Source organism: Gossypium arboreum, chromosome 12 (genome assembly GCF_025698485.1).
Source record: "Gossypium arboreum isolate Shixiya-1 chromosome 12, ASM2569848v2, whole genome shotgun sequence".
Taxonomy (NCBI): domain Eukaryota; kingdom Viridiplantae; phylum Streptophyta; class Magnoliopsida; order Malvales; family Malvaceae; genus Gossypium; species Gossypium arboreum.
In genome coordinates, this window is record NC_069081.1 from 10,456,648 (window position 1) to 10,528,736 (window position 72,089).

Here is a 72,089-nt window from a genome sequence, read left to right on the forward strand (position 1 = left end):
AAAAGCTTTATTCTTAATAATAGTTATCGTCAGAACAGATGGGTGCTTTGAAATGACAAATCAATGAATAATAATGGAAGCCAGCCGTTTGAATGGACTGGGTAGATATTTAGTTTCCTGTTTTCCGTCAGAATCATTTAATGCTTTTTGTTTCCTTTAAGTTATGTTTATTTTACAGTTTTTTAAGAGGGCCCCATTAATATAAAAGTTAATGTGGTCAAATTTGAATTTAGGTATGATGTAATAATACTGGGCCATGGGTCTTTATTGGGTCTTTTTGTTATTTTTTCTCTTCTTTTCTAATAATATACCCGGTCTATTGATTTAAAAAAAAAGTAGTAATTAAGTCATTTATCTAAAGAAAGATGAACTGTGGCCACATTATTTTCCATCTATCATGTAATGTCGATGAGAGAATATCATTTACCTTTTATTAGGTTATGGGTTTCACTATGGTAAATGAAGTTATGTCGTGCAGAAGTCACATATCCGATGTACCAACTTTTGACTCCATTATCAATTGAACACAAGCTACCAAAACATCAAAGTATACGAGTCAGACACAAATAGCATTAGGGGTGAGCAAAATCCGATTCAACTTGAAAAACTTGATAAAATTTTCAAATTTTAAATTAAATAGTTCGAGTTATTTGAGTTAATTAAGTTACTTGGATCAACTTGAATAAAAAATTAAGTTTTTCGGTTTAATTCGAATATGAATTATACAATTTGAGTTATCCGAAAATCCAAATAAGAAAAGGCAAAACTACGTCATTTTGATAAATGTTTACCTTTTCTAAAGTTAAAAGTCAAAACCATTAAGTTAAAAGGAAAAACTACGTTATTTTGATAAATATTTACTCATTATGTTAAAAAGCAAAACTATTATATTGTTTATATAGTTAAATAATTTTATACTTCGTTTACTAGTTAAATAATTGGTTCATATAAACGCAACATTGAGTATAAATAATAAGATTCGTTAACTCAAATCAACTTGACTCGAAATTTTTTGACTCGATTCGATCCTATTCGAAAAAATTCAAATTGAGTCCGGTTGCTAAAATAGGATTCGTCAACTCGATTAACTCGAAATTTTTTGAGTTGATTCAACTTGACTCGATCGGATACTCACCCCTACATAGCATGTCACTTACTCATGATTGAGGTAAGTCACATTATGAACATCGCAAGTGAATTGTAATGACATGATTTTTAGCCAGTATTGGAATATGCGGTTTCAAACTTGAATTCCGTAAATAAAGTTGGTGACTTTATCAATCGAAGAGTTGACGTATTTGGTATAAGATTATAATATTCAATTTCAGAGAAATTAAATCGAGAAAGTTGTTAAATATAGTACAATAACTAAGTTGTAAAAGTGTAATCACTATTGAATTTTAATTTAGAAAATACAAGAGGACTTATATAGCAAATCAACCAAGGGCCTTAAAGTAATAAAACCATAAATATGGACTAAATAGTAAAAATGTAATCACTATTGAATTTTAATTTAGAAAGTCTTATGGCATAGCATGCAAGTGCATAGTAAGGGCCCTAAGTGTTTGGTATGTCGGTTGGTTGCACTTTTAGTACAAATCAGTGAATGATGTTTAGTTGGAATCTCAAGCATCCAAGTGTATTTTATTAGGGTTCACTAGAGGAAAAGTATTTAAAACTTAGCTAAAAGGAATTATGGCAAACTACACCACAAGTCACATTAAAATAACGTCATTCCTATTTTGGTCACTCTAATCTTTTTTGTCAATTTAGTCGCTTTAATTAAGATAATTGCTCTAATTGATCACTGCCATTAAAAATTTCTTTAATCCACTAATGGATTGTTGACGTGGAATTTTTAGGCTTTTGACTAAAGCGTGAGACATCTTTATAATTAGTCCAAAACACTTTTTTGGTTTATTTGCACCATGAAGATTTCAATGGTGACATAATCAACATTTGAATTCTTTTTAAGAAAAGGGAACCTAACGACACTGACGACAAACTAGGACCATGGCCCCATTCTTTTCAATAAGCCTACCTGTTAATATAACACCACCGACCACCTTACCACCACCAATAGCTAAAGGCTTAATTTTCACTAGTTAAACACAAGAACAGGCAGAGAAGAGAGAAAAAATGATGATATATTTGCTGAAGTTATAAAAAATGGGAGGAAAGATAAAAAAAAAATCTTGGAAAAGACTACGAATTCTCAATGTAAAAAACTTACATATGTTTGGTTCACTGTAATAGAATAAGGCTGTAATTGAATAGGGTTGTAATTGAATAGGGCTATAATGGAATAGAGCTGTAATCAGTAATTCAACTGTTTGGTTGAATGGAATGGAATAGAATTGTAATAGTATTCTTGGGCTTTTTTACTGAAATAAATTTAAAAAAAAATTATTTATCAAAATAGATTGTCAGCCCGATTATATACCAAAATGGGGTATTTTTTTCATTCGCGTCTAACGGCGCGATTCATTATTTTACATTATTTTTTTATTTTTTAAATAAAATATTATTTTTTTTATTAAGAATATTTAAATATATATAGGTAAAAATACGGTTTAACGGGTCAAAATACAGGTAAAAACGGGTTGCGCCTGTCGGATAGGCGCGATTAATCGCGCCTGGCAGCTAGGCGCTAATGGGCTGCACGCATCCCCTCCATTGCTGCATGCCATGCCTTGCCGCCCTTACGCCAAGACAAGCCTCCTGCAGCCTCTGCATACATGCCCCCTCCCGGCTTCATCTCGCCAAGAATTGTTGTTTTCCATGTCATTGCCTCTAGTCCCTTCAATGGGAAAAAGTTGCAAATAGGGGACCTTATAAATATAGTCCCCCAAACCCCATCCACACACCAGAAGAGAGAAAGAAAAGAGAGAAAGGAAAAGAAGAAGAAGAAGAAGAAAGAAAAAAAAAAAAGGTAATGTATTTTTGGTAAATAATTTTGTTTATAATTTAAAGAGTTTAATTAAGATATTGTGATTTTTTTGCTATTAATTATTAATTATAAAATATTTATGTTTAGTGTTTATAGTTTTGGATTAATATTTTGTATGAATGTAAATTTTTTGTTTTTATAATTATTTTAAAATTAATTTGTTAGTAATTTAGGATTATGTTAAATTTTTTGTATTTGTAATTATTTTAAAATTAATTTATTAGTAATTTAGGATTAAGTTATAAATTGTTGTGTTTAGTTTAGTATTTGGTGAGTTTAACATATAAGTTTATAAAGAATTTAAAAATCATTTCATTTTGAAAATGAATTTGGACAAATGATGTTTAAGATCATTTAAATTTTTAAGTTATTGTTAAGTATTGGTATGTTATTATTTGATTTTAGGCCAAACAATGAAAATTCATATTTAGCCTAAGCAAATGTGGATGCTTGCTTACTCTATCTTGCAAATATTATTTAAAAATACTCATTATGATATCATATTAAATGTAACTAAGTCGATTATTGAAGAAGCATAATATCGACTCACATATTTAAACAAATTAAACAAATAATTGCATTTAGTTATGAATATATATATATATATATATATATATATATATATATATATATATATATATTGATGTTAAATCATGGCATTGCCTCTGTATGATGGTTTCAGATATTATAGGTAATATCAATTTATGGGGTGGAGACCAAAGACACCCACCACTGCTATCTACCATTTCGTTCACATCCTCCATTGATTTTCGTAGAATGGTTTAAGAATTTACTAAAAAATTACATATAAAAAAGATAGACCAATTATCATAGTCCCTCTCTCTCTCACAGGCTTGCATTAAACAGACACCGATCTTTCTTTTTTGCTTACTGAGCTTCATTTATAGGGATCGAGCCCATAAAGAATGATTATTATTTTTATTTATTTGAAAATCAAGTTAAAAATTATACAAACCCATTTTTTTTAAAACTTTAGCATATACATACAATATGATTGGACCATAAAAGAAACAATATGATTGGTAACTTTCACGTGCTACAAAATCTAGAATATTAATATTGTATTCACCAATTATAGGAGCATAACAAATACTTCATTTATATGTCGTCTAATTAAAAACCTCTAAATTTATAAAATTATCATTTGATTTAAGGATTTGAGAATTACTGGTATTAGAAAAAGTTATAAAATCTTAATTCAAATCACTAGTATATATAATTAATTTTCATGTGTTTGATTTTTCAATACAATATTTGAAAAAGTTATAAAGTATTTGTTATGCAGTGTAATTTTATTTGATTTTTCATTTATTTGACAATTTTTTTGATTTATTAAAATATTGATTAAATTTGTTGTTATTTTTATAGGTTGTTTGTTTGAAAGAAACTAATCGTATGTTTCTATTTCTATTTTTATTTTTTAATTTGTATGTTTTATGATTACATAGTTTATATTAATTTTAATTATATTATTATTGTAATCTAACATAATTTTTTATTGTAGGTAAATTATGGGAAATTATTAGATATTTACCGTGTTTTGTTTTTGAAATTTGAAATAATTTATTATATTTTTGAAACAAATTAAATGAATTCATTTTTTAATTACATATTTGTAGCAAATAGGTTCTTTGATTAATAATAATAATCACATATCAAGTACTATTAATGATATGGTAATAAATTTTTTATTTGATACTCATGTTATTTGCAGAATTAAATTATATTGTATTAACTATTTTGCTAATTTAATAATGCCAAGGCCAATACCGCGTATTGAGGGGCCGTGTTAATAGTGTAGGGTTTCTACCAGATAAACGCCTAATACCATACTTGGAATTAGCCGGGTTCGGATCAGCGGCGTTATCCGGACTTTTGATCTGCGATACGACTTGATTTCCGCTTTAGTCGAGCGATGGCGTCCGGAGACCCACACATTTCATTTGCCGTGCGGGGAGTGTACCATCACTCTAGAGGATGTTGCACTACAGCCCGGGCTTCCCATCGACGGGAATGTGGTCACGGGCATAAGTTTGATCTCTATGAATTACTTGGACGCTCGCCAAGTGAGGGAAAATTTACCAATTTGAGGTTTTCATGGCTACAGGCCAATTTTGAGCATTTGCTGAGTACTTTCAATGAATGAGAGGTGATGCAGGCCGTTCGAGCTTACATTATGCACCTTACAGGGGGTGTACTCATGGCAGATGCAAACGGCAGTATGGTCCACTTGATGTACGTACCCTTATTATCCAATTTGCATAACACCCGTTCATACAGTTGGGGGTTCGCAGTGTTAGCCATGCTGTATTGCGAACTTTGTCAGACGACAAATCCTTCTACGATGAACATAAACGGATGCCTCATATTACTGCAGTTGTGGGCACTTTACCGGATGCCATTCTTGGCATCCATTAGTCATCAATCATATATATTTCCACTTGTTAATAGGTGATGAATTTTTACTCGTTATAAGAATTAGTTGACTCTTTTTCGGATTATATTGTTCTAACAATTTATTTTCGTAGATGAAGCACTAATTCGGGTATCGGGAGGTCATACACGGTTCCAATATACTGTCTGATGATTGAGAATCATGCTGGAGAGGGGGTAAGTTTTTCCAATATAAACTTAATTTTATTATTTTATCTCACTCGACTCACATTAATATAAAAATGTTATTAATTGTGCAGTTCGTTTAGATGCCGTATTCTGTTTCAGAAATTATGGCGGTTATTCCCTCATCTGCCCACGTCCGCTCAAACTTATGGTGCATTAACGCACTTGTTATCAATTTTTATATAGTGGAGTGGTATCATGACGATCGAGTACTCTGGCAGTTCGGTTGCATACAGTATATCCCGACACTGCCAGTACAATTGGGGAATATCATGGGATGAGCGAGAGGGGGAGAAGTTCATGAAGAATATATTACAATGTGGAACAACCGATTAGGGAGGGTACCTCAGATGGATCATGCTCTGGATCTTAGCCCTCGTTAGAGTACATACAGTGGTAATGTGAGATAGAGAAATCATTTTTGTTTGATGGGCAGTCGATGGTAGTCCCTCCGCATACGACACGAATTGGGCAACCCTTTTCAGATTCGCATCATGCACCAGAGCCAGAGCCGGAACTACACTCTAGAGATAGTTCTTATCATCCAGATTTGGGAAGATGACTATTTCCTAGGCTCGTCAGGCCACGGATATCATTCAGAGTTTGATATCTTCAGCCCACTACCACATCAGTATTCCAGTCATCCTGGCTCATATCCACCTCAATACTTCACTCTTTCTGGCTCGTATCCACCACCGTACTCTACTCCTCCCAGCCCATATCAATCGCCGTACTCCTCTCCTCCCGGCTCAAGTTCATCGATGGCGTTTGAGACATATGATTTTTCATCTATGTTTCGTACAGCCCCACATACGGATGAAGAGAATGTTGATCACCGTAATCGCCCGCAACGTGAACGTCGAGCTCTACAAAAATATACTCCTAGAACGACACCATCAAACCATCAATTTTAGGGGGTTTTGTAATGTAAATAACTTCATATTTATGTAATGAATTTTTTGGCATTTTATTTATCAATTTATTTATTTTTTTGCAATTTAAATAGTTAACTTTGTATTTATGTAATGACTTTTTTGTCATTTTATTTATCAATTTTATGGTTTTTTATTATTTAAATAAATAAACTTTATACTAACTATGTAAGTCAAATTAGATTAACTGCAACAAATTGTTGACAAATTTGTGACTTAATCCTTTTAACATGTAATGAACTACATCTCAATTTCTACCCGATTGCGATGATTATCCAACATGGTAGTTTCGGAGTGGGCATTTACTTTGATTATGACCGGTTAATCTGCATACGCCACACAGCTTCCCGTCGAATTTCTCCCTAATGTCCATTTCGTTATGGATTTTGGATGATTGCGGACGACTTTTCGGGTTCCTACGTAAACCTTTATCTGGGACAAGCTCGAAGGTCGTTAGAGGTACCTCCCAAGTAGATAGGTCAAGAAGCACGGGGAACTCGTTCTCCCATACACGCAACGTGCGTTCGAGGGTGTACACTTCATCGATAAATTGTTCTACATTGAGTGAAACTTTAGCACAAGCTGCCACAACATGTGCACATGGATAATGAAGTGTTTGAAACCTCCTACAATCACATCGTCTGTTTCGAAGATCAACTCCGTAGGATCTAGGTGGTATACCGGGTCGACGACCGATAGTCTCGATAACTTGAAACGTTTCATTACGTCGTGAATATACTTCTACAGCCATTGACCTCGCCATCAGACAGTTTGCAGCAATTGCATTCCTGACATCTTCTACAAACACGTGTCCCACCTCCATTTGTTTGACTTGTTGTTGACCTATTCTTGGCATCAAGGTAGCCAACCTGTAAAATATAGTTGAGAAGACAGATGAAATCATAAGATGTCGTATTTTTAATAACACAACGTTGATCCCCTCCACCAAGTTTGTGGTCATTTGACCATAACGAAAGTCCTCGTCAAAACTTTAAGCCCATTGCTACGGTCCCGTAGTACCCAACCACTGTCGAAAAGATGTGTTCGTCTGACCCTTCATTCACTCTCAAGTCGAGTTATTCTTTGGAGAAAAATGTGTGGCTTTAGATCGTGCGCTGCATATGTATTAAGAAAAGATAAGTTACAGCATTGCCCTAAAACATTAAAACTTATATTGAAAAGATAAGGTAATCTTTTACCCATTCTCACAACTTGTCTCTTCCAGTCTGCATTCTTATAATATCGCTGGAAGTTAGCCGTGATGTGTCGGATGCAGTAAACGGATCTCCATGGCACACTGGAACGCCTAATGGCGGCAATTAATCATTTTCCTCTATCGGAGATGATGCAAATATTATCGTTGCTAATAACATACCTCCGTAGGTTGGTAAGGAAGAATTCCCACGATTCTATGTTTTCCTTATCGATGATGGCAAATGCTATAGGGAGCACGTTCTTGTTGTCGTCTTAAGCAACCGCAAGAAGTAGGATCTGTGTATATTTTCCATATATCCAGGTCTATCTACTTGCACAAACGGCTTGCAGTGGGGAAATACGCACACACATGGATCAAACGTCCAGAACATCCGATGAAAAATTCTTTTTCCTGATTGTAGTTGGTTATCCTGCTCGTAATAAGGTTGTGTCTACAACTCAATGACAGTCCCCGGCACGTACTCCCTCATAGCTGCTATCCATCCCTGTAACTCATGGTACGATACATCAAAATCTCCGTACAATTGTTCCATTGCCATTTGCTTAACTATCCATGCCTTTCGGTATGATACTCAATACTGGAATCATGCCTGCATTTCGACAATCAGTACCAAAACTTCAATTGTAGGCATATCTTTCACCATTGGCATGATGCATGTACAGATAGTTTTGGAATCAAGTTTTCGATGATCTTCTGTCATACATGTTGAAGTGCATGTGTGAGGCCCAGCAAATTTTTGTATCTCCCACATCTGTGACTTCTGGATAAATGCAGCTCGTATCTGCCAATTGCAGCCTTCTGCTGACCTCCAACACTCTCTAATATATAATGTCGGTTTAGACGTTACAACTTTATAGTCTACCGATATATTCATGCTATATCGCTTAATGGCAAAAATGCATTTTTCTGCAAAAATGCATTTTTTCTTACTTTCGAATCTCTGGCCCACGAACAACTCCTCAGGATTAGAATATACAGCCATCCGGTGAGCAGTTAGTATTTCAGGGTACTCCGAAAACTCAGCTACGTGTGCCGCATCGGGGTCTATCCGAGACATGTGTACCCCAGGATTATTGTGTATCACAATATGACGAATCTGGTTCCCGACCGAAGAATCGTTAATGTTTCCATCATCATTCACGCCTTCGTCGTAAATATCATCCGGGACCTCATCTACGTCGGAATCACTCTCACTATCGACTTCATGATCAGAAGGATCACTACTATGGTATACATCATCACCAACCACATCAGTCTCAGGTACAACATTAAGATCAATGTCGATCATGTGTATAGTTGATTGACTATCAACATACGATATCAGAACCACCATACATGGCTCTTGAGCTCCATCTTCTTCACCTAATAGAGTGGGATCTTCAGTTGCCTCTATACCAGCTAACTCAGTAAATAACTGAATCAGTACATTTTGGTTGCTTCGAGTCCCACAATAAAGAGCGATCATTGTCTCCACGTCTTCATCATCTACGAGTTCCATTTCGGTGAATTTTATGGGATCCGTCGAAACTGGAAACTTGTAAAAAAGTTTCGAGATCCTTCTCCCACAACGTCTATGAATTTTTTTACTAATTTTTTCCTTCATATCATCAAACGAGATATTTCTATTAAATCTCATTGCTACTTGTTTGCGACATTCAAATATACATCCCACAGTTGTTGTCAAAATTTCTCCATCGAAAAAAACACATACGAAAAACTGATTCTCCATCTTTAATACTAGATCTGTTAAAAAATTTTCAAAATTTTCAAAACAGTTTCGAATAGAAAAAAAAATACATAAAATTTTTAATGCAAAAATTTTCATTCAGAAGCTAACAAAATTAATAACCTAACAAAATAGCTTTCAAATAATAAAATTACTAAATTTAACAAGAAATAAACTAAATTACCTTATACTCTTCCTTGTTTTCCTTTCTTTTTTTCTTCTCCCTATCTTATTATTTCCGTTCAACTTGCTATGCTAAATTTTGTTTATGTGTTCATTTTATTTTCGGAGGTATATATAGGGGAAAAGGTAAGCAACAGGCGTGTGGGCCCCATTTGTGCCTCTGGGATAGGCACAACCATTTGTGCCTCTGAGATAGGCACAACCATTTGCGCCTCAGAGAAAGGCTCAATTAGTCGCGCCTCTCAAGTAGGCGCAACTTGTATTCGTATCTATACGCGGGTCATAATGATCCGAAAATAAAAAAATAATATTTTATTTAAAAAAATTAATATAAAATAATGAATCGTGCCTGTCAGATAGGCGCGAATGAAAAAAACCCTATTTTGGTATATAATCGGGCTGACAACCTATATTGATAAATAATTTTTTTAATTTATTTCAGTAAAAAAGCCAGTATTATTGTGTTTGGTTGAATGGAATGAAGTTGTAATAGCATAAGGAAAAAAACTAAAATGACCAGAATACCCTTGGTAGATTTTTTTTAAGTAGATGATTATTGTTGTTGTTATTAAATTTTAATAAGATTATTATTAAAATAATTTAATAAAAATAATAAATAATTTAACCATATTTTAACATAATTACTATTAAATATAATTTAATAAAATAATATATAATTTATTAAAATTCTTAATATAATTATTATATGAATTAAAAATCATAATATATAATCTGCTTTATTAATTTAAACGCAATACATATTTAATGTGCTAAAATATCATTAGTGAAATAAATAATTTAATTACTCTACTCGGTTGAAGAGTTCTTTTAATTACTAGTCATTTTGATTTTCTTTAAAAATTTCTTCATTGATACTAGCCCAAGCTGTGTTTGAAGATACTTGTAAAGCTAAAAAAAACCATGTCTTTAATGTATTTTAGGAAAAGAAAAGAAAACGACAGATTTTTATTAATTACTTTTTCTCATAAAAGCTAATTAAAATTTCAATTTTTTACTGGCCTTCTTATTATTTCTTTTATTTGAACTTGATTTTAGTTTAATTCTATATTTTAATTTCATATTCAAAAGTATGCCAATCAAATTCAATAGCCGCTATCTAATCATATTCATTTTCAATCATTTTTTGTTTGAACTCAGTTTGTTCTTTGTTTGAATTAACATTTTTATTTGAACAATGGAAAGTAAAAAGCATGAAGTATCCCGTACTAGAAGTATATAATAACATTTGTTTGAATAACATTTTTATTTGCTATAGCTGTAAGACTAGAAGTATATAATAAGCTACTAGACTACAAAAGAAGCTGCCCATTTAATGAATCCAAACTAAATTACCAGGAAGGAAAATCCCACCAACTCAACCTGCTCTCTTGCCTATCCTTCCCACCTTTTACTTTGCTACTTGATAGTCTTATTTCAAGGTTCAATCACGAACAGAGGCTGTAAAGATGACAAAAAAGAAAGTCCAAGCAACAAAAAACCAAAACAAAAAGGACAAAAACAATCAAATTTACTTCAAATCCATAATTCAATACCCATCCCTCAATCCATATACATTATTTGGAATCAAGCTAGCAAAGAATACTCACCGTACCAACACTGACTGCTTTGCCATCTTCTACAAGAATCTCGACTATGGTTCCTGATTGATATGCCTATTGAAACAATGATTTTTCATCTACAGTTAGCCACATAAGAGATAGCATGACAATTTTAATAAACTATGGATGCAACAAAAAAATTGATTAAGGGCTGTACAACAAATTGCAGTGATACTACAACTGCCAAGTGCAGTAATTATTGGCGGTAATCACTCATTGGCCAAACAAACTAAAATGCAGCTATCAGGTTAGTTGTTGAGAATGCTCCAAGAGGAAGAACTAATATGGAATCTATTTAATCTAAAGTCACTTTAAGGTTAAAGTTTAATCAAGGGAGCATGACTGCTCAATCAAAAAATGGAAAACTAATTGGCTATCTAATTGAAACCTGCAGCAGAGTATCTTGATAACCAAAAAAGTACTAGTCAAGCTTGCTTAAGTTTCTGTTCAGCATTGACCATAGGGCCTTACATATTCAAGAATCCTAAAGATCTTAAAAGCAAAACTCGTGAGCCAATTACACGTATCTTTTCCTTCCATTTAGCCTCTGTTAAAGCATACTCTTGTCCCACACTTAAATTTCATTTCTTTTTTTTCCAGATACTAAAAATCATTTTTCAATAGAAAGCATCTAAACCATACTTATGACGAAATTCATTAAAGCATCCTTTCTCCCAGTTTATATATGATTGCATCAACTTTAATTCTTTTTTTTTTAAAGTCATTCTCATTCTATCTTTTTTTTGGGGGGTATCTTTGTTTATATTCGTTTCAATGTTTCCATTTGGATCACAAGCTACGTATGCACATTTTCTCCACCTAAACACAAAAGGCACTGTTACTATTAATCTAAAGGAAGTATTTAACCAATTTATTTCTGAAAAAATATTGCACACATAAGATCTTATTCCTTCTCACTCTTACAATGCTTTAAGCAGCAGAGGCATTGATTCTTTTGTGGAAGGGAATTGCACATTTGTCCAACATCTTACATTAGCTGTCCTAACAACTTATGCCCAACAAAGATATTTGTAATCTAACTCCTATGCATATTTTATTTGGAGCACTGAAGACATAAATTGAAAGACACTTCAAGTCTCCAAGAGCTTCGGGCTTTATCTCAAACTTTAGATCCATGATTCAGTGTTCAGATTTAAATAAGTCTATTTTATTCTATATTTAGGATATAGAAGTTCTAATATAATAACAAGAAGAAAAAAAAAGTCAATAAATGTTAACATTTGTATGACAAAACCTTTATATATTTTTCCAAGCAGAAAGAATAAGAACTTACTTCTATTTCATTCATCAACTTCATTGCTTCAATGATGCATAACACCTGACCCTTTTGCGCTTTGTCTCCAACCTACAGGGAAAGCATTTTGCATAAGTCCAAAGAGCCAAAGAGAAGCAACTGTAGAATAAACATAATGAGAGAGCAATGAAAATCCAATAATCTATAATTTTCAAAATTACAAAAAGAAAATCTAGCTTCTTTCTTCAGCACAGAATCTAGTTCAAGACATACATATATGTATATTAAATAATTTACCTTTTTTTTTTACCTTTTAGCTCTCGTCAATCAACATAAGAGAAAATGAATTGATAGTCATCAAGATCAAGCTTAACTTAAGCAAGAAAAATAGGGGAAAAATCGAACAAGCAAGCAAAATCTAGGCAAGAAAAACAAGAAATCAAGAGTAGACCTTGAATAAAAGCTAGTATTGGAATAAATGTAGACCAAAAGTCAAAAAACCTCTTTGTTTGCTATGTACCAAAAAAGAAAAGGTAAATGAAAGAGAGATCCAAGCCTTTAAAACCCTAGAAATTGAATGGACATAAAAAGCCAAAGAAAGGAAAATGATCTAATCTCAGAGCACCCCTTCACTGAATGTAGAAGAGAACAAGGAAAACATAAGTGAATCAGATAAAAAAAGAAAACGTACCCTTTAATTTATTTGGGGAGATGAAGATGAAGGGCGAATGGTTGTTTGACTTGATTTGGGGATAAATGTTGAGGAATAAATCTGGACAGAATTTTGGGAAGAAGAGAGGCAGACTATTTTGGTCTAAAAATGTGAAAATGTTATTACGGTTCTGGCATTGAATAGCAATTCAGACCCCCAACCCTTGAATGCCTATTACAGCAGCTGAGGGAATAAGGGTACAATAGCCATTCTGTGGAATCACTTAAACGGTGAAGCAAACTACTGTTTTATTGTAGCGCACGGAATAGTGACGCAATGGAATAGCAATTCCATCCAACCAAACATGCTGTTATTGTTTCTCAAATATCTTTACTTTTAACTTCATTTTTTACTTACTCCAAAAATATTCTGTATTTAAATGGCGAAAACATGAGAGTATCTACTTTGACTGTTTGTAAAAGGGGAACATCTCAGCTAAGTCCAACTTTTGTATTAATTAAATTAAAACCTAAATTAATTAATTAAGCAAAATGGTTGTATTTTTCTTGACTTAAAGGAGTTGTTGTTGTAGCCGACTAGAAAGGATAGAATATTGATTTTTTTTAACAAAAAAAGACAGATAAAGAAATGGGGCGGTTTGGTTTCTGGGTTGAGACTAGATGTTAAGCAAAATTTTGGGTGAACTTTTAGTGCTAACCTATGATTTAGTCTTTTGATTGTAGAAAATGATGGCTCAGTAGAATATGTGGTAAAGAGGCATTGATGGCAGTCTCACTGTATTGAACAAATTGCTTGTTAGGATGTATATTATTGACTTTAAAATTTAAAAAAAAAATGAAATGATGCAAAAATGAATAAATATTTTAGGAGTTGAAAGAAAGCATCTCCGAATTTGAATTTTTGAAATGAACAGGAGATTATTAATAAGAGAAGAGAGATTACGGAAACATGAAGGATAACGATGAAGTTACAACATACGAAGCCAATGCGAGCTTGGATGACTTATTATGCTGATAATGGAAAGAGCAGATGGAACTTAATTTCTAAATCTCAAAATTCAAACCATTGAAAATTAATCCTTTTGTTGATGGTGGCGGTAGGGTGGTTGGTGGTATTATGTTAACAGGTAGGATCATCGGAAAGGATGGGTTCATGAACATGGTCATGGTTTGTCGTTGTTCTCATTCAAATGTTAATGATTCCACTATTAAAATCTTTATTTTGTAAATAAATAAATAAACATGTGTTTTGGACTAATTATAAAATGGTCCCTAACTTTAGTCAAAAGTAAAAGAAAAATGTCATGTTAGAATTCGTTAATGGATCAGCGAATTTTTTAACGACACAGATCATTTCGAGCAATTATTTTAATTAGAGTGACTAAATTGATTAAAAAAATTAGAATGGTCAAAATAAGAATGATGCTATTTTAGATTACCTCTAACACCTTGGTATACCTCAACTAGGATTTCCATTTCATTCTAAGAATTGATACCTTTCAATAAAAAGATATAATCTTTACAACACTGTTCTTTTTTTTTTTATTAATGCTTAGATAGAACTTTTCCCCTAGCTTTTATGGCTAATTTACAACCCTTCTTAATTTTTATGGCTAAACTAAAGCCCACCAAATTTATAATCGGTGATAAAGAATAATTAAACAACAAAACCTCTTAGAAGACATGTTTGCAATGTAAAGCTCTCAAATAAATGAAATGGGAGTGATAAAATATTTTATAACGTGAACATTGAGACTATGTATAAGAGAAAAATGAGAAATACAGAATTTGAAGCTTTTCTCTTGACTTTGATGCTTGGATATGTGTTTCTTATGTCTCCATGTGTTCTTAACCCTATTTATACCTTTTAATTGATTTTTGGATGTTTAGAGTTGCGAGAGGAAGTTTGGAGTTGTCGCAGCATTCAATTCATACATAATTGCAATTTGTAGGCACCATGTTCCAATACATGTCTTTATGTGCTGATGCATCTTTTACAAATATAGTCGTTGGAGGGCAAACATATCGGAACAGAAGATCATGTGCCCATACCTCTAGGTTATGTTTCAATACAATTCTTCAAGAAAGTTTAAGGAATATAATGGCTTCATTGTTGCGATACAACTCCAGGACATGTACCAATACAACCCAAGATGTACGGATACATCTAGGTATGTTTCCCTTATTTTAACAGTATTGTTTACTGACTTAGTTGTGCCGATACAAATGAGTCAATGTATCAATACATTGCTTCAGACTTAGTTAAAACCATTTAAGAATATTTTTAAATAAATAAATATAATAATTTGAGTATTTTTAAATAATAATAATTTATTTTAAATATAAGGTTTTTTTAAAAAATTAACATTTTCAATATTATAATGGAATGTTTGATTTAACTATATTATTTTTGTTTTACTGTTTTTAAATATTAACTTTTATTAGTTGTTGTGTACCCAAAATTTAAAAAAAAAAAAAGGATATTAGTAGAGAAACCCACATTTAGCTGAATCAGAATAAGAAATATGATTTAACGTTGAACCAAAAAAGAAGAGAAAATAGAAAATGGCGAAGGTTAGGCAAGCATGGTTTTCTCGCATCCACCCAAAATATATCCAATCCGGGTTGGTGGCCTAGGGAATTTGGGCTGTGTCTGGTTAGAGGTTCAAAAATTGGCAAATATAGTATACATCTAAGACCAGGAGTCAATACCAATGGTTCCCATGCAGATTCGACTTGCCCTACGTAACAATACTAACAATTCAAACTCACTCCGTGGTTTTCGTCTAACAATTTCAAATTCCTTGTCCTTCTCCACCTCTTCTTGTCTCTAATTTTACTCTCTTAATTGGAGCAAGACAGAGTCTGTGATCCCCATTTCCAAATTCCGATGACCTTTCTCAAGTTCCAGAATTCTAGAGTCCTCATTGATATATGTTCCTTTGCATTGGCCTAATTGGCCTCGGCCATGGCCATATACCTTCCACTTTAATCAACTCCGCGTTTTGTGAATATGGCATCTTCCCAGCTGGAAATTGTTCCCTCTTCGCCTTTTGGTTGTGTCCTAAGGGATCACAACCGTAAAGAACGATGCAGGGACAGCAATGTGAGCAGCGTGCAAACTGTGTTCGACAAGAATTTCAATGACTTGGTTCGAGATCATATCAATGGCTGTATCTCTCTCTCTTCCCCCAAAAGTCCACAAAATCATAATAATGTCGCTTCTTGGGTCACCGATGAACAAGGCAATGCCAATGCCAATCCCAATGCCAACGCTAACCGTCATAACGTGCCATCATTCTCAAACAAGAACCACCACAACAAGAAAAACGGGGACCCTTCTGCTTCACCAATCAACCCAAAGCAATCCCCGGTTCTTGATCGGTGGGTGACTAGGCAGTCGCAAGATCTGGCGGTATCCACCATTGACAAACAGGTAAATGAAGCTGCAGAACAAGTGTTGGCTCCTTCACATTCAAACCCCGTATCACCACCACCGCCACCGCCACCGGTGGCATCAAGTTCTACCACAAAAAATGCCCAAACTCGATCGGAGAATGCTTCGGTCACTCATAATCTTGCCGCTTCTTCCCTTGTTCAAATATGGGAGGCTAGGCTAAATCGATCCAACAGCATAAATTCATACCAGAATCAAAGCATGGATTCCAACACTAGCAGGACAAGTTCTGGTGTAAGCTCTAACGAGAATAATGCCTCCCCTATGGAAGAATCTTCAACAAGTGAACCATTTGAGGAAAAAATGGAGAACAGAACAAACAATGTAGATTCCTTAATAGAGTTGGAGTCATTTTCAGATAGAACCGCGGCAGGTGAAGCAGCTTCTTCTTCTTCTTCTGCGTGTAGCAAGACTTTTGACGCTGGGGAGATTGAAAGAGTGAGAATTGTGGATATCATCAAGAAATTGAAAAATTGCAGGGAAGATGCGAATGATCATGAGCATACAGGCTCCCACTCGCAGTGTAAAGAGCCAAAGCATTGTTCAAAACCAAATGAATCATTGCGGAGGTGTTTCTCACTGGTCATAAACTCACCCCTAATAAGAGGGCGACAAGCATTCCAAGATTTTCTCATACGGATAGAGCGAGATAAGAAAAGAGAGTTGGAATCACTTGTGAAACGCCAGGCTGTTTCCAAATTCCCACAGCGTGGCCGTGTTCAGGTGTGTTTTCTTTTCAGAATCTTCCTTCTTTTGTTTCTTCATTCATTCCAACTCATCATGTTTTTGTTATTGTTTGCTTTATGCTTCCATTCTTATAGTCAATGCTACGGCTTAAAAGCCTACAACGCTGCCTGACTATTCAAGATAAATGTCGTCCACAACTGAATCGCTCTCAAGGGTCTACCATTATGCATCTCAGGTACCACTAATGCCAATCTTTGTCATCCATCTAAAGTCTTACTTTCAGCCTCTAAATGCACGTGCCTAGTTTCATCAAGACGTCTTAAATTTAACTAATTCCAGGGAGAAGTTTAGCACCGGTGCTGAGCAAGGCATGACAGCCCAGAATGTTTCAGCTACTCCAAGATACATCTGTAAGGACAAAAGCTCCACTTGCAAACCTCCGCAGAGGGAAGATACTCATTGCCAAAAGGGGCAACAGAGTTCATCGCCGCTTGATAGTTTGACAACCAACAAATATGAAGATATTAAAGAAAAGGCCAAGCCACCTTCAGATGCCGTGCAACAGAAAACAAGCCTGGAAGCAAAATCCCCTGAATCACCAAAAATTTCTAAGGAAACGAAGCCATTGGAGGCTCCATCGGAGAATGAGGTGGCAAAAAAAGAAGAGTTGAGCAGCCAACAACAACTCATCCTTGGCTCACAAGAAACTGCAGAAACAGTAACCCAAAATGAGGTTGCAAAAGCAGAGCAAGAAAAGGACCAGCATCAACTTATTCTTGACTCGCAAGAAAACATGGAAACAACAACAACAACATCCGTGGTTAGTAGCATAGAGAATGAGATAGTTGAAGAAGAGGACATTGGTGATCAGCAGCATATCTGCGTAGACCCTCAGTCTCAGGATATTGTAGACAATACATCAACATCCTGCATTAATGACGGGAATGAGAATGAGGTAACAGAAGAAGAGGAGGATCATTACCAACAATATTTTGATGAAACTGATGATTATGATTGGTTTAGCAATATATCTCGACCTAGAAGTTATTGGGAAGGCTTAAGGCAAGCATGGTACGATGAAGTGCTTAACGCTACCTCAAATAATGAGGAGATTCGTCAGCTACTAGAAAGGTATATGATATTTTACTGTTTATCTATCACTATCAAACTGAATATGCTTGTCTGACCTCTCTTTTTCTTGCAAGATGTAAAAAACTCATCATAATACATAATTTCCAATTTACTTGCAGGGGAAGAGTTTCAACTTTGCTTGGCAGTGATTTCCGAGATACAATGGACCGATTAATGACTTCTCGTGTACAGATCCAAGCGGATGGGGCAGAAAGTCAACAAGAAGTGGATGATAAGGAAGGAATTATATGCAGGGGAAGAGTTTCAACTTTATTTGACAGTGATTTCCTAGAGAAAATGAACCGATTAATGACTTCTCGTGTACAAATGCAAGCTGATGTTGCTGAAAGTCAACAAGAAGTTGAGGATAAGGAAGGAATGGTCCAACGAGTGTCTTACGAAGAAGAAGAAGAAGAAGAAGAAGAATACGACGATGAAGAAGAAAGGAGCTTAAGCAGCCGTCAATGTCAAGAAGTCAATAACTACTTCAATAATTCCTCACCATCTATACAAATGCCTTCACCATCAGCTATGATGACGAGGTCATGGAGTTTTCAGGATGATAACGAAACCAGTAACGACGAGCGGGGTGCATCTTTATTTTCACCTCCACCCCAACCATCTCAAGCTGAAGGTTACCAGGATGCTAGACAGTCCGCTTCTTCGATAAACCGCCCTTCGCTCGTGAGTTGGTTTGGATATTTCATTTATGTTGGTTTCATACGTGAAAAGTAATTGCGTCAGTGATATGTCATTGTTTTTGCATTGCTATATATACATTCATACATATGATGCAGGAAATGGAACTCATATGTGATTTAAGAGGGCATATCGAGCAACTTCACAGCGAGATTAGTGAACTAAGAAAATCAGTTATGACATGCATGGACATGCAGATGAAATGGCAACACTACTCCCTTAATCGAGAAGTTCATTCGGGTGAGACTTGACTGCTTGGTAATTATTTGTTTTATACAAGAATGCTACTTACATGGATAGCTTAGATTAAAAAATTATATTGATACAGTTGAAGGGGAAGGGAAGAATTCAGCAGATAGGACGCCTTGGAAGCGTAGTTGTTGTATTTGCTATGAAATGCAGGTGGACTCACTTTTGTACAGGTAAATAAGTAAATACATTTGTAACTACAAAGAGGCATGCATTTCATTTATTCAAAAATAAATTTCTTATTGGATATGGAATGGTCAGATGCGGGCACATGTGCACCTGTCTGAAATGCGGGAATGAATTACAATGGAGGAGTGGAAAGTGCCCAATATGCCGAGCTCCAATACTGGATGTTGTGCCTGCCAAGTGATGACGCATCGCATCGAGTTCTTGCTCCAGAGGACCGTACGTCGTCTGCATTAATTCTTACTTAACACTAATTCAAATTAATGCAGCACATTAATTAATTACCATTTTCATTTTCTTGTAATAATTTAATTTTTGAAGTTTAATCATATATCTCAATGGTTTTGTCTTTTGTATAGTTTTTCTATGTAATCACTAGATACATGTATCATGTGTACTATATACCCTATATTTGGAATGCACATATGTCTTGTATTGGTCCTGTCTCTTGTATTCACTACTCTTTATCCAATTTCTCCAATTAATTACTTATACAACAAGTCATAATAATCAGAAATTTTACAATATTTTAAAAATTAAATTGATAATTGAATCGTTTTAATTATTTTATTTTTATTTTTATTTTTATTTTAAGATTCAATCAATCATTTAATAATAAACAAATAAAAAGAGATAAAATTAGAAGCACAATAAAACATTCTAAAAAGAAATAAAAATCAGAAATAGGTAATAACATAAACTTTTAAAAATAAGTATAATAACTAAATCATTATATTGTGAAACTAAAGACGATGCTCATGTGGTCACAATTGTCAATCTAAGAAACTTCTTTGGAAGAATTTGAGGGACAAAAAGATAACTACGCAATACAAAACAAAATGTCAATTCAACTTTAGTGAAATTGACCAACATTAAATCAATTGATTTTTATCAAAAACTGTCAATTTAACTGACACGTGCTGCATCACATAGATTTTATTGAATTTAATGATTTTTTTTAAATCCATTCACTTATAATATTATAATATAGTCTCCTTGTTAGGATTTGAAAACTGATAGTTTAAGTGATTAATAGGATCTGGACCTCCGATATGAAAGAAGAATATTTTTTACAAGCACGGTCAGTTAAGGACCTTGCGGGAATATAAGATGTCCGCAAAGATAGCTTGTGCAGGAAATTCACCGGTGAGCTCACGTAAGCCTCGCAGGACCCTCACTCGTGACTGGCAAGTACGAGGTTCACTGAGAGAGTCAGTCCCAAGATCAGAAAGGACCACGTGCTCCACAAGCAAGCGTCCAATAAGCCAAATGAGGCCTAGAGAATATCAACACTAGGGACAGAGAATGTCAGTACCCTCAGTCTAAAAGCCAAGACAAAACAGTGAGACCTATTATGAGTTGTAATAATAGCATAAGAAATGTATATAAATACCTCATATGTTTCTCTTAATACAACAGTAGAAAATATTACTTACAATCAGAAAATATAAAAAAAAAGAAAAAAATACAGTAACTCTTTATACATATAAAACTAAAAAACTACTAGTCAATCTAAATTTGCAAGAAAATAAATGAGTAAACAATGGAGGCCTTTTTTTCATTTTTCCTTTTCATAATTTGATACAAACTCGCTCAATTTTCTAAAGATAACACTGGTCAAGTTAAAATGTCAAAGGAGTTGAATTGATCCAAAATTGAACAGATAAAGAATGATGTTAACAGTATTAATTAACAAAATTGACTGAAGATACGAGAGCATTGAGTAACGTTGAAAATTTCTACTGATTGTAAATAAAATATTAACAGCTAGTAATAATGATTAATTTTTTCATCGCGAGTATTCTCTAAAGAGATAAATAATTGACCATAAAATATATTACATTTTTATGAATAGAAATCGAACTTCCAATCACATAATTAAATAATACACTCTACAGTTAAAATGTCTACATGAAATTAAAAATAAAATAAAAAATCCTTTTTCTCTCAATGAAATATGAAATAAATAGAAATGTGAATTATAGAATTGAAAGCTATTTACCATGTCTCATGCTAGAAACTCAAATTAAACAAGACTTCAAAAATTAGTAATCTGTGGTCACAAACTTAATAAAAATGAATCCAAAAAATAAGAAAAGAAAGAAAATCCACAGTACAGGAGGTAGAAAATGGCGGTGTATTTTTATAGGGAGGCGGTGGAGATGGAGTAAAGGAAAGGGAAAAATAAGAGGGAATGAAAAGAAATAAAGATTCGTGTTGTGCTAATTTAAAAAAAAAATGTTTAATAATTCATTGTAATTTTTCTATAATTGTTTTATATTATTAATATTTTAAAAATAACAACTTTTAAAAATTAAAATTTATTGTAATTTTAATTTTTAATAATTTATATATTTTTATATTTTTATATTTTTCAAGCAGAAGAGTAAAAAAAAACAGAGTAGGAAATAAAAAAACCAACAAGCCTTCAGTATGCAACATTATCATGGCATGCCACGTGTCAACATGTCAACATTTTCATTTGCCACATTAGCATCAAATGGGTTAACAAATATTTTAATTAATGGATGAGTTAGATCGAATTCGGAGCGTTACAGTGGTCACCAGTGCAGCCGACTCAATTAATCATTTAATGATTACAAATTAAAGCAAATTTTTAAAAACATATAATATATTGTGAAATAATAAAGAAAGAATAAACTAAAATGTGATAGAAGAAAGAGTGTAGAGAGAATATAGAAGAGAGAGTGTATCTTCTTTTTTATATATATTTTTCATGAGTACATGAGCCCCATATATATAGGGGTTAAAAGTAACTCTCTAATTATTATAGGCCATTTATCTCCCATATTAATGGGTTATAGGAAAAGTCTCATAACTTATGGGATATAGGAAGAGTTTTATAACTTATGGGGTTGATAATGACATCCACATAAATATTTCATAACACTCCCCCTTGGATGTTCATTATCTAATTATGCCTCATTAAAACCTTACTAAGAAAAACCCAGTAGGACAAAAACTTAGTGAAGGAAAAAGAGTACATAATTATACGCTTGATATGCTGCCTCATTAAAAACCTTACCTGGAAAACCTAGTGGGATAAAACCAATGTTAAGGGAAAAAGAGTACAGCGCGTATTAACTCCCCCTAATGGCTACATCACTTGAGATCTCGAAGGTGACGAATTCCAATGTAATAAACAAGCTTCTGAAACACTGATGTAGGAAGCGCCTTGGTGAATAAATCTTCTAAATTCTCACTTGAACTGATCTGCTTAACTTTTATCTCCTTAATCTTCTGGAGGTCATGAGTGAAGAAGAATTTTGGTGCAATGTGTTTTGTTCTGTCACCTTTGATGTATCGACTATCGAGCTGATTAATGCATGCTGTGTTGTCTTCAAACAAGACAGTTGTAACTTCCTTTCCAGATGATAAACCACAATTATTCCTTATATGCTGGATCATAGATCTTAGCCATACACATTCATGACTTGCTTCATAGATTGCTAAGATTTCTGCATGATTAGACGAGGTTGCTGCAATTGTTTGCTTCATTGAGCGCCAAGAGATTGCAGTACCTCCATATGTAAAAACATATCCAGTTTGTGATTTTCAATTATGAGAGTCTGACATAAATCCTGCATCTGCAAAACCAATCAACTCTGTCTTGGATTTATTAAGGAAAAATAGACCCATATTCTTTGTGCCTTGGAGATAACAAAATATCTGTTTTACTCCAATCCAATGTCTCCGAGTTGGGCATGAGCTAAATCTTGCTAGCAAATTTGCAGAAAAAGATATATCAGGTTGGGTATGGCTAGCAAGATACATTAATGCCCCAATTGCACTGAGGTATGACACTTCAGGACCAAGAAAGTCTTCACTATCTTCCCGAGGACGGAAAGGGTCTTTACTTGGATCAAGTGATCTTACAACCATCGGGGTAGTTATTGGATGTGCCTTATCCATATAAAATCTCTTTAGCACCTTTTCAATATATGTTGATTGATGCACAATGATTCCTTCTTTTAGGTGCTCAATTTGTAACCCCAAACAAAATTTCGTTCTTCCAAAGTCTTTCATTTCAAATTCTTTCTTCAAGCACTCAACAGTCTTTTAGATCTCTTCAGGAGTTCCAATAATATTCAAATCATCAACATATACTGCAATAATTACATATCCAGATCCAAACTTCTTAATGAAAATGCATGGGCAAATTGGATCATTCTTGTATCCTTCTTTCAACAAATACTCGCTTAGGCGATTATACCACATGCGTCCGGATTGTTTCAATCCATAAAGGGATTTGTACAATTTAATCAAATAATGTTCTCTAGAACCTGAACTCACTACTTCAGGCAGTTTAAATCCTTCAGGGAGTTTCATATAAATGTTAGTATCCAGTGGGCCATACAAATAAGTTGTTACTACATCCATTAGGCGTAAATCAAGCCCTTCTCTTATAGCCAGACTTATCAAAAATCTAAATGTAGTTGCATCCACAACAGGAGAATATGTCTCCTCATAATCAATTCCAGGTCTTTGTGAGAATCCTTGTGCAACTAAACGTGCTTTATACCTTACAATTTCACTCTTTTCATTTCTTTTACGCATAAAAACCTATTTGTATCCCACTGGTTTCACACCTGTAGGTATACGGACTACAGGTCCAAACACTTCTCTTTTCGCTAGCGATTTCAATTCATTTTCAATTACTTCTTTCCATTTTGGCCAATCATCTCTTTGTTTACATTCCTCAATCGATTTTGGTTCATAATCCTCTTTATTATTTATAACATCTAGTGCTACATTGCATGCAAAAATATCATCGACGTCGATTTGATTTTGGTTTCATTTTATACCGGACATGACATAATCAATAGAGATCTCTTCATTGTCAGGTACCTGATTTTCTTCTGAAACTATTCTAATCAATAGAGATCTCTTCATTGTCAGGTACCTGATTTTCTTCTGAAACTATTCTTTCAGTCATGTCTATAGTCTCTTCAGGAGATCCCGGTATAATCATTTTTCTTTGATTTCGCCATCATTAATCTTTGCTCCTTTCTTTTTTCGAGGATCCTTATCTTTGGAACCGATTGGTCTACCACGCTTCAGGCGTGTATTAGACTCAGTAGCAACTAGATTTTGTCCTTCTGGGACATCAAGTTTTATTGGAGCATTCACAGCTGGTATATGTGACTTAGTTACTTTCTTTGGGTTAGAAAATGCGTCTGGCAATTCATTAGCTAAACTTTGTAAATGAATAATCTTTTGAACTTTTAAATCACATTGCTTAGTTCGAGGATCAAGATGAGCTAATGACAACTCTTTCCAACTAATTTTCTTATCCAGCTGTTTGATTTCTCCCCCTAATGTTAGAAAAATTGACTCGTCAAAATGACAATCTGCAAAACGAGCCGTAAATAGATTCCCTGTAGATGGTTCTAGATATTTAATTTTGGATAGGGATTCAAATCCAACATATATACCCAACCTTCTTTGAGGTCCCATCTTAGTTCTATGTGGTGGAGCAATTGGAACATATACGACACATCCAAATGTTCTTAGATGGGAAATATTTGGTTCCTGACCATGAACTATTTGTAAGGGGGAGACTTTATGATAACTTGTTGGCCTGATACGATTAATGCAGCTGCATGTAAAATTGCATGCCCCCAAGCAGTGATTGGGAGTTTTGGCTTCATAAGTAATGGTCTTGCTATCAATTGAAGTCGTTTTATTAAAGATTCTGCTAGACCATTTTGTGTGTGAACATGAGCTACAGGATGTTCAACACTTATTCCAATGGACATGCAATAGTTATTAAAAGACTGAGAAGTAAATTCACCAGCATTATCAAGACGGATGGTCTTAATAGGAAAATCTGGGAAATGGGCTCGTAATCGAATCAATTGAGCAAGCAATCTCGCAAACGCCAGGTTGCGAGTTGATAACAAAAATACATGAGACCATCTACTCGATGCATCGATTAAAACCATAAAGTACCTAAATGGTCCACATTGGGGATGTATAGGCCCACATATATCCCCTTGAATTCGCTCAAGAAAAGTAAGTGGTTCGTTATTTATCTTAGCTGGTGATGGTCGGATTATTAATTTCCCCAGTGAACATGCAGCACATGTAATGTTTTGAAGAATCTGCTGGCTCTTCAATGAATGTCCACATGAATTTTCAATTATTTTTCCCATCATTATTGAACCGGGATGGCCTAACCGGCCATGCCAAAGAACAAAGTCATTAGTAAACTTCTAGTTTACTATAGCATGTGTTTCTATAGAACTGATCTTTGTGTAGTACAAACCAGTAAAGAATACAGGCAATTTCTCAACAATTTGTTTATTGTCTTGAGCAATACTCGTAATTTGAAGGAATTCACAATTTCCTTCGTTTAAAGTCTCAATATGATATCCATTTTGGCGAATATCTTTAAAACTCAATAAATTTCTTTGAGACTTAGGGGAGTATAATGCATTAATAATTTCAATTTTTGTTCCCCTTGGTAATAAAATAATTGCTCTTCCGGAGCCTTCTATAATAGTTGTACTACCAGATATGCTGCTCACACTTTCTTCTTTCATTATTAAATGAGAAAAATATCTCTTGTCTTTCAATATGGTGTGAGTAGTTGCACTGTCTGCTAGACATATATTTTCACCATTCATAGCTGATTGCCTTTGCGAGATAATGTTCTTCAAAGAAACAAAATAACCACAAAATGTCACACATAATGGTGAAAATAGGTATTCAAAGTTCAAATTACTAAAAAGTCTATAAAACAAAATTATCACATAAAACATAGCACTAGTAAAGGTCATAACATCATTATTAAAGTTGCTAAATGAAACATAGAATAGTAGAGGTTTATTTTATTATTTATCGAAATTTGTGGCCTTAATAATTTCCTTCAAGGGTAGAAAGAAAATCAGCCACTTCTAAGTGGGTTGCATTGCCATCATCAAAATCACCTTCGCCATCTTTATACACAAGATTGGTTTCTACTTCTTTCCCTTCTGTATTATGGACTGCTGATAAAGATCAACTAGATGCTTTTGTGTGCGACACACACGAGACCAATATCGTTTTCCTCCACAACGATAGCATACATTAGTCACATTTTCACCTTTTTCTTTCTCTTCCCTGTTACCATTTTTTCGATCCCACTTCTGGTAGGAATGTGAATTTTTAAAACGACCACCTCGACTATATCCATATCTATGTCCGCGGCTACGCCCTCGTCCATGACCACGGCCACGCACACTACTATTTGCATGGTGTGTTTCTTTTAATTCTTGCCCATTGTGTAAACTCACATTCGCTTCAGGGAATGGAGCAAAGCCAGTTGGGCGTAATTTATGGTTTTTCATTAGCAGCTCGTTGTTTTGCTCCGCCACTAGGAGACAAGAAATTAATTCAGAATATTTTTGGAAGCATTTTTTACGATTGTGTCTGCAGGACAACATTATTTGCATGGAAAGTTGAGTATGTTTTTTCTAACATTTCTGTATTAGTAATCTTCTCTCCACATAAATTCAATTGTGAAGTGATTCTGAACATGGCTGAGTTATAATCACTAACAGACTTAAAGTCTTGCAATCTTAAATTCAGCCACTCATAACGAGCTTTAGGCAAAATCACAGTTTTCTGGTGGTCATATCTTTCCTTTAGATTGGCCCAAAGAATTTGAGGGTCCTTAACAGTCAAATATTCGGTCTTTAGACCTTCATGGAGGTGATGGCGAAGGAAAATCATGGCCTTGGCCTTATCTTGTGTACTTTCTTCATTTCCCTCCTTAATAGTCTCACCAAGACCCTTTGCATCTAAGTGAATTTCAGCATCTAGTACCCATGATAAATAGTTATTTCTAGTGATGTCCAGAGCCACAAATTCGAGTTTTGTAAGATTTGACATTATAAAACTATAAGACAAAATATACAAGTCAATAATGTAAAATAAAGCATGTTAATATGCAAATGAAATAACACATATGCAAATGAAATAGATCAACTTGTTACCCTTACTTCACCTAAGCGTCCTTCGGAAATCTTTAAGGAAAAATTTGTTGGCCTTGATTTCTTGTATTAGAAACTCGTGCTGATAACGTGTTGTGAAATAATAAAGAAAGAATAAACTAAAATGTGATCGAAGAAAGAGTGTAGAGAGAATATAGAAGAGAGAGTGTATCTTCTTTTTTATATATATTTTTCATGAGTACATGAGCCCCATATATATAGGGGTTAAAAGTGCCCCATATATATAGGGGTTAAAAGTAACTCTCTAATTATTATAGGGCATGTAAAGGTTCATGACCTTTTATCTCCCATATTAATGGGGTATAGGAAAAGTCTCATAACTTATGGGGTATAGGAAGAGATTTATAACTTATGGGATTGATAATGACATCCACATAAATATTTCATAACATAATACAAATAATAAAACATTTAACAAAACTTAATAAAATTATCAAATAAATTCCGAATAAAAATCAAAACACCCAAATCAACCAATTAGTAAATTATTAGTACATGTCAAACTATACTATTTCAAGGGGTCCTTACAAAACAATGATTGTGGAGACTCTTTGACAATGTTATTGATTGACTATAAACTCACAAACTATCACTAATCTGCGCGTGGAATTAAAAACCCGAGCGTTGAATTTTTTGGACTTCTGAGTAAATTTTTGGGGTATACATACCCTTTCTTTTATGTTGATATGTATATATGTCTCATTCAGTAGACAAAGGCCCATGACTATGTGCAATAATTGTTGGAATCCTATTATAGCAAAAAAATTAAAATAAAATTGAAACGAGCATCAAAATAAAGGCAACGAAAAAGAAAACATACAACGAATCGGATTCCACCAAAGATCAGTTTGAATGATTTTATCATGTCGTCATTCATGAAATACAATAAAAGAATTTATATCTTGGACAAGGGTATTCGCCATCCTCGTTCAATGCTTTCTTTGTTTGCATACGAACATAAGGCTCAGTTGTCGAAAACCTACAATTATCCAAAAGTCTGACCTCTAACAGTAATCCACATTAGGAATTTAGAAAACCTTCATAAGGTCAAGATCCACTTTTCCAAGATAGTGCTAGCTATCTGATTATGCAAATCCTCACCATTTTCAATCTCAATTTCACTTCCAATAAGAAAACTAGAAGCAAAAATTCAAGGAATAATCTTTGTTCTATTTTTTATTTATCCATGAAAAATACATACCAAAAAAAAAAATACCAGAGATGTGTGGCTAAGTTAGAATATTTAGGATAGGGTTTTAATCAACTTTTAATTAATTACACTTTATCCCTTTAAACTTTGTTGAACTATTCAATTTAGTTCTTTCTTGTTTTGATTTCCAAATTCCATTCTCGTTTGTGACCCATTAGGCTTCCAATTATGTTGGCAACAAATGTAATTTATTTCAATCAAGAAATAATTATATTTGTAGACCATGAGTCAGATCTAGCAGCCTATCATGATCCCTAATTATTGGAAGAGTTAAAATATTTTTTTTACAAAGCCTTTCAGTGTTTAGTATCTATGTGTAATTCGATCCTTCCATCTTGTATCCAAATAAGCCAAAAATCATGGCACGATGTCTATCTTTACATATCCTTTTTAGTTTTTCAACTCATTCTATTAACCCTAACTAGTTATCTTGGCCAAGGACTTACAATTAATACGAGTCAAGAGTATATATGATATGTCCCCTCATACATGATCTGAATATTCATATCTCATATCACTTTCAATCTCTCCATGTGTCTCTCCAAGGACCATCACACGCTTATTTGGACATTCTGAACCAATATGTCCAACACCAAGGCACTTGAAACACTTTATGTCACGACTGCTCTTAGATTGGGCTTTGGATTTCCTAACATTTTCCTTGCCTTTGGTAGACTCCGTTTGTGATTTACTAGAATCGCCAATTTTCTTTTTTCGTCTAATCTACTTCGTTTCCACACCTGACGATGCATGTGCAGCATTGGGCGTCTTGCAAGTATTTGGCCTTGAAACTTTACGTTTGGTTGCACCACATTCCTATTGCCTTTCTACCTTGATCACATTTTCCAAAAACACATAAAGTTGTAGTTTAAGAACATCAACTATTTCTTTATTTAATCTAACAATGAACCTAGCAATGGTTTGTTCTCAAGGTTCTTGCAGTTTACACTGCATCAACGTCTCAAACTCATTAACATAATCCTCTACACACATACCTCATTATCTCAAGCTTTCCAATTTGATGTATAACTCTTGCCTATAATATATAGGAACAAATCTTCATTGTATAAGTCTTTTAATGAGTCTCCAACTTCTAATCTCCCCTTCACCTACCCTTTAATGTTGGGCCTTCAAGTTTTCTCACCAAAAATTGGCATAATCTGTGAAGTCAAGGGCAACAAGTTGCCATTTTCTAGTTTTCGAGTAGTCTTCATACTCAAAATCTTCTCCATTCATTACACCCATTTTAAGTACTCCTTAAAGAGCTAGTTCCTTTGAATTAGGGAATCTTCAACTTCAAATTTGACTTCTATTGTTGTATCCTTTGTCGTGGCTATTCAACTTCCACTACATCCTCTACACCATCCAAACTACCATCATCCTCATGTTCGACACCATCACGATCATCCTTCCTTAGTGCTTATGCTTAAAGTGGTGGTTGGATTGCCATTCTTTCGAATGCTTGAGTTAATCGCCTGAGTTGCATCATCATTTATTCTTACCTTCTTTATAAACCAATGATTTTAGCTTGTTCCATGGAAATTCCTCTCACATTAGTTGGTGGAAAATTATTTTTCATGGGTTTAATTCGGGGAAATACAGTACAACCTAAAGCTCTGATACCAATATGATGAGCCCATGTATCAAGAAATACTGACATAAATTATTGAAGACAATTACAACTAAAAACAAAGGAAAATGAAAAAAAAAACTTAGCAACCTTGGTTGATAAGAAAAATCTGCCACAAATAAGAACTAGGTTGATTTACCACATTTTAAAAAAGAAAGAAGGTAGAGTAATAAGAATCAAGTTTACTCACCACTAAACAAAGAAAATTGCTTAGAAAAGAGTGGAGGAGAATAAGAATAAGCTAATTCTAAATTTTAGAACATTCAACATCCTGTTTCACTATTATGAATGGGTATTTATAGGAACTTGGGACATGCCCCCAAGCATAGGCTAAATACATGCATTAATAATTAATGTTCAAGTATAAGTATCTAAGTTCATGCATCTAACCATACATATATTCATTCATGCACTCACTTCCCCATTCATGCATGTTATGTATTTAATGAAAGCAGAAACTCAAAAGTAAACTAGAAATTTTCCAAGCTCTTGCACAGTAAAAGTGAAACGAACTTGGGCTTGTCTTCTTTGGGCTTAAATTCATTTTCTTTGAGCTTCTGTAATTGGGCTGAATATTCTTACATGAATAATACAATTTCAACTTATATTTGTTTGGCCTTAGCACGAGCTATTGGCCCAAAATTACTCATTTGAGCTTGGACAACTACATTTACTCTTTGATTCTCATCATGAAGGGATTTATATACAAGATAGGACAAACATATAGTCTACAAGCAAAACTTTGAAGGTGTGAGAATACTTGTGATTAGCAAAGGGCTTGGGCATTTAACAATTAATTGTGGAGTTGGATGCTAGGTTGGTAATCGACTTTATCAAAAAGCCATATGATGATTCCCATCCATTGAGTGATTTGGTGAATGATTGTCGGAGCTTGATCAACAAAAAGTCAAGTAATAGATGCTAGACAAATTTTTAGAGAAGGTAACAAGTGCGTAAACTATCTTGCTAATTTGGCGTGAGATAGCAATGTCGAATTGGAGTTGTCGGACTTTCTTTTTTTTTTTAGCCTTGTCATGTTACTATAGACAAATGCTTGTGTTAAAAAAGAAATTAGATTTTTTTTCTCTTATGTACGATATAACTAATTGTAATTAAAATATAAAAAATGGTTGAAATTTTCAATGTTGTGATCTATTCTTTTAACCATTAATAATATTATGTGAAAAAAGTATAGTTTATTTCTTCAAAAACATTCATAATGAGGAAAGTATTCATTCTTGTTGGGAATAAATATTTTTTTTGGTGAATTACAATAACAAAGTAAAGTCTAAACGACTAACACGATTAGAATCTAGGCCACACACACTTGAGACGGTAAACACACTTAATCATTATGCTACAACATGAGGTTGATTAGAGATAAATACTTTAATAATAAACCAATAAAATAATATCATATAAAATTTTCTTTTAAAAGTGAAAAGAAATTCAAGAAAAGTTTAATGCAAAGAGTAAGGAGTGGGGGTGGTATTTGTTTATTAATATAATTAATTAAATCATGGAACATTAGAAACTTGGACTACAAGGTTTTGTTTAAAACTAGGTTTTAATTGCTGGCTCAATTTTTTATTATAAGTTATGTTATGTTATGTTATATATAAAGTTATTTATGTTTGACACCGCCGGTCCAATTTTTTTTTTTGGAAGGAATGGTCCAAACTTTTAAGTAAATAATAATATAAAAGTTTATTTAATAATAATAATAAAAAGAAGACGACAGGGAGAGACAGATGGAAAGAGAGAGTTTAATGGACAAAGAATAGTTTCCTTCATCTCTCTTGCCATGTTCCTCGAATTAGGCTTTGCATCGCTGTCTTTATTCTTATAGACATAGCTGTGAGGCCGCAGTGCAGAAGAGAAGCTTTGGGTTCTTACATTAGTGTTCCTTTGCAATGGGAAAAGAGAGATCAGGTGGAGAGAAGCAGAAGAGGATGGTAGTTGGGGTGGTATGCAACTTCGCTGCTGAACTCAAGCTCTTGTTAACAGCACTCCTCCTCCTTTGCACCCTCGTTACCCTCCTCCAATTTGTCCCTTCTCGCTTCACCATATCCGCCTCTGATCTCCGCTTCTGCATCTCGCCAATCGCCGCCTCCCCCTCTCCCTCCCTTTCCGACACACAATCTGATGACCTCCTCTCCAGCGGCATCCTACGGCGTGCATTCCATCCCTACGGTGCTGCCGCCTATAACTTCATCACCATGGGCACATACCGGGGCGGCCCCAACTCCTTTGCCATCGTTGGCCTCGCCTCCAAGCCCCTCCATCTCTACTCCCGCCCAGCGTACCAGTGCCAGTGGCTTCCTTCCAATACTAAACAAAACAACACCAACATCACTAGTAGCCTTGCTTACAAGATTCTTCCTGACTGGGGTTATGGCCGCGTTTATACTGTGGTCGTGGTGAATTGTACCTTCTCCCATCCCGTTAACCTGGACAACTCTGGAGGGACGCTCCTTCTCCACGCCTCCACATCTGGAGGAGGTGACTCCAAATTCAACCTCACCGACACCATCCCTGCCTTGACAGAACCACCCGGTACCTTCAATCTTTCTCTCTTCACCTCCAAACCCAAGTACGATTACCTTTACTGTGGATCTTCCTTGTACGGGACGCTGAGTCCCCAGAGAGTGAGGGAGTGGATCGTCTATCATGTCAGGCTGTTCGGGGAGAGGTCTCATTTCGTTATACACGACGCCGGTGGGGTCCATGAGGAAGTGTTGGAGGTTTTAAAGCCATGGATGGAGCTTGGCTATGTGTCGCTTCAAGACATAAGGGAGCAGGAGAGATTCGATGGGTACTACCACAACCAGTTCTTGGTGGTGAACGATTGCTTGCACAGGTACAAGTTTATGGCAAAATGGATATTCTTCTTCGATGTGGATGAGTACATCTTTGTGCCTCCCAAGACCACCCTTGGTTCTGTGCTCGATTCCCTCTCCGACTATTCTCAGATCACTATTGAGCAGATGCCTATGAGCAACAAGCTTTGCCACTCTGTTGATGCTGCTAAACGTCACAGGTATGCTTGTTTCTATTATTTGACCGATTAATTATGTTTCTGTCTCTAGCTGCAGAAATTTCGATTTAATGCTTATGCCTTATCCTATTTGGGAAGATTTTACATGAGGGTGATTAAAATTATAAGAAATTGGCTGGATTTCGTTAATCCATGAAATTCCAAACCTTTTTAACTACTAGCACTACTAGTATACCTTCCTAGCACAGAAAGGGAAACATAAACTCTGCTCTGGTTGTCAATTTCACTGGCTATTAGTCTGATAATTGTAATTGATCTTGTGATGGTTAACTGATTGCAACAATTTCACAGCTGATGTTGAAAACCAAAATCAAGTGCTTTCTACATGGTTGTAGTTATTTTACCCTGTAATAGTCCTGACTGTATTAGCTAGGGCAGGTGGAACAGGGGAGTTCCAAATTTGTTTTCAGAATCATTGTTATGTACTCTTGATTAGGATTTAGGACCCTTGCTATTTGGTTCAAAGGTCACATTTGTTTTAAGGGAACATTCCAATCAGTCCTTCGATTGCTGAACTTAGGCAACAAAATTCAGAAAGGTATTGAATCTTCAATCATGTTGATGGTGGTGAGAGATTAGGACAGCTGCTAGTATTGGCTTTAATTGTAAGATGGAAACTCTCCTCTTGTTGGGAATATATGTAAGATAAGCTTAGATTGCAACTAGTTTCTTATTTGCTGTAAATTCCTATTTCAAGACAGCTATTTTATTTAGCTGATCTCCTTGAACCAGATAGGATTGCAACGTCTTGCAGATTGATATTCTTCAGATGGATTTATTTATTACCTTTGGCGGAAAATAACAGAGAACTAGTAAACAAATAAGGAAACCTTACAATGAAAGGACTAGCAAATTAGTAATAGCTATTAATATTACAGCTAGGGGGAATATTCCAAATGCATCATCTTGTTCTGATTTGCATGCCATGCGCAAAAGTTGACTTGTTGAAACGTATAAGGTTGAATGATATATAGATAGGTAGTGGGGGTTGGTATGTGTGGGTTATTGACGATGTAAATGTAAACGTGCAGGAGATGGGGGTTCGAGAAGCTGGTATATAGAGATGTGAAAAGAGGAATAAGGAGGGACCGGAAGTACGCAATTCAACCACGCAACGTGTATGCAACAGGGGTTCACATGTCACAGAACCTAGGGGCAGGGGCCAAGACCACCCACAAGACGGAGGGCAGGATCAAGTATTTTCATTATCATGGAACCATTGCACAAAGACGAGAGCCATGCCGAAACCTGGTTAATTCTACCGACATCAACTTTGAAAATAACCCTTTTGTTCTGGACACCACCTTGAGGGACCTTGCTGGATCTGTCAAGAAATTTGAGCTCAAAATGATTGGCTCTAGATTATACAACACTCGCCAATAGTAACAGTACATGCTGCTTCCTACATACTATAATTAGTTAGATTGTTTCTTCTTTTATTATTTTGTGATTATCATTATCTTGGGTAGAATGTACACTTAAAGTCATTTTTTTTTATTTTTTATTTGTAGGATTGATTTTTCATAGTATATATAAACCCCAGGCATACAGACGGTATACGCTGAGCATGATAGATATGCTAACACTTGCTTTAGATGATAAAACAGAGAAGAGTTACATTCTTTATTTGTTTTATGTTATTCTTTATTTTATTTTACTTTCAATTAAATTAATGTAATTCAAACTCACAATTTTATGCTTTTATTTATATATATATATATTAAGAAGGAGATTCAATTAGTTAATCTTTACATTTACCCACGCTTACTTTTTATGTTTCATTTAAGTTAAATTATGTATGTTAACTTCTTTTTTTTTTATATATAACAATGATTTCAACTCAGGTTATTACTCTTCTTGTTGATGAACATAATTGAGTTTCGTGTATGTTAAAGGTTTTAAGTAATATTATCTATGGATGTGATAGAAATATCGGATCAAATTAAATATATATAAATACTATATTTAATTTATATTATCTATGGATGTAATATTTTAAAATTTATATATTATAATTATAATTATATTGATAAATTTATTAATTAAATTATTAAAATATTAATGATATAAAATTATAAAAGATGTAAAATTATTTTAGTTTATACTAGTGTTGGTAAAATAAACTACATCCAAGGTCATTAAACTATTAGCAACTTTACATTTTGGTCATTTAATTTTGGAAAGTTACAAAATGATCATTGAATTATTTAAAAGTTTTTATTTAAGTCATCGAGCTATTAAAATTGTTGTTGTATGGCTTTCTCTGTTCGCACTGCAGCTGCCAATCGAAAGCTCTCCACTCTCTTCTCTTCTATAGTTTAGTTTTTTTTTTTTCATGAAACAACTTTGAATGTTACAAATTTACAAACCAAAATCTAAACAATTTTATTTTCCAATCATCGACATTGATCATCAAATTGAATTAGATTTAAGGTATGTTCTTCTATTAATTAATGAGTATTGATCGTCAAATCGTCTCTTGGAGCTTGCTAACCAAATTTTTTTAATAAAAAAAATAACTTAACATCCTTATAACTTAAATAAAAACTTCGAGTAGTTTAATAACTTAAATAAAATTTTTGAATAATTTAATAATTATTTTATAATTTTTGAAGTTAAATAATTAAAATATAAATTTATTAATTGTTTAATAATATTGTTTACAGTTCACCCTATATATTATAAATAGAAAAGAGAGAGAAGGAGAATAATTCTGTTGATTAGGTTAGATTAGCTGCTCCCAATTGTGATGGGGACTGTATAGTGTTGGGGGGCGTGGCCAGCACTGCCAAGCGCCAGTGGGCCTAGAGGTTGCCAATAGGCAAGGGGCAACGGTGGCTAGTATTGTTATTCAATTATAGCACAATTGTTTATATTGTTATTAAAGGATTTTATTAAAAAATAAAGTTGATTTTAAAATATATGTGTTTTAAGTTTTAATTTTATTATATGAACAATTTTTTAAATTTTATATAAAAATATTCTGAAAAGATAAAAATATACTTGTAATATTCACTTTAAAAAACTAAATATTTTTAGTTATTTTCTAATTAAATTGATTTTTGATACATTTTTGGTACAATTATAAATTAAGTAAAAGTATAGATTATGTTTAAATACGTTTTATTTAACATTTAAAAATTCTTAATTTTCATAAAAAATGTAATTTTGACATTTTATTATTAGATATAATGAAAATGTTAAAATTTTATTGAAGTAGAAGACAAGAGACGTAAAGGAAAATAAAGAGGTGGAGTGTTGTTAATTGGTTAATTTGGGTGATGAGTTTTGGCATGCCATTGGTGGTTGACTTCCTTTTTCAGTTTGTTTCTTTCTGTTCATTAATGGTTAGTTTGGGTTTGATTTCGGATCTGGACAAGTCCAGAAGGGCCCATCTTGTCGATGAACAAACAAAAAAAAAGGATTTTTGGGTCGAAAGCCCAAAAAAGGCACGATCAATTATGACTTTGGACTGAAAAAAGAAGTGGGCCCCACACAACATTGGCAGGGCTTTTTTATTGGCAGGAAGAAGAAAACAACGGAGGCGAAAGGAGGTTGCTTTATTGACAATGACAAGGGAATCCGAGTGGAGAACATATTCCTCCACTTCCTCAAGCTTACACACATCATAACAACAATACATTTAATTTAGTGATGTATAAAATACAAGAAGAATCATAACTTTTAGCCCTTGAATTTGGCAAGATTCATATTGGCCCCCAATTTTTTTCTATTCATTTTCACTTTTGAATTTGAAAATAGTTATTCATTTAAGCAATGACTGTAAAAAAAAAAGGGATAATGTAACTTTTGGCCTTTAAACTTGGCAAGTAAGTCCACATTGGCCCTAACCTTGACAACTAAGTTCACTTTGGTACTTGTATTTTTTTGGTCTATTTTGAACTTGACAATTAGGTCCATTTTTATCCTTGAACTAGAAATATATGTAACACTTTAAGTTTGAAAAAAAAAAATTAGATGATGTGATACAATCTCACAATGTCATATTCAATGTTTTAATAATCAAATCGATGGATGAATAGGTTAGATCATCAGTTCTCAATTCAATCAATTTGACTGATTCGAACATCGGACAAACAATAATTAAATAAACAATTAAGAATTCATAAAAATCTAAAAAGCTAAGTAAAACTAGACGGTTCAATCGTTGGACCAACAATAATTAAATAAATAATTAAAAATTCATAATAATCTAAAAAGCCAAGTAAAATTGGTTTTATCTTTCTTTTTAGATTATTAAGAATTTTTAATTATTGTTAGTCCAACAGTCGAACCAATCGAACTGGTTGAATTGAGAACTAGTGGTCTAACCTGTTCAACCATGGGTTTGGTTATTAAAACACTGAATATAACATTATGAGATTGTATCACATCATCATCTAATTTTTTTTTCAAACTCACAATGTCACATCATCAAGCTTTTAGATTTTTCAAGTTTAGAGATAAAAAATGGACCTATTTTTAAGTTCAGGGGACAATATGGACTTATTTGCCAAGTTCATGTTGGAAAATCAAAATTGGAAAACACAACAAAAGATAAATTTAAGGGAAAAATTAGAGTTTTAAAAATTTTTTCAAAACAAAAAATTAGTTGTGATATCTAAAGTAATAAACACTTAATTAAAATTATACATTTTTTATTCATCTAGGATGAACGCTTCGACTGAGTAATCTTCTCCGCAATTCTCAAACCCACATGTGCCAAATGTAGGCTTGCTTTGAATCATAAAAATTTCTGCAAAATTACTAGTGGAGTAATTTCACAATTTTTCTATACTTTTGGATCAAGTTATAAATATTAAAAATATCTCTAGAAATTTTCTGAAATAATTTGTTCAGAGAATTTTCTCTCTACAATTTTCTCTTAAATTCAAGTGTGTGAAAAATAATAACCCATGACTCTCTTTATATAGAAAGAGTTTAGATAGTTCAATTATGATTAAATTTAATCACTTTAATATTAAATTAATATAATACTTTTCACGATAAATATTAGACTAAATTCAATATTAAATCTTATTATATTAATAGAATATTTATCTTATAGATAAATATTCTATTAATTTTAATATTAAGATAATCGATTTAATATTAACCTAATAAAATACTATCAAGATAAATAGTAAATTAAAGTTAATATTAAATATATTAAAATAATATTATTTTTGGAATAATTCATCTGAAATCAAATTATCTGATAGAGTTCCAGTAGGAGTGTGATTCTTCCACTGTTCAACCGTTGAAGGACCACCCGTCGGTCATCGGAATGCCGTCATCAGCACCGTCGTGTTCGGTGGTGCCATCGCAGGTGCGACACCCTCACAACACCCTCAAGCTGATTCAGCTATTACCAGTTCAGTCCAGGCCTAGTGACCATTGCGTTGTCTTAATGATTAAATCTATTCACTTAATACAAATCCTATTTTATCTCATTGTCACCATTGTGTCTTCTTAATGATTAATATGATCATTGTCAACAAATGACTGTGATAAATTGTTTGTTCTTGTGGTCACATTCCATATTCATCAATTCAGACAATGCTAATAAGAGGATACCGTTAACTCATTAATCGAGCTATGAATTCCATTGTTGCTAGTAAAGTCATACCATATAGATGTTACGTACCCAACATTCCGGCTATGAGCTCAATTATCTTTAAAGCATAAGCCTTCACTTATACCAAAGTACATAAGTTACATACACATGGTCAGTGACTAACTCAGGATTTAGGTAAATCACACCATGAACGTCACAAATGAATTCAAAATTAATTAATCTTGGGTCCAGTAAAATGTATCATTCTTCTAATGAATACATCTATGTCTCTACCCATGGAGTCAACTACTTTGATAGCCAAGACTAGCCATCTCCCCAATTGAAATTGTAGATGACATAATAATCTTTCTAACTAATTGAATCAAATGCTCACTTTGATTCTTTTATAAGATTACAAACTCATTTAGATTATTTACTGAAGTAAGTTATCTTTTTCATAATATAAACGTTCTTACAATGCCACTTATCATCAATTTGAACTTAAACAATCAATGAGCTAATATTTGCTTGTCACAATTTCTCTATGCATACAAAACATTAAAGACGAAAATACAAAAAACATAATAGTGAAATGTGAAATTAACTTTATTTATTCATTCATCATTCAAATACATATAAAACAATTACATGTTTACTACAACATTGATACATTTCCCAACAATCTCCCACCTGCCCTAGTGAAGTAAATGTGTTATGTTTCGCATTCTCATATCCTCGACGTGTTTGTTAAAACTCCTAGTTACAAGAGTCTTAATAAACAAATCTGCAAGGTTATATTCAGAAGCTACTTTCACCACGTCTATTATTACTTCAGCTAAATAGATATCTGTACGTATGCAAAGCATAATGTACATAAGGCTTCCAACTTCTGAAACATATGAAACCTTACTTATATGCTATCTTTCTTCCGTTGTCTTAGGATAGTCATCCAAAGAAAGATGAAAACCAGATGTAGTTAGCTGAGTGCCTGACTTCACATCTGTGATATCCCGAATTACGGCCTAATCGGAATAGTGGTTTCAAGACCACAAATCTAAGATAGAAATAATTATTTTATAATTATTTTGAGGTCTATGATATGATTGCATGATTGTGTGAAACTTTCGTGAAGAAATTCTATGCATAGAGTGCTTAATTTGAAATTTGGGACTAAATTGAATAAGTTGCTAAACTTGCATTCTAGAAGTTTCTAGCATGAAATTGCTTTGAAATATTAATTAGGAGGTCTTAAGTAGAAATTTGACCAATTTCTAAGTTTATGGACAAAAATTGGACATGGATGAAATTTTTGTGTAATGGCCTAAATTCAAGGTTATCGGAACAATGGTTTCGTAACCATAGATCCGATTTAAAGAGAAATTTATTTCAATATTTTTGCTTGAAAATTTATATGATAGGAAAATCGTATGAAAATATGTTGAATTGATTTGGTTGATGTGGATTGGTCTCTATTTAATATTGCAGGGAATGTTAGATATTTATAAAAGGGCTATATTGAATATAAAAAAAAAAATTAATTCGTAAACTCCGGTAATGCCTCGTACCCTATTCCGGAAATGAATACGGGTAGGGGTATTACATTTTAAAAGTTTAGTAAGGAAGGGCATTTGGATATTAAATGAAATAAAATGAGAAAAATAACACAAAAATGGTCATCTTCTCCATAAGTTGCTGCTGAATTTTGCTCTCCACCATAGCTAGGGTTTCAACACTTTTAAGCCTTGATTAGCAAGGAAAATCGAAATTCGGGCTAAAATCGGCAAAATACCAAGTTGTGGACAAAATGGTAAAAATGACCATTTTCGCATACGAGGTAAGTTCAGGTGTAAATGTAGTAACATAATTGTCATTTTAAGTAATTTAATGTTATTTATATGATATGATGATTAATATCATGAAATATTATGCTTTGTGGTTATTATTGAGTAATATGCAAATTATGTGTACTACTTGTTAAATATGAATTGCTACCGAGTATCAGTTTCGACATTCCGTGGAAGAGGGCAAAGATGTGTAATCGAGGAAAAAACCCGTTTGAACCTTGGGAATAGATTAGGATACAAGTGACATATCACTAGGATATTTGAGTTCCGAACTCGTTGAGTTGAGTCCGAGTTCGTGAGATGTAACTAGGCATCCGAGCTCGTTGAGTTGAGTCCGAGTTCACTTATGGATGCGAACGCCCGAGCTCGTTGAGTTGAGTCCGAGTTCACTTATGGGCGGGTTACATGGTAGCTTGGCTACATAATTTCCGCAGGCTATTGATTTTGTCTAGCTGCGGGTATGGCACTTACGTGCATGAAATCCGTGTATCTGAATTATATTCCGATTGTGTTCAACGGGTAAAGTTCTAGTGAAATGGAAGAATTCTCGAGATGAAAGTGACTAGTTGGTAAGTGTTGTGGAACGGATACTTTGTACAGGTATATACTTAACCCTCAGGTTGAGACTTCAATATAACAATAATATGGTAAGATCATGAATGAGAAATATGATATGAATGCTTTGGTGATATTATGCAAATGTGGACTTCGTATTATTGCATGGTTATGTTACTTGCTATTTACATGTGAACTTACTAAGCATTTATGCTTACTCCCTCCCTTCCATTCCTTGTAGTTTTGACAAGATGGCTTGGAGATTAGGACGGTCGGAGGTACGCTCACACTATCAACGGACCATCTCGGTATAGTGGCTTACATATTTTGGGAATATGGCATGTATAGCATTATAATCCTTTTGTGTATATAATCTTATGATATGGTGAATGAGTGATGTGGAAATGATTGTTGATGATTAGCTATTGGAATGGCTAATCAAAATTTATATTTAGTGTTATGTATGCTTAATGTATTACCAACTCCATGGAAAACCATAAAATGGTGAAATTGGCTATAAAACAGTGTCATACAATAGCAATGACGTGAATTTGAAAAATCAGTAAAAATAGTAGAAATAGAATTAGATGCTGAATAAAATATGTGATTGAAGCTTAATGAATCTATTTTCATGTGGAAGAAACAAAATAGGTAAAAAGGTTGTATTTTATGAGATATTTACATTTTGGTGAAGCAGGGTCAGAGCGATTTTTGGATCCCCTATTCTGATTTTATAAATTAACCATAAATTGTGTAAAAATAATTAGGACTCAAATTTTATATTTATAGATTCCTTATTGAGTATATTTTCAATAGAAACAAACTTCATAGTCATTGGATCTCTGTACAGGAAGAAATTTGATTTGTAGTGCATAGGGGTCAGAGTAGCCAAACCCTGAAACAGGGGAGACTTTAACTAAGAAAATGTACTAATTGGCCCAACCAAAAATTCTAGAAAAAAATTAGTAGGTAGATATCTGAGTCTAGTTTCAGGAAAAATTTACGGAATTGGATTTCGATTTTGTAACTCGAGATATGATTTTTTTAGCGACTGTGATGCAATTAGCCAGCTTGTCTAGAAATTCTAAAATAAATTGTTTGAGCTGTTTAATTAATGAATTAAGTCCGTTAACACCTCGTGCTCGACTCTGGCGACGGTCTCAAAATTATTTTTCCACTTTCGCATGAAACTCTCAAAATTTATCAAATGTTTCGCTTTTGCAGTGCATTAGATATACATATTCATATCAAGAATAGTCATCAATGAAAGTCATGTAATAATTGTAACTGTAACAACCCGTTTTTAATTAAATCGGAACAGTGGATTCGAGACTACAAATCTGAAGTCAAAAAATTTAGTTTAATATTATTTTATGGTCTACAATATGATAAAAGTATCGTATAAAAATTTCGTTAATAAATTTTACCGTTTACATGCTTAATTTGATAAAAAAAAGGACTAAATTGCATAAAGTGCAAAGGTTGTGTTCTAATAGTTAAAAGTATTAAATAGCTATATAATTTTAAATTGGAGGTCCTTATATAGTAAATAAAGTGCTTAGTGGTTAAGCATGAGTAGTCATCATTAGAAATTGAATAAAATATTAAGGTTAATTTTGGAAATTAGTGATTAAAGTTATAATAAATAAAATAAAATAATCTATTCTCATCATCATCCACCAAAAAAAAAAAAAAGAAAAAGAAAGAAAGAAACCTAGCCATGGAAGCTTGAATTCAGACAAGCTTATTTTATTCAAATAGGTATGTATCTAGCTAGTTCGGGGATTAATTTGTAAAATTGTTAAAGTATTAGGGTTTTTCCATTGATGAATATGCTTGAATTTTGAAGTTTGATGATAGAAAATGAATGGTTGTTGTTAGATAAACAATTTTTGTAAAGAAAATTTTGATGAAATTATCAATTAGGGATTAAATTGAAAAGGATGATAAATTTATGGTAAAATTTGTGAATTTTATGAAATTTTACAGCCATATTATTTAAGATTGTATATAATTTATTAAAAAAAGGAAATTTCTAGAAGTATGAATTGCATCCTTTTGCTCAATCTTATTTGTCGGATTTAGTGATCTCAAATCACTAATAAATTCTTTTAAATTATTTTAAATTCTTTTGACCTAATAAATTCTTTTAAATTCTTGCTTAACTCATAAATATTAAATTACTATCTTGTTCAATCTTATTTGTCGGATTTAGTGATCTCAAATCACTATTTCCGACACCACTGAAAATTAGGCCGTTACAACTCTCCCCCCTTAGGAAATTTCGTCCTCGAAATTTCGTACCTGAAAATAAATGCGGATATTGTGATCTCATAGATTCTTCCGTTTCCCAAGTTGCCTCCTCCAATCCATGTCGATGCCATAACACTTTTACTAACGGTACTCGTTTATTCCGTAGTTCTTTAACTTCCCGAGCTAATATTTTCACTGGTTCCTCCGAATAAGTCATATCTGATTGTAGCTCTATCTCAGTATGAGGAATCACATGTGAAGGGTCTGATCTATATCGTCTCAACATAGATACATGAAATACATTATGGATCTTCTCAAGTTCGGAGGCAAGGCCAATCTATAAGCTACCGGACCGATCCTCTCAATGATTTCAGATGGTCCGATAAATCGTGGACTAAGCTTTCTTTTTCTACCAAACCGTAAAACTTTATTCCACGGAGAAACTTTCAAGAACACACGATCACCCACATTGAACTCTATATCTCTTCTTTTCAAATCTGCATACGACTTTTGACGATCGGGCGACTTTCAAACTTTCTCGAATAATCTGAACTTTCTCTTGGTTTCGAATTAAATCCACTCGACTAATTTCGATTCACTTAATTACGACCAATACAACGGGTTCTCGCACTTCCTTCCATACAAAGCTTCAAACAGTGCCATTTTGATACTAGCTTGATAACTGTTATTATAAGTAAATTCACTTAAAGGTAAGTACCTTTCCCACCGCCATCGAACTCAGTATACAACACCTTAACATATCTTCCAAAATCAATCACTCGCTCGATTGTCCGTCATGCGAGGGTGAAAAGTCGTACTAAATTTTAACTTAGTACCTAAAGCTTCCTGTAGTTTATTCCAAAATCTCAAGTAAACCTCGAATCTCGATCGAAATAATTGATGTCGGCACCCATGTAATCTCACAATTTCGACACATATAATTCCGCTAACTTATCAAGCGAGAAATCTGTTCGACGGAATAAAATGCTACGACTTAGTTAATCATCTACTATCACCCAAATCGAATCTTTCTTCTTGAGTCACGGTAATTCGGATACAAAATCCATCGTCACATGTTCCCACTTCCATTCGGAATCATTACGGGTTGTAACAAACCAGAGGCACTTGATGTTCACTTTTACTGTTGATGATTAAACATTTTGCCACAAATTCACAAATTTCCCGTTTCATACCGGGCCACCAATACATTTTTTTCAAATCATAATACATCTTCGTACTACCCAGATAAATCGAGTACATACTACTATGAGCCTCTGATAAGATATCCTTCTTCAATTCTAGATTATTCGAGACACAAATTCTATTATGATGGTATAACATACCACTATTATCAATAGAGTAATCTAAGTTCAAATTATCCCGAACCATTTGTCGTTTCAACACCAACTTCGGATCTTCATCTTGCAATTCTCGAATTCGTTGAAAGAATACTGGTTTTGTCTTTAATTCAGCTAATATAGAACCATTTTCATTAACAGACAAATGAGCATTTAACGCCCGAAGAGCAAATAAAGATGATTTTCGGCTAAGTGCATCTGCCACTACATTTGCCTTACCCGGATGATAATCAATGATAAGATCATAATCTTTCAACAGCTCTAACCATCGCCTCTGTCTCAAATTCAGCTCTTTCTGCGACATTAAATATTTCAAACTTTTATGGTTTGTATACACATAACATTTCTCTCCATATAGGTACTGTCTCCAAATTTTTAAAGCAAATACTATGGCAGCTAATTCAAGATCATGTGTAGGGTAGTTCCTCTCATGTGGTTTCAACTGTCAAGAAGCATATGCTACAACTTTTCCTGACTGCATCAATACACAACCTAAACCATTCAAAGACGCATCACTATATACTACATATGGCACACCTGATTCAGGCTGAGTTAACACTAGAGCCTTTGTCAACATTTTCTTTAATTGATCAAAACTTCGTTGGCACTCATCAGACCATACAAACTCAACATTCTTCTGTAATAATTTAGTTATCAGTAAAGCAATCAGTGAAAAGTCTTTCACAAATCGACGATAGTAACCAGCTAATCCAAGGAAACTTCGCACTTCCGTAACATTCTTTGGAGTTTTCCAATTAATCACCGCTGACACCTTACTCGGATCTACCCGTATACCATCAACTGACACAATGTGACCCAAGAATCCCATTTCATGAAGCCAAAATTCACATTTACTAAATTTTGCATATAACTTTTTTTCCCTTAATATCTGTAGTACAATTCTCAAGTGCTGAGCATGCTCATATTCTATCTTTGAATAGATCAGTATATCGTCAATAAACACAACCACAAATCTATCCAGGTAAGACTGGAAAATTCGATTCATTAAATCCATAAAAGCAGCAGGAGCATTTGTCAAACCGAATGGCATAACTAAGAACTCATAATGACCATACCGAGTTCTAAAAGCTATTTTCGGCACATCACATTCCTTTACCTTTAACTGATAATACCCAGATCTGAGATCTATTTTTGAAAACACTGCAGCATCCTTAAGCTGATCGAATAAATCATCAATATAAGGCAAAGGATATTTATTTTTAATTGTTACCTTATTCAGCTGCCTGTAATCTATACACAGCCTCAATGAACTATCCTTCTGTTTCACAAATAAGACAGGTGCACCCCATGGCGACATACTCGGTCTGATAAACCTTTTGTCTAATAGCTCTTGCAACTGCGTTTTTAACTCTCTTAATTCTGCTGGAGCCATTCTATACGATGTCACCGATATGGGAGCTGTTCCCGGAAGCACATCTATCACGAACTCAACTTCTCTATCAGGTGGTAAACCTGGTAATTCTTCAGGAAATACATCCATGAATTCATTTACAACAGATAGTTGCTCTAACTTTGATTCAGAACTTCGAGTATCAAGAATATAAGCTAAATAAGCCTCATTTCCTTTATGCAACAATTTCTGAGCAGACATAAAGGAAATCATTCTAACCATATCATCCAAATTTCCAGACTCAACCAAAATAATATCTCATGTTTGACATTTCAAGCTAATTCTTTTTTCTCAAAAATTCACTACCGCGTTATGTTTCATTAACCAGTCCATGCCCAAGATAATATCAAATTCACGAAAGGGTAGCAGCATCAAATCAGCGGGGAAATCACAGCCCTTAAATTTCAGTGGACAGTTATGACATATTAAATTAACTACCACACTTTGACCTAACGGATTTGTAACTTGTACATCATAATCAGTAGGCTCAACAAATAAATTCTTTTCAGATGCTAACATAGTGCAAATATATGAATGAGTAGACCCAGGGTCTATTAAAGCATACACAGGAACATCATAAAGATAGAAAGTACCAGCAATTACATCTGGAGCTATTGCTTCTTCTCTTGCTCGAATGGCATAAGTACGAGCAGGGGCCCTAACTTCTGATCGGCTAGCAGTATCTTTCATACCTGAACGAGTAGCCCCTGTAGCACTGCTCTGACCAGAGCGTCTTCCTTTTTGAGGAGGAATTTTCTGTTTCTCCCTCTGTTCCACTTCTTCTACTTGTAATTAGGGACAATCACGAATAAAGTGATCAGTGACCCCACATATATAACAAGCCCTTTACTTCTACATTCACCGGGGTGACTTCTTCTACAATGTTGACACTTAGGCCTTTGGGTATTTTGTACACTACCCACACTAACAGCAGGTCTGTCAGATGCTTTGTAATCAGATTGTCTTGGCCTACTTTTTCCTGATCTTTCCGGTGCTGAAGTGGCTCAACTAAATTCCTCTTTAGATTTCTTCACTGGTAAAGCCGAAAATGACTTAGATGCACTTCTTTTGAAAGATTCTTTACTTCTTCTATCTCGTTGCATCTTTCTATTATATACTTTTTCAAGCTTCTGAGCACGATCTGATAGAACAACAAATTCTCGTATCTCAATGCCCCCTATCATCATTTTAATCTCATCATTAAGTCCTTCTTCAAATCTGATACACATTTCTTCTTCAGTGGGTACTATATCTCGAGCATATTTGCTCAGATAGACAAATTCTCTTTCATATTCAGCCACTGACTTGTTTCCCTGTCGCAAGTCGAGAAATTCTCTTTTCTTCTTATCCGGATATCTTCTACCGACATATTTCTTCTTAAATTCATTTTGAAAAATTCCCAAGTGATCTTCTCAAATTGCATAACAGCCTTCTATTGTTTCCCACCGTTATAAGCTTCTTCTTTCAATAATGACACGACACATATTAAGTAATCATCCGGTGAGCACGCCATTTGCTTAAAACCCTCATTATACTTTGTAACCAATATTCACTTTAACGGGTCATCATCCGTTCTTCCCGAATTCTTCAAATTTCCATGTTTTCCGAGCTTTTCAAATGGAGAACGTTTGCGATTCAGGTTGTTCGAGGAGGTGGAGGAGCAACCGGGGTACTATTGATGTTGAGATAGGGGAGGAGGTTGCGGAGTCTGATTTCTTTCTCGCACATTCTCATTATACCACTGATTCATGAATCCATAAATCATATTTTTGAGTTCTTGTTCTCGCATCAAAGAAATCGGAACTTCACTACTTGTTCTTTGTTCAGAGATTTGTACTCTACTGTTAACTTTTTCTTGCTCAGTTTGTTCTGGTCTATCTGACATCTTTTCAAATCGAAGATAATCTATAATAAAAACAAGGATTAGATCGGATCATACACATCACACTATCACAGATTTATATGGCATGTAATTCTAGACACTTTTCACATCATACATATTCCGAGAATTGGCTAAACCGAAGCTCTGATACCTATAAATGTAACGCCCCTTACCCGAGACCATCGCCGGAGTCGAGCACAAGGCACTACTAAACTTATTTGAGCACTTAACCAAATTCATATAATTTATATCATACTTTTCAGACAAGCTGTCCAACTGCGTCATAGTTACTAAGAAAATCATATCTCGAGTTATAAAACTCGAAATCCAAATCCGTAAATTTTTCCCGAATTTAGACTCATATATCTACTTAAAAAAAATTTTATATAATTTTTGGTTGGTCCAATTAGTACAGTTTATTAGTTAAATTCTCCCCTATTTCAGGGTTTGGCTACTTTGACCCCTGTGCACTACGAACCAAATTTCTCCCTGTACAGAATTCAAATAACCATGCTGTTTGTTTCTCTTAAAAATAGACCCAATGAGGAATCCATAAATATACAGTATGACTCATAATTATTTTTGTGCAATTTTTAATGATTTTTACAAATTAGAATAAGGGAACTCGAAGTCATTCAGACTCTATCTCACAACAATTTAAATATCTCATAACATAAAATCCAATTGCATGCACCGTTTCCTCTATATGAAACTAGACCCATTAGGATTTAATCTCATTTTTTTCTCAGTCCTTAACTCAATTTCCAAAATTTATGGTGAATTTTCAAAATCAAACTACTGCTACTTACCAAAAACTGTTTTAGTACAAATATTGTTAACTAGTTTATAACATCTTTACTTCAATTCATTCAAACTCTATACATGCCATATAAATCTTTAAACATAAAACAAAAACTACCGGAATTGATCTAAATAGTGTGCCTTGTTGTGTTGATCCGATCTACCAACTTCTCTTTAATTCAATCTACAAAAGAAATTATCAAACACACATAAGTAAGCTTATTGAAGCTTAGTGAGCTCATAGGCATAAAAACACAAATCTTATCAAATATTGTACACAATAATATATCTATTAGTTTAACTATTTCATCCTCCAAATCACAATTTCATTAATAACTCATTTGAATAATTTTCATATGGCTACTCACAATTTAACTCCCTTAGGCCCATTTCTCATTTACTTCATTGTCAAATTAGGGAACAATAAGGGAATTGAGTGCTTCATTATCACATTGCCATAGTAAACTATGGACTTTCACATTGTTACGCATCACACAAAAGCCATAGCCTTTCCATGGTCTTACACGGTTCACATATCATACCAAGCCATATCCTGGATATGGTCTTATACTAATCACATTATCACATTATACCGATGCCATAAGCGCAACTATGGTCTTATACGGAGTCACATTATTACATTGCACCGATGCCATAGCCCAACTATGGTCTTAAACGGGCGCACTTATCACATATTTTCCGTCAATTCATTAGGGTCACAGAATGGAAGCACTCAAATCCATTGTTCCTACTAATTTGTACTTTTAGTTACACATTATTTATTAGTTAATGCAAATTGATAGTATTCATCAACAATAAAATACTTTAACAATCATAAGATTTTCATAACAAAACATTGAACTTTGCCATATGAACTTACCTGGGCTAATTTGCAAAAGTCGTAGAAATTCAGGGACTATTCTTGAATTTTTTCCTTTCCACGATTCAGTTCGTTTTCTTGATCTATAATTATAAAATCATTCCTTCATTAGCATCCATTTCAATTCTATTCTATTTCACAATTTATGCCCTTAAATTTTTGAAATTACACAATTACCCTAAACTTTTCAATTTTTACAATTTAGTCCCTACTCAATTTATTCAACAATTGAACTATTTCTTCTCAAATAACACTTTATTTAAAGATTATAAACTATCTCACATCTTTTGACATTCAAAGTTTCATCACAAAACCCTAATTTCACAACTTTCACAATTAGGTCCTAAATATTTATTTCTAAAAAAAATCTCTTCATAAAATCATCATATAATAAAATTAAAACCTCAATTCCATGATAAATCATCATAAACTTTCAGCACTTGTTCATGGCAACTTTCAAAATTATCCATATAATCAAAAACTAATGAATTAAACATATGGACCTAGTTGTAAAAGTCACAAAAACATAAAAATTATCAAGAAAAAGCAAGAATTAAACTTACATGATGTAAAAATATGAAAAACCAGCTTTATCCAAACCTTCTACGGCATTTTGGCTGATAAAATATGAAGAGATCTCTAGATTCTTCAATTTTGTTCTTATTTTATATGTTAAAGTTGTAAAATTTCCAATTTTGGCCTTATTTCCCTTATTTTTCTGCTGATTTTCTTGCCTTTGCCGCCCAGCCTATTCACTTTTAGGCTTAATTTCCCTTTAAATCTTCCTTCTTTTAACACTTGAGCTATTTAATCCTTTTAGCAAAATTTATTTTTATTACAATTTAGTCCTTTTTATTTAATTGACTACCTAATCGTTAAAATTTCTCAACCAAACTTTAATACTAGCTAAATGAAACTTCATAAATATTTATAAAAATATTTATAGCTTGATTTTCAAATTCGAGGTCTCGATACCTCGTTTTTGACCCGTTTGACCTAATAAATTCTTTTAAATTCTTACTTGACTCATAAATATTAAATTACTATCTTGTTCAATCTTATTTGTCGGATTTAGTGATCTCAAATCACCATTTCCGACACCACTGAAAATTAGGCCGTTACAATCATATATGAGTTACCAATGCGCAACCTATAGTTTACGAGATTATTTTTTTAACGACTTGTTTAAGAATAAAACTTTCAGATTATACAATCGATATAATCATTGCTATTGTTGGTGACTTTATTACTCAAGCATTCAATGATCGTTGTATGCTAGATTGTCAATGCGAGTAACTATTGCAAAAGCATGTTGTTTATACATATAAAATGGCTTAGCAGAATTTATGAAGTCTAGTTAGTAGCTAAACTATATTTTTTTAGAACAAAAGTTTTTGTATATATATAAAGATATGTCATTTTACATGAATGGTCACTTGTACTCATCATGCCAGTAAGTTTTGATAAAAACTCCTTATTAGAATTGGCTTTTGGTCAAGAGCCAAAAACAACCTATTTTAGAATTTTTAAATGTACGATATATGTTTATATAAAAAAAAATGTGCGGTATGTGTTCAAGTTGTTCCATCACAATGCACAAAATGGGTATTCAAATGATGTTGGGAATAAATATTAATTATGTCATGATTTTAGATTACTATTTTGATTTGATAGTTTTCCCAACATTAAGGGGAGAAAAATTATAGCTAGATGAAATAATTACTTGTAATAAGGTATCATTATTTAGATCCTCATAAAAAGTAATTTGAACCAAAAGTTTAAAGGATAATTCACTATTCCAAGTTAACTGTTAGATATATTTTCTGATCTAATAAGAATAACCAAGTCTTATATACCAACTGATGTGTTGAAGTCCCAGTAGGACAACCTATTAGAATAAATGAAAATAATGGATGCTTAAAGTATGGTAGATTGATTGGTTCCAAAGATAAAATTATCTTAAAAATAAAAATAATATTAAAATGGTCATAAACTGGAGGTGGGTGCTCCTGAAGAGACCCAAGACATAATTAATTATTAAAGCTCTAAAATAGATTAAGGTACCTGAAGATGAAATAATGAAAATAAAGAGATTTCGATAAGTTATGCTAGAGGTGTGCATGGGCCGGGCGGGCAGGTTCGAACTGCCCACCAAAAATTTCAGCCCATTTTCTAGGCAGGGCTCTACCTACCAAATATGGGCTTAAAATTTGCCCAAACCCGCCCAAAATAAAATTGTTAAGCCCGAGCCCGACCTGCCCGGCCCATATTAAATTTTTTAACTTATTTTATTAAATAAAAATTTTAAAATATATTAAATAATCAAATACATTTAAAACAAATATTAAAACAAGAAACAAATAAAAATATATTAAAACAATTCTTAAAACAATACACAAATTGAAAATATATAATAAAAATTGATTATATTAAAATTAAAATTAAAATATAAATCTAATTAAAAATAAAAATATATATTTATTATATAATTGGTAGGTAGGCAGGCAGTTTGGTCAAAAATTTTACTTGAGCCCGCCCATTTTCTAAACGGCCTCATTTTTGTGCCCAAACCCATATTTCGGCCTATATTTTACCCAAACCCTCCCATTTTTCTAAGGGGCCTTGGTAGGCAGGTAGTAGCTTACCATGCACACTTCTAAGTTATGCCAATACAAGAAAATATGGAACTGTGAAAATGAAGAGTTGTCAACAACATTGTTGCAATGTTGAAATAATTAGAGTAACTAAGGATCTTGATAAAATTTTGAGAAATATAAACATGGAATAGATAGGCCAAGAAAGAAACACACAATTAAAATTAAATTCGTGAAATTTTTGGACCAGTAGTCCAAATATCTAAAGGTATAAAGCCAATGAGGGTGCAAATGTGTAATTTTACTAGAACAAAGTAAGAAAAATGAAGTATTCCAAGTCCTAGCATTGATTATGAAAGGTATAACATTCTTTTATGATGGGTGCAATAACTTTCTTTTATAGTGGATGCAATAACCTTTAGATATCTTATTAGTCTGACAGTTTGATTTGACACGCGTATAATGGTTGTTGTTACTCCTTTTTATATGAATCACTATATAGTAAAAGTTTATATTGAAATCCTTGAAGGTTTTAGAATATTAGGAACATATAGAAATTCCCAAAATATTGTTCAATATGTTTGTGTAAACATTTATACGAATTGAAATAGTTTGAACATAAGTGGTAAATTTGACTCAGTGAATAATGGTTGAAGGAAGATTATAAAATGATCTAAAATAATTGTTTGTATTTTTTACAGAAGGATCATGATCAAAATTTGCTATGATTATTGTTGAAACTCTTAAAGAGATCAAAATATATTTCCACAAAATTTTCCTTCGCTCACGACTTTCAAAAGAATGGTGATATAAATGCTTAACAAATACGTTCAAGTGATCATTTGAAAAGCTAGAATTCAAGTTGAATATGTAGAATAAGAGATATCATCTGATGTTGTCATGAGGGAGAGTAATACGTGTTGTACTCTTTTTCCCTTAATCGAGATTTTGTCTCTTTGGTTTTTCTTGATAAGATTTTTAATGAAGTAACATGTTATACGTGTTATAGATATATGAACTCTTTTTCCTTCATTGAGAAAATTTTTTCCCTCAAGATTTTTATCATAGTAAGGTTTTAATTAGGCACATTATTTATCAAGATCAAGATAAGTTTGATGTATTTTAAGAATCTAATAGCCATTAGAAGTAGAGTTGTATATCATTTATATTTCTTGTATATATAAATATAGATTTTGAGAAGTATTGAAAAGATTCCTATTAATCAATAAAATTCTTATTACTCTTTTTGCTTTTATATTTATTGTTCTTTTACTTTCTTTGTTATTTACTGCATAATAAGAATAAAATAAAAATAATAATTGAATTTATTCTCTATTAAGTGATAATTGATAAGTAGGTCTCTATCTACTTATCATTTTCATATTATCTGTGCAAAAATTCTATTGAGTAAATTTTATTGTGGGTTATCAAATATATTTAAAAATTAAATTGTTAAAAATATTAAATTTTAATTAATTGATTTTTTCAACATTTTATCAAATAAAACCCAACTCAAAATAAAAGATTGAGGATAAATTTTTAGAACTAAATAAATATGAGTCGTAAAAGCTGCTTTATTTTCTTATTCAATATACTAGTAATGATTATGAAATGTTGCTCATTTTATTTCTTTGTTTTAATCTTTGGAATTGTCAAAAAAAAAAAAATTTTGATTCTGGCAATTGACTGACAGCTGATTATTGATTACAGTAACTAGTTTGATTAATTAATTCTATTAACTGTTTATTTAAAAATGTATGGTAAAACTTAATTAACAGTTTGAAAGCCGATATGTGTAAAATAACAAATAAGAGCATAACACATTTTATTTGTTTATAATTTAGTTTTTATTAGGTGAAATTATTGAAATAAAACATTATTACCAAGAAGTTAAAACATCCATTATGGAAATTAATTAGTGAATATTTTGAAATTTTAAATAAACAAATTCTTTAAGTTCCTTATTTGTAAATATTAACCTTGTAAAAATTAATAAATATTAATAGTGTATCAATATAATTGTAACTATATTCTTAGTGATAATTATGTCATGTTCTTAGTATGTAAATTAGTAATAATTATGTCACACTCTGAATGAAATTGTCAAGTAGCATATTTTAATCAATATAAAGTTGCATAAGAAAACATTTTGCACAAGTAAATTGAAAATAAAATAAGAGTACATAAATATTCAAGGATGAATAGGCTCAATTGAAAATTTTTCGTGGCAATGTTGATTTATGTAGATTCATGGTGGAGGTTTTTTTTTTTTTTTGATATTGACTTTGAACTTTGGAGGTGAAAGTAAAATTAAAATAATAAAGACTACTGATATCATGTCACCTCTATTAGGTTTGAGAGCATGTGGTAAATGGAGTAATTTTTGAGTAATCATGGCTAGATATGTTATTCCACATATCTCATTCCTAATTAGCTGTTGTCCATCTCAACGTTTTTATTTTTTTATTTTGAAGATTTTAACTCAACAAATTTTTGCAAACTTTTATTCGCCAAACATTACAATTAAAGAGTTTGATTATCTAATTATTTATTTGTGCCCAAATCAGTTAAAAAAACTCAAAACTCTATTTACCAAACACTCTCTTTGTAATTGATGTGTTACTTTTGATTTAATTTTACAAAATAAAATAAAAAAAGTTTTTTTAATTATCAAATTTTGATTTTACAGTGGGAAAGTTAAATTTTGGATTGAGTAGTGAGTGGGATTAAAAAAAAAAAAAAAGAGGGAAAAATATGAGATAAAAGCGGTCCAAAATAGAAGTTGAATGGGCTTTGGATAAATTAGAAATGAGGAGCCCAAAATTTGTTTCTGGGGCTCTCTAAAGTCTAACACTGCCTGGAACCAGAAGCAGAAGAATATCTTCATGTCTCAGCCTCTGTAACTGCGGCCGGGTAAGGCTATGCTAACCTAATTATTCCCGCAAACTTTCTTAAGGCTTTTCTGCTTCGATATATTTATGTATATATATCCAAAAGAATCTTTATGTATATATTTATGTAACCCTAGCAATCCATGCAAATGGAATCACAGATGGAAGCAGTGAAGGTTGAAGGTTTTGGCCCTGATTCAGGGGTGGAGGATTTAGGGCGATGCGTTGATGAAATTTCCACCACTGTCAGTCGGGTAAACTCCCCGTCCCAAATTATTTCCCGTTCTTTTTAATTTCTAATTTGCACCCCACGGCTTCTTTACAGCTACAGATGTTCAATTATTATTCTTTCTTTAGATTTGTCATTCTGGTATTTAATGTAAGCTAAATTCAAATTGGAAAACTGGGAGCTAGTACCTAAATACAACTCATAATGCATGTCAAATTTCGTTGTAATTGTCTGAAGTATATTATACTACATCATCATGAATTTGTGATCAACTTTTATTTATTCATTTAAGTTATAGCAGCTTTTTGTTTTTCTTGATATTATCCCTCTGGTAACGTTGCCAAACACTTAATAAGTCCTCCTGCATTTTGCAGCTTGCACATATACTTACATCTTTACATTATTGATTGGAACCATATTGAACTTGCAGCTCGAGCAAAGAGTTAACGATGTCGAGCAGTTCTACTTGACTACAGATAATATGGAGTTGACTATTACCAAATCTGCTTCAGCTTTTAAGGAAAAAGTCAAGGAAAAACAGCTTACTGGCCTTGAAAAGCAGCAGCAAGAAGCATCACAAAGAGAAGCTGCTGCTCTGAAGAGAATGCAGGAACTTATGCGCCAATTTGCCACAATTTTACGTCAGGTAAGCATAATTTTTTTTTTAAAATTTTCTTCAAAGAGGTATCAATCATATTGTCTGGTTTCACCTTCTATTTTGAAAGCCTATCCATTCCTCCTAGTTTCTTTCTTATAGATTTCTTCATCTGATTTTTTTTTCTTTTGTGTTTTCTGATCAAAGATTATTAATTCGATACCTAGACTAGGCAAAGAAAACAAAGTTCTTATTAGAATATTCTCAAAGAATGTTAATAAGACATTAGCTTGGTTTTTTAATGAGGGATCATTTTACATAAATAGTACCTTAGTGATTTTAATCAGGGACCTTTTACATGAATATTAGCTGCTGCTTTTATTTATCTGGTATATAAACTTCTATTACAGATGGTTGACATGGCAAATGTTTTCTTGGAAGTTTTTCCCTTTAAGTGGGCAGGTTATGCTAGAGCTTGATTCTTTGTCATTATTCTTCTACGCTCTTTCTTTTCTTAATATTTTTTCTGCTTTTAGAGGAAATCTTTGCCAGTTTGTTGGATTACAGTTATTGCATTTATCCACACACTCAAAATTTGTCCTTGTACTGAACTCTATACTCTAGCAATCATTCTTCTTGCCAGTATCATCTAGGTGATTTCAAAATTTATTTATAAAAATTTAAGGCTTCATCCCCCACCCCCCTCTTAGTTCTCATTTCTCATTTTAAATATTAGTTTTCTTTAACAGCGGTGCTGGTTCCTAGTCACAATCTAATTAATTTTTAATTAAACTTGCCGTTTGTCAGATCACTCAGCACAAATGGGCACATCCCTTTATGCATCCGGTTGATGTTGAAGGTCTTGGTTTGCATGACTATTATGAGGTAAAGCTTATTGATTGTTTCAATATTTTCTGACTGGCTTTCTCATGTATAAGAAGACATATTTTCTGTTTTTATTGGTCTTTATATTTGAGACTCTTTTCTGTGCTTTAGAAATTTGCTGTGCTAAATTTTTTTCTTAAGCACATGCTTGCTCATATAGACCACTAACTCATCCATACTTTTTAAATTTTGATTGTTTAATTTATTTATACTTTAATATGTATGCTTTAACTGATGCATCATATGGTTGTGCATTTTAGATTGTTCAGAAGCCTATGGACTTTGGTACAATAAAAAGCAAGATGGAAGCTAAGGATGGTACTGGGTACAAGAATGTACGCGAAATTTATTCTGATGTTAGATTGGTTTTTAAGAATGCCATGAAATACAATGATGAAAGACATGATGTCCATATAATGGCCAAAACTTTATTGGAAAAATTTGAGGAGAAGTGGCTGCAACTTTTGCCTAAAGTTGCTGAAGAGGTAAGCCGTTATCTGTGTATGATAAACTTCAACTGGTAAATGGTTGATGATTTATTAGACTTGTTTTCAGTAGTCTTTTGTGTTTTTAGCTGGAGCCTCTAGAATCATCCTGCTTCAGGCAAGTTGTGTCAGTTCACTTGCTTGAGGTTACTTGCAGGAGAAAAGACAGGCTGAGGAGGAAGCAAAAGCAGAGCTAGATGTGAAGCTGGCACAAGAGGCAGTTCATGCTAACATGGCCAAAGAGTTGAGCAATGAAGTCTGTAAAATAAGTAGCCTCTTGCATATGAAATATAAATTGGATTTATTTTCCTTTTTGTTTTTAAACCAATCCTCATCCATCAACTCTGAACAAATAGATTTGTCAATTCTTTCAGCTTTGTGAGGTTGATTTGCAATTGGAGAAACTCAGACAGATTGTCATTCAGAAATGCAGGTATGGTTAAAGATATGTAATTGTTTGGAGTTTGGTGCGTTTGGCACAAATTTATGAATACTATCAGTTGGTTTGCATCAGGGTGAGAGCTGTATCAGATGGACATATGGTAGTTTGTTTTCATGAATTTGAGAACAACCATTTTTTTGCAATAGTAATTACTAGTCTATAGCTTTTTATGTTGCTTTGGACAAAGATGTAAATATATATATAGAGAGAGAGTTAATCTTCTATATAACCTTCAACCAAATCCTCACATAATCAGTATGTAGTTCTTAATTGCATTTTGGTAAAGTATGGTGAGAGTCAAGTCTTTCATTTTCAACCAGCCATTGGTCTCACATTTCTTTATATCGTTTCGTGGTAAATGATGGTACATTTATCATGTTTTTGGTAGAGGTGCCAAGATTCTGACATTTGTTGATAAAATAAAGATCACATTTAGGTTATTGGCCATAAACAGAATAACATTTTGGTTGGGCTAATTCCATTGTAAATAAATATTTCTAAAGTATTACTTGCACTTGTTTCTGTCTATGTTTATATGCCTGTCATTTGAGTTTGTATTTTTAATTCTTCTGAGACCTTTAGTTAAAAATACTGATTATGGACTATCATATAGAAAAATGTCGACTGAAGAGAAAAAGAAACTTGGGACAGCTCTCACCCGATTGTCGCCTGAAGATCTTGGTAAGGCTCTAGAGATAGTTGCTGAGAACAATCCAGGCTTTCAACCAACAGCACAAGAGGTGGATCTTGATATAGATGCCCAGGTAATTGCTTTGGTCCGGTAATGAGTCTAATAATTCATATTTTCTATATAGATAACTATGTCCGTGTAAGGCTGCAAAGCAGCTGCTAAGGTGTATCCCCCATTGTTTTGACTGCACAGAGTGAATTAACGTTGTGGAGATTGAAGGTTTTTGTTCAAGATAAACTAAAACTTGCTGGAAAGTGCTCTGAAGCTATGGTCTGCAACAACATAAACAATAATGAGAATACCATCAAGAGCAACTCGAAAAGAAGAAGAGAGATATCTGACGCACTTACAAAGAATGCCATAAAGAGGAATAGGAAGCTCTCTCCTAACTCATGAGCAAGCACTGTTGCAGGCTAGTATTATACTGGTTTTGTCCTTAAACCGGTGAAGTTGCCCAGATGCTGAATATTATTTTTAAATGTGATGTAGTTGTTAGAATCGGAGTTATGGTGGTGGCAGAACTCGTTACGACTATGTAAAGGTACATAGATAGATTTTGATTACAGAACCTTGTAAATTTTTTGTCTTATTATTGAAGGGTAAATAATGACATTGACGAACGCCGACACATAATACAGGTACTATATGACATAGCGACACTGCCTGGCATGTCCGTGCTTTATATACAATGCATTTATTTTTGTTTGTATCTTCCTATGCCTCACTGCCTTTTGAATTATTTTATTAGATGCCTCACTGCCTTGTCTTTTGAATTATTTATGTTTATACAATACTCTTCAAGTTTTGCAAAGGTGATGAAATCTCCTGACATGATCCACAATAAATGTTTAGTAAGATACTCTACTTACCTTGAGGTCTTATAAGGGTTAATCCACATTAGGGCTTTGCTCTCTCATTACCAATTTACAATATAATTAAACTTTTTCAAGGGGGATAGTTTTTCTCATTTCATACCTTTCATAAGTCCATTTCCTTTAACTAGATTAATCTACATGATTCATTATTCATTTTCTCAATTCCACATAGCCTAGTGATTCAATGATAACTCATGTTTTGGAAGCATTATAGCAAGTCATTTTTAACCCTTAATTTATTTCATCTCATGTGTAGTTATGTTTTATAACCTATTAGAATTTCCATTCTTTTATGACATTCAGCCCTCAGTAAATAATAGTAGAAGGAAACTTGAATACTGATGTTCATCCAAACATCAAAGACCACCAAGTGCTAACCTCCACAGCACCGAGGGCATCGAAGCGTTGAGCCCGAAAGCTTTAGAAATTGCTCATGAATGCAAGGCCCAAAGGCTAACAGAAAGTGTACGTAATATGTGCGAAGCCCAAATGTAACAAAACTCATAAATATCATGAGGACCTCTGAAGAGGTGGTGTATGCCCCAGTGGTCCATATAGTATGCCCGACCAAGGGGTAACATATCAGAACTTCCAGTATCATCATATAACCCTAGAACTCCACATAACACTAAAAAGTATAAAGCTCCTGGTCAAACAAAGTTCATGCCAAAACAAAACTCCAAGCCCATGAACACAACTCTATATCTAATCCATATTAGCATGCTATCGTAACTACTTTTCTAAGTTTCTATTGCCAAAGTTTAATTAACAAATCAATTTCATTTATAAGACAATCTTACACACATGCACCATTTCATACATTCATCATGACCCTTGTGCTTATACATTTCCACTTGATACATCTCAAGGTTGTATCCACATTTCATCTCATAAATAAACATTTATTGGATAATCATTCGCAATTTAATTTAAGAGTTCACACTCTTTTACTCTTATGTTCAATATGAGATTTTTTAAACAATTAAATTATATTACGCTAATTTAACATCAGTTTAACATTTCTTAATATGAATTCATAAAAGCTCCACGAGCTACAAATCATTCCATTATTGCAATTTACCATTACACTTATATCCTATAAAATGTTCTATTTTTCAAATTCTTATTATTCAAAGTATTAATACCCTTTTCACATTTTTACCCCAAAACATATAATGGTTCATTAAATATCATAACTTACTCTTACTTTACAAATTAATCAACTTTTTAAAATTATCATTTACCATGATTGAAATCAATTTATTACTCACTACTCATTAAAATACAATAAGACTCACAATCTACATTTTTGGTCCAAGATCATGGCATACTTATAATTGTTTCTATTTTCATTTGCACTAAACTATTTCATTTAATATTGATTATTAATATTTAATTCCATTTTAACATTTAGCCATTTAACCTCTAATAGTAATCAATTTTAATTCAAGCAATGTAAGGATGGATCCTTTAAAACTTACTTTCCGTTAGAAGAGCAATATCACCAATTCCCTTTACACTCACTAGCCAAAAGCTTCACCATCCACTTATCAATTTCTTTTCCTTCATAATACATATCACACATAACACCCAAAAATCATGTTCATGTAGAAATCATAACAAGTAACCTTATATAATCATATTAAAGATGACAAAAATGCACTTTCTTACCTTATTCTTAACTTTCTCACACTAACTAAAGCTTTCTCTCTCTAATTCATGAAAACACTTTCTTCTAATGATGAATATGATGATAGAACTAGTCTACAAAGAATTAACAAGAAAACAACATGGGTAGTGTAGAAATATTTTTTTTTTCTTGTTGAATTTGAAAGAGAGACGGAAGAGATGAGAAATAAATCTTTCTCTTTTTCCATAAAGGGGGATGGCGTAAAGGGAAAGAAAGGCTTTCATCTTTTATTCCTTTCTCATATCCGTCGTTATTTCAACTCCTTCCATAAATCTTACTTGTGATCTACTAGTTCTACTGTTATATTGTTCCTTTTAAGTAATGTGTTATATGTATGATATATTATCAGATCTGTCAATAAAAGATCAATTATCAGTATTCTTTTACAAATGATTTCTCTTACTATTATTATACTAATGCTACACTCCCCATGTAATCCTAGGCCATAAGAACCTATGGTAGTGCGGTTGACACAATTTTATTACCTTCCGTATGTCTCCCCTCATGCGTATGAGAGCAAGGCAAGTTATTTCCCATCATCAAATACTTGATCAAGATCATGTCTCATGGAAGGCTATTTTATAACCTCTCGTTCGACTTGAGGGGGCTTATTGTTATATCCCTCCGCCACCTAGACACATGTTAGCACTAGAAGTAGTATTGACCGCTTTGTTGACTTCATATGAAACTATGCCTTGCCTAACCACACGCTTTGCTTAAGGAAGCATCAACATCCTACACTCTTGATCGTTCGCTACTTTTAGAAATGGCCACCCACCCACCCACTTTTTAAGTTCGAATGCTCTTCAAGTGTGAACACTATTTCAAGGTTACGAAGGTCATCTGAGTATAACAACCTCGTATTGATTGAATGAATAACAGAATAGGCCCCATGATATATGTCCTTCATGCATTAGACAAGGATAACTTTCTTCACAAAAACTTCCCACATCGCACGAATAGACAAGGAACTTCTCCTATAAATACCCCAATAACAATAAAGAAAGGATTGATTTCCGGCCCCCAAAATTACTCTGAGCAATTATCCCCTCAATCAATTTGTTCATTTTGGTGAATCGACTTCTAGAGCACAACATTGATCTCCTTCTTGTTCCTCGCTGTCATCCTCTCTTATTGTACACTGTATCAACAATTCCTGCACTAACCTTTAATCTCTTACCCTCAACTATAACGATAAAGCACATGGTTCATTTTTGGGCAACAATTATCTTTAAGTCCACTCAAATCGTTATAGCTTGCTTCACTAGTCTTTCCATTTGTGGATTTTACCATCCCAAGTCTGCCAATACGCATTGTTTATCTTTACTCACACAAGTCTAATGGTTCTTGTCACAATTCGTTTTACCATATATATACACTTAGTCGAAAGGGTCATCTACAACCAAATCAAAGTTTCCTCACTATCACTTGCACTATAGGTACCCGTTTTTTATCCTTCACTTTTCCACACTTACTCAAGCATTCTATTTCCAGCTCTTAAAAACCCTTGCTTCTAATGATGAAAATGATGGTGGAACTAAGTTTAGAAATTGATTTTCTACAAAATTTTAACAAGAAAACAACTTGGGTAGTGAAGATTTTTTGTTGAATTAGAGAGAGAGAAGGAAGAGATGAGAAGAGAAATCTTTCTCTCCTTCATGGAGAGGGACGTAACGAAAGGAAAGAAAGATGAATGCTTTCATATTTTATTCCTTTCCCCCTTTTTTTTTTTTTTTCATTTAATGGTCAAAAGGAAAGAAAGATGAATGCCCACAATATTCCATGTTTTAAATTTTTCTAAATTTATGGCCCAACACACGTAAAATAAATTCTAAAACTATCATTATAATACTCTTGGAAGGCCTAAAATATCTTTTAATGTATTCGCACTTTTAGTCCCTTTCACATGTCACTTCACTTTATTATTACTAAATGTGACATTTAACACATTATAACTTCACATAACACCACGGGGGTCCATAATGCTATCCAAATTTTACATTTTAATCCTTTTTGGCCAAAAATGAAGAATTTATAATTTAATCTCTGTAATTTTTATTTTATTTAATTTAGTCTTAACTTGCTTCTCTCGATAGAAATACATTTTCCATGTCGTCTTCATATCAATAAATCATTATCACTCCACTATTTCTCTAATTGGTCATTTTACACTTTGGTCATCACACTTTTTAAAATTTTTAATTTAATCCTTTTTCACATTTTCACATCCACGATCTTCATAAATATCCGACCACAACTCATTACAATTACTTTAAGACTCTCCTGATTGGTTTCAAAATTTCAGTGTAATGAGTCACGAAACAGTACCAGAAAATTGGGAACATGACAAGGATTGAGTGCACCAAGGAGCAGTGTTGTGTGTCAGAATAAATAGATCAAAAAGTCTTAATTTTGTGTTAGTATAAGTGGATGTAGTTTTAGGTTAAATGATAATATGTCAAAGGTTGTCGATTTATTGGTTGTAATAGATTGGATTAAAATCTTTCATTCAACCGTATGAAGAAAATCTTCTTTCCCTCATTGTTCGGAATTTAGTTGTTATCAGATAAAGTTATGATATTGTTTCTTTTTAATCATTTGTTAAACAGGCTCATTGACCCAATATTTACCCTATCCTTCAACATTTATTTTCCTATTAAAGACTGCAGTAGATTAAATATTGGAAATCGAATTCCACACCCCAAATTATTTCATCTAAATTTGAATTAGGAAAAACTTCGAATAATGTAATCAGATAATGGATTTGAGTATCCATATAAGTAAAAGAGAATTCATATATCAAATGTTATCCGAAATAAACCAAAGCGAACTCAAACATTCAAGGATTCCTATTCAAAAGTTAGTATCCACATTCACAAAAAAAAAAAAAAATATCGGATAGAATAATTTCATACCATCCACTGTCATCCTATTTTTCACTCAAGAAGGCAGTCCACCTACTTCTATTCTTGGTGGTACGAACGACAAGGGCATATCAACAGCTAGCACATTTATGAACTTGAATTGGTTCGACTGTCCTTGAGATTCTGCAACCAAACGTATTTCTTTTCTTATTTAGCATCAGCCAATTCCATCTTGTTAAATATCTACTTTAGCATTTACATCACATACCAGACGTTTGAAAGATCTTGTTTGTGGTGTTTTCTTGGTCTTCTCCTGGTCTGGTTTGGCACAATTCAGAGCCTGCATGAAAAAATATACATTCAAACCAACAGTAATGCTGTCAAAGGCAAAATTCTCAAAAACATATTAGCAAGAAAGCTAGCAGCAAAATGGATCTTATGGAACCACCATCAAACTGCACATGCTATTGACGCAATCATTATCAAGTAAAAGATGATACTACCTGAATAAGTGACTCCACACGCCGCCGCATCCGGCTGTGCATAAACCCTTCTGAGCACTGAGGAACAGAATGGCAATCATATAAATCAAATATCACACAAGTGCCTAATCATGCAGCATGCTGAAGTAAAAGACTACTATGCCAGTACGTTAAAAATGCACAAATGCATGATGCTCCTTTTAACTCCTGTTAATAAAACATTAAAATGATATAACCAGGTAGTGTAGATAGTTACTATGCAATTTGAAATATAAGAAAAAGCCATAACAGATTACAAAAAGAAATTGGTGATTATATTATACTATTATCCTTTTTAAAGTCATGTTCCCTTTTTCTTTTCGGGCATTGAAAACCACACTATTAGTAGTTTCATTAAAACAGAGTCCTACCCTTTTCAGTCTTTCCGCCCTTCTCTTGACTTGGTATGTTCTATTAAGTTATATCTTCTGAATAGGAAAAATATACTCCAAATTAGTTCTCGATAGGCATGAGTTCAATCTTTTCCTTCATGCAATCCTTTCTACACTTTATTTCCTTGCATGCCATACATCCTACTTAATTTGTGCTTATACTGATATCAGTTGCCTAACACCATGTCCTCTACAAATTTGCTGATCTTATGAGTATTTATTTTAATATCAGTTAAATTGTGTGCCAGGAATAACCTCTCTAAAGACTGCATCATATCAGACATCCTCCTTAAATCCCATGATTGACATCATTATGTACTCTCCTTTCTTTTTGGACAACTGAGTGAAGACACTCAAGTTGCTCACTTCATATTCTCTCTAAAACTCCATCTCTACTGCTGCTTGTACTAAAATTTACATTCATAAGTCGGTTTAGTGGTAGAGCAAAAAACCATACAGTTCTTGAGTTTCTCATCCAACAGGTGCTATTTCATCAGCAGAAAGCACATCTTCAGCAAATTCACCTATTACCAGTGCAAATATGAGTTTGAAATTGATCATTGGTATCAACCTATAACTATAGCAACATAATCAGTTGTACCTTGACGAGTCCCTTACACAGGATTAGAACTGGTACAAACATAGCAGTTAGCCAAGCAACTGTTACATTATAAGGATTAAGTTGAGTCCACCAAAAAGTATGATTTCTATTTTCTTTTAAATTGCACCAATAATTTGTTATCAGACAACTTTTTGAAACAATTTTCTGTCTTTAACAGCCTTCTCAGGAACAAGCACTTTTCTCAACTCTCATATTTAACTGCAACCTATTTGAACATGTGTCTTCTTTTCTCTCACCTTTTTAAACATACACACACATATATCATTCTCCCTCCTTGTTCAATTGCACACAAAATCCCTAAAAAGAATTTCATACAGCATGTCAACTGTCTTCTTAACCTCTCTCTTTCCAATGTTGTACTTTGTACTTGTCCAGATTTCTTCATTTCTACGCCTATGTAACCTTATAGTACTTCCTTCACCACCAAGGTTCCCTATGCAGAGAGGCAACCCCTTAAATTCTTCCAAAATCTACTGCTTTCGGAAATGCAAATAGCCATATCAACCTAAAAATATTTGCAACCTCACCACCCAACTGCTTCATCCAACTGGTTTACTAGCAGCTATAGCAGACACTCAAATCAATCAACAATGGAACAAATAAACACATGATTGATCACCTTTCTATTTGTCAAGGTACTAAAGAGGTGATACCTTTGCATCTAAGACAATATTATTCGCCAAATGGAATATTGGTAAAGAAAAAATGCCAATAGAAGATAACGGTGGTTTGGATGGAACATAAATGATCTTTGGATGTATCATTCATTCACTCTATAATATATCCTTTCGACAATAACAAAGTACAAAAACATATACAGTCAGCCCTCTCTATAACAACAGCCTGTTATAACAACATTTCGCTATAACATCCAAGTTCCTAAAAGAACCGATTTTTTATGTTTTATTTTAAAACTCTATAACAGCTTTTCACTTATAACAGCAACATCCATAGTTATGTGGTACGTTCTTTGTTAATAAGTTCTTTATAACAGCATATGGTCTAAACTTTTAAGTAAATTTATAGTTATTTCATATAAAAACTATTATTTATCATTTATTAAATAAAATGATCGTAACTAAAATATTATTTCAATAAAATAATTAAACTTCAAGCGAAGAAATCTATTAATCATTTTTATTAAATGAAGAAAATATTGAATGAGTGGAATTAAAGATATCAACTCAAGAAACTATTAAGTTCCCTAATTAAATATTCTACTATAAATTTGGCATATCATAAACTTATAGATTGATTACTTGAATTTAGTAACTCATGATAAATTAATTAATTTAATTTGATAACTCGTATTGATTAATTTAACTTGTTAGATTTATGAACTTTATAATTAATCATGTGAAAGAATGTAAAATAAAAGATGCATAAAAGCAATAAGACATGCACTTGTTATACATCTTTTAATTTTGTTGATTTGATTCCTACTTTCTTTCTTTTTTGAACATAATTCTCACTTTCTTTATTTGATGGAAATCCACGATATGAATTCTATGGTAATCTTACAATGATTATCTCAACAGCCACCACTCTATAACAGACAAAATCTGGGCAAACAAATGGAGCTGTTATAGAGAGGGTTAACTGTACGAGTAAAAGAATACAAATAAAAATGAATGTTACATTCTTCTATTTATAAGAAGTAACTAACATTAATTTTTCAAAGTCAATTTAGAACCCAGACTAATGACTATTAAATGAACTTCTCAGTCATAAATATAACAATTAGGCTCTTGACTTAATTGTTTCTCAAATTTCAAAGCGCTAATGGAACAAAGAAAGTTAAACAAAATAAAACTAACCTTAACGTGATAATTCACATATGCATGAAATGTTGATAAATTCCACACAGTACGGTCCAATTTTCTGCCTTCCACATGGCGTGGTAAAATAACTGCATTTATTACAAATAACAGAGTTTGTCATATTGGCAACAGAACTACAAGTGGAAAAAACAAAACTCTAATCTTCTGATATTACCAAAAGTTACAAAGCCTGCATTTGCTGATAATTCATCATCAGTTACTCCCTTCAGTTCCAGCGGTGGAGTTTTAGACCACAAACACGGAGGTGCATTACTCAGCCCAGCTGTACGCCTTGACTCCATGAATTCCTGAAAGATGAATTTGAGAGGGAAACAAGAAAAATAACCATAAGATCTGCATACAATAGTTGCACCCTCTTACCGTACCTGGAGGAAGGAGGTTGCCAAAACAGTGTCTATTGAGTCCTTGAATCTCATTGGAAACACCACAGTCACCTTCTCTGCCTGCTAAATTATAATTTTCTACCCAGTTAAACAAGAATGCATCCGTAGTCACTCATACATAAGGTAGACACATTTGCACCTTCGACCCATAACAATCAAACAATTAATTGTATAAAAGAAAAGAGAGAGACAGAACATCTGAAGCATAACAAATAAATCTAAACTGCAGGATAGATAATAAGAGAATGAAATATAACATGAACTTACAAATTTATGTCCATCATTAAAACTTAAATCAGGCTAGTCACTTGAAACAATACCTGAGGAACAAGGAAGAAGGACTCATTTGGCCGATGCACAAGGGCAACAAACTGATCTATATCAGGAGCAACAGTCCTTGAAGCAAGGTGTTTTAGGATTACTCTTAAAGGGGCCCCTAATACCACTTCTCTAACAGATGCAATCTTTACCAAAAGAGTATGTCGCTGATCTGCAGGATATAAAAGTTGAAACTGTCACACAAGAACAAGAATGACGCAGACCAAGTAAACAAGTATAAGCTAAACTCATTAGAGTTTTCCAGTGAAAGTCAGCCAAGATGGATATTTAAGCCCTCAATCCTAATTAACCACAAAACAAGCTAAATAATAGATAGAGATCACTTTCTGTTATCCTCCCCCAGCCACAAATTGAACGGCATACACCCATCCTTTCCTTTTGTAACAGAAAGGCCCAAATATTTTTTTTTTAAAATAATAATAAAATAAAATAACTCAAAATTTAATCTAGCAATGCTTGTAATTCATTTTTAACTACTGTCTTGTTCAACTTTAGCTGTTCATTTGTAACCGCTGTCTTGTTCCTAAACTAGATGGGGCAATAAGCCCAGCCAGTGCAAGCAATAAGAGAACACTACACAATTTCAGTTTTTGGAGCACACTTTAAATGCAGTAAGCTGATTCTATTTGTTATAACACTGACCCCCTTGGTCACTGGTCAGATTATCATTATTTTCTATGATAAGCACCCTTTCTTATACGGGTATGATTTACGTTGCATATGCATCTGAAACTATCACAGAACCATCCTATTTGACATGGAAGCTACTTAGTAGAAGCATGCTACAAAATATGATCGATCTCTTAATCTAACGCTACTATTGTGTTCTGGAAAAGAGGTGTGTGTTCATATATATACTTATAGCTATGAGTTCTCACCAAGGAATCTTCTACCTTTCAACTACAGGTATAACAGTACTTACTAAAATCCAAGCTTAAAACCAAGAGAATTAAGCACAGAAAAATTAAGAAAATATCTTATCAAATAATAAAGAACCTTAGACGCATTAATGTACTCTTATCAAATAATAAAGAACCTTAGACGCATTAATGTACTCCAAATACTAGTTCCTTAAGTCATTTTTAATCAAGAACAGGAATTTTCAACATGCTGATGCCAATACTTTGTCATATAACTGTGCAAGCTCATAATGACCTAAGAAAATGAACTTGTTCACCTTCATCTTGAGGAAGTTTGGACAAATTCAGTTTCAATGTCAGATTGAAGCCATCCCTTGGAGGATCAAGAATTTGCACAATTACACCATAAGCTGCTTTAATAGCTTCTATGGCTCCAAATGGAAGTCCACCAACGAAAACAGTTTCCAGAGGTGGGGTAGGTAATGATAATGAAAGCAGTAGAATATGGGGATTCTTCATTGACACCTGCATATCATTTGCAAATTACATGAGCATAATATAATTACAGTGGCTTTCGTACCTTAACTATAAGTTCAGAGAGCCCAAAAGAGCAAAACGAAATACATGAGCATGAATAATTCATAATACAATCACTCAATTTCTTTTACATAGGTGTAACAACGAAAAAGTTTCTAAATCACCTGAACATGGTAACGAACATCATCAAACTCAACCCAGTGATGGTCTAGTTCAATACACTTTTCAAGACTGCAAAAGCGACATGAGAGAAATCAGCAAGCTGAGAAAGAAAGTGTAAACAATAAGCAGAAAAGGTCCAGGTAGCTTGAAATTTATTCATTTTTTACAACCTAAATAAATAAGAATGTTTGCACACTCAACACCAGGATGTATAATTGAAATACAAATATTAAAGCACAGCACAACATGGACAGCATGCTTGGCATAAAAGAGTAGGCATAGTTCCAACTTGGTCCACACCTCTAACATATAAAGTAGAGAATGTTAACACTACTTTCTTTACGGGCTTGAGGATTGTGAGAAGTGGAATCTAGAAAAACTGCATATTACTAAACAGTAAAACACAAAAAAACCCTAGAGCTTAAACGCATTTGAAAGTTCTAACCCTATCCAATTGTTCTTGATGATCTATTGTTAGTCTAAAAGTTAACAATCCTGTATACTGATCTTGTACACATATTACTCTAATTTAGATATTTATTATAGTTTTGAATGGGAGTTTGTATATTTCATGTTAATTACTATTAATACATATAAACTTAAAAAAGAAAAACACTAATTCTAGGAAAACTTAAGCTACAACATTTTAAAGAAGGGCTATATTTGATGATAGTATCGTCAGTGGAGATGATACATCTCTGGCATACCAAAGCGTAGGGTAGGAGGTCAGGTATTTAAAAGTAACAGTACTAGTTAAAAAAAAAAATGAGACGAGCAACGCACTGCAAGCAACAATGGAAGATTGATGAGGAAGAGGAACCATCAAACTCATAGAGAAGGTTGTAAAGAATGAAAAAACACATCTATGAATTAGAAATGTAGTTGGAATCCTTGACCTGACTCTGCTCGAATTCCCGACATGTCTTTCAAACATCAAATATATACAAGAACTAAGATGTAATTAAAGAAGTAAAATAAAAGAAATCAAATCAAATAATAAAAGCTTATATTTATCGGATTAAAAGAAACGAAATGAAAAAAGAAAAGAAAACGAAGGAAAAAGTACTTCTGTATTCGATTCAGCAAAGTCTGGAGAAGGAATCGTGAATGGGACTGTAAAAGTATCATCGATTTCTTTCTCCGTCGATCGAAAAGGATAAACAAGACCAAATTCGAACTATCTCTCCGGCTCCTTTCTTTTGGTGCCAATTATCGTTTAGAGCCGGGATCTGTTGCTTCTATTGCAGTGTTTTTACTTTGAAAGAGGCTTTTTCCGGACGGAGGATCAAATCACCCGTTAAAATACTTCTCTTAAAAGAATAAGTTAGAAATAAATTAAAGCGATAATCACATACTTGCTACTGAAATTTGGCAAATATTCTAATTTGGTACCTGAATTGTGAAAAAATTGATTTTGGTACTGAACTTTAACATTGTTTATCTATGTGGTACCTTTGGCTGAAGATGTTAATTTTTTACTTGCCAGGGCCCGTAACCCAATCGTGTAAGTTATGTAAAAAAGTTTTTATTGAACAAGGGCCTAAGATCCAAATATCCCTTTAATTTTTTAATTTAATTAAATAATAAAATACCCCTTAAAATGTATTTTATAAATATTAAAGAAAATAAATTAAAAAATTTAACTTTTTTTTTGTTTGTTTGTTTTGTTTCTTCTTTTTCTTGTCTTCCTTCTTCCGTGAAGAGAATTAGGCGTCGTTGCCATTATGCTACCGTCCAGCTTAAATTTTGACAGAAAGATTCGCTTCTTTCTCTTCTTTCTAATTTTCCGGTTAGCTTTGTTGAAAAGCACAGTTAAAATTTCACAATATTTAGAACTTTTAAAGCCCTGATCTGCAAATCTGGTCATTAAAACATCATGGAATTTTGACTGTGGCTTCTCCTTACCACTTCCTCAAGAACCAGAAACTTGAAATGGGCTTTGGTTTTGATCTGCTTGGATTGATGAGTTTTATTTGTGATGTTAATTTTTTGGGCTTTGTGATGGTTTTGTGATGTTAATTTTTTGGGTTTTGTGTTCTAATGGATTGGTGAGTTTGAGTGAATAAGTTTAGTTGTCTTGGAATTGGAGGTTGCCAATTTGGTTTTGGTACTTGAGAATTGGCGATGTTGTT

The 72,089-nt window shown here is 33.3% G+C and overlaps 5 protein-coding genes and 1 long non-coding RNA gene across 14 annotated transcripts; 3 read left to right on the forward strand and 3 right to left on the reverse strand.

The window, feature by feature from the left end:
• Window positions 1-10,805: 10,805 nt before the first annotated feature.
• LOC108478329 (uncharacterized) lies at window positions 10,806-13,464 on the reverse strand. The gene is made up of 4 exons (XR_001870292.2): window positions 13,213-13,464; window positions 12,561-12,632; window positions 11,255-11,320; window positions 10,806-11,105 (listed from the first exon to the last, which is right to left on the reverse strand). It is a non-coding gene; the product is annotated as an uncharacterized LOC108478329 (long non-coding RNA).
• A 2,439-nt stretch (window positions 13,465-15,903) lies between these two features.
• LOC108477804 (uncharacterized) lies at window positions 15,904-20,162 on the forward strand. Its single transcript, XM_017780295.2, has 7 exons — window positions 15,904-17,373; window positions 17,472-17,572; window positions 17,677-18,468; window positions 18,588-19,152; window positions 19,266-19,407; window positions 19,496-19,589; window positions 19,678-20,162. The coding sequence occupies exons 1-7, from the start codon at window positions 16,207-16,209 to the stop codon at window positions 19,784-19,786; spliced, it is 2,970 nt and encodes a 989-aa protein (XP_017635784.1). The 5' UTR covers window positions 15,904-16,206; the 3' UTR covers window positions 19,787-20,162.
• Window positions 20,163-26,481: 6,319 nt separating this feature from the next.
• Window positions 26,482-27,498, reverse strand: LOC128285373 (uncharacterized). The gene is made up of 3 exons (XM_053022881.1): window positions 27,162-27,498; window positions 26,711-26,980; window positions 26,482-26,600 (listed from the first exon to the last, which is right to left on the reverse strand). The coding sequence occupies exons 1-3, from the start codon at window positions 27,496-27,498 to the stop codon at window positions 26,482-26,484; spliced, it is 726 nt and encodes a 241-aa protein (XP_052878841.1).
• A 4,656-nt stretch (window positions 27,499-32,154) lies between these two features.
• LOC108476859 (galactan beta-1,4-galactosyltransferase GALS3-like) lies at window positions 32,155-35,263 on the forward strand. 2 transcript variants are annotated; one of them, XM_017779221.2, is made up of 3 exons: window positions 32,155-33,500; window positions 34,550-34,906; window positions 35,030-35,263. In XM_017779221.2, the coding sequence occupies exons 1-2, from the start codon at window positions 32,374-32,376 to the stop codon at window positions 34,899-34,901; spliced, it is 1,479 nt and encodes a 492-aa protein (XP_017634710.1). In that variant the 5' UTR covers window positions 32,155-32,373; the 3' UTR covers window positions 34,902-34,906; window positions 35,030-35,263. The 2 variants fall into 2 exon arrangements, with proteins under 2 accessions (XP_017634710.1, XP_017634709.1); XM_017779220.2 differs by having other exon boundaries at window positions 34,550-35,263.
• Window positions 35,264-55,430: 20,167 nt separating this feature from the next.
• LOC108479964 (transcription factor GTE1) lies at window positions 55,431-59,580 on the forward strand. Of its 7 annotated transcripts, none has more exons than XR_008276069.1 (10): window positions 55,431-55,566; window positions 55,706-55,798; window positions 56,204-56,419; window positions 57,176-57,253; window positions 57,514-57,738; window positions 57,896-57,994; window positions 58,113-58,171; window positions 58,794-58,944; window positions 59,064-59,412; window positions 59,510-59,580. XR_008276069.1 is itself a non-coding variant. In XM_017782841.2 (9 exons), the coding sequence occupies exons 2-9, from the start codon at window positions 55,706-55,708 to the stop codon at window positions 59,265-59,267; spliced, it is 1,125 nt and encodes a 374-aa protein (XP_017638330.1). In that variant the 5' UTR covers window positions 55,431-55,566; the 3' UTR covers window positions 59,268-59,580. The 7 variants fall into 7 exon arrangements, 4 of the variants coding, with proteins under 4 accessions (XP_017638330.1, XP_017638328.1, XP_017638329.1 ...); XR_001870535.2 differs by having other exon boundaries at window positions 55,491-55,798; window positions 59,064-59,283; window positions 59,361-59,412; XM_017782841.2 differs by having other exon boundaries at window positions 59,064-59,580.
• Window positions 59,581-64,142: 4,562 nt separating this feature from the next.
• Window positions 64,143-71,271, reverse strand: LOC108476673 (actin-related protein 2/3 complex subunit 2A). 2 transcript variants are annotated; one of them, XM_017778943.2, is made up of 10 exons: window positions 71,024-71,271; window positions 69,960-70,026; window positions 69,576-69,783; window positions 68,380-68,549; window positions 68,042-68,119; window positions 67,831-67,963; window positions 67,653-67,744; window positions 64,804-64,860; window positions 64,569-64,640; window positions 64,143-64,483 (listed from the first exon to the last, which is right to left on the reverse strand). In XM_017778943.2, exons 1-10 carry the CDS (start codon window positions 71,083-71,085, stop codon window positions 64,448-64,450), a joined length of 975 nt encoding a protein of 324 aa, XP_017634432.1. In that variant the 5' UTR covers window positions 71,086-71,271; the 3' UTR covers window positions 64,143-64,447. The 2 variants fall into 2 exon arrangements, with proteins under 2 accessions (XP_017634432.1, XP_052879577.1); XM_053023617.1 differs by having other exon boundaries at window positions 68,042-68,122.
• Between the last annotated feature and the right edge of the window lie 818 nt (window positions 71,272-72,089).

Coding starts and splice junctions, on each gene's coding strand:
- LOC108477804 (XM_017780295.2), top strand. CDS start 16,207: ATGGCATCTTCCCAGCTGGAAATTGTTCCCTCTTCGCCTTTTGGTTGT. Junction 18,469..18,587: donor ATTCGTCAGCTACTAGAAAG/GTATATGATATT, acceptor ATTTACTTGCAG/GGGAAGAGTTTCAACTTTGC. Junction 19,153..19,265: donor CGATAAACCGCCCTTCGCTC/GTGAGTTGGTTT, acceptor CATATGATGCAG/GAAATGGAACTCATATGTGA.
- LOC128285373 (XM_053022881.1), bottom strand. CDS start 27,498: ATGTCAAATCTTACAAAACTCGAATTTGTGGCTCTGGACATCACTAGA. Junction 26,981..27,161: donor GCAAGACTTTAAGTCTGTTA/GTGATTATAACT, acceptor CTTGTCTCCTAG/TGGCGGAGCAAAACAACGAG. Junction 26,601..26,710: donor CAGGGAAGAGAAAGAAAAAG/GTGAAAATGTGA, acceptor TCCATAATACAG/AAGGGAAAGAAGTAGAAACC.
- LOC108479964 (XM_017782839.2), top strand. CDS start 55,688: ATGCAAATGGAATCACAGATGGAAGCAGTGAAGGTTGAAGGTTTTGGC. Junction 57,995..58,112: donor CCAAAGAGTTGAGCAATGAA/GTCTGTAAAATA, acceptor CAATTCTTTCAG/CTTTGTGAGGTTGATTTGCA. Junction 58,945..59,063: donor ATCTTGATATAGATGCCCAG/GTAATTGCTTTG, acceptor TTGACTGCACAG/AGTGAATTAACGTTGTGGAG.
- LOC108476673 (XM_053023617.1), bottom strand. CDS start 71,085: ATGATACTTTTACAGTCCCATTCACGATTCCTTCTCCAGACTTTGCTG. Junction 68,550..69,575: donor CAAACTTCCTCAAGATGAAG/GTGAACAAGTTC, acceptor TATATCCTGCAG/ATCAGCGACATACTCTTTTG. Junction 64,641..64,803: donor GTGTGGAGTCACTTATTCAG/GTAGTATCATCT, acceptor TTTTTCATGCAG/GCTCTGAATTGTGCCAAACC.
- LOC108476859 (XM_017779220.2), top strand. CDS start 32,374: ATGGGAAAAGAGAGATCAGGTGGAGAGAAGCAGAAGAGGATGGTAGTT. Junction 33,501..34,549: donor GATGCTGCTAAACGTCACAG/GTATGCTTGTTT, acceptor GTAAACGTGCAG/GAGATGGGGGTTCGAGAAGC.